The 72,089-nt window shown below is 35.2% G+C and overlaps 3 protein-coding genes and 1 long non-coding RNA gene across 5 annotated transcripts; 3 read left to right on the forward strand and 1 right to left on the reverse strand.

Moving 5' to 3' along the window:
- The first annotated feature begins 13,425 nt into the window (after positions 1-13,425).
- Positions 13,426-15,866, forward strand: LOC110878215 (actin-depolymerizing factor 7). Of its 2 annotated transcripts, XM_022126485.2 has the most exons (3): positions 13,426-13,482; positions 14,182-14,441; positions 15,534-15,866. In XM_022126485.2, exons 1-3 carry the CDS (start codon positions 13,480-13,482, stop codon positions 15,682-15,684), a joined length of 414 nt encoding a protein of 137 aa, XP_021982177.1. In that variant the 5' UTR covers positions 13,426-13,479; the 3' UTR covers positions 15,685-15,866. The 2 variants fall into 2 exon arrangements, with proteins under 2 accessions (XP_021982177.1, XP_021982176.1); XM_022126484.2 differs by lacking the exon at positions 13,426-13,482 and having other exon boundaries at positions 14,164-14,441.
- A 567-nt stretch (positions 15,867-16,433) lies between these two features.
- Positions 16,434-21,971, forward strand: LOC110878214. The gene is made up of 2 exons (XR_004866976.1): positions 16,434-19,363; positions 21,642-21,971. It is a non-coding gene; the product is annotated as an uncharacterized LOC110878214 (long non-coding RNA).
- A 4,308-nt stretch (positions 21,972-26,279) lies between these two features.
- On the forward strand, positions 26,280-27,471 carry LOC110878212 (Werner Syndrome-like exonuclease). The gene is made up of 2 exons (XM_022126482.2): positions 26,280-26,382; positions 26,464-27,471. The coding sequence occupies exon 2, from the start codon at positions 26,567-26,569 to the stop codon at positions 27,200-27,202; it is 636 nt and encodes a 211-aa protein (XP_021982174.1). The 5' UTR covers positions 26,280-26,382; positions 26,464-26,566; the 3' UTR covers positions 27,203-27,471.
- A 203-nt stretch (positions 27,472-27,674) lies between these two features.
- Positions 27,675-39,424, reverse strand: LOC110878213. The gene is made up of 11 exons (XM_035977005.1): positions 39,353-39,424; positions 37,879-37,991; positions 37,584-37,689; positions 33,916-34,063; positions 33,646-33,839; positions 33,173-33,313; positions 30,018-30,562; positions 29,371-29,563; positions 28,636-28,700; positions 28,358-28,568; positions 27,675-28,135 (listed from the first exon to the last, which is right to left on the reverse strand). Exons 1-11 carry the CDS (start codon positions 39,422-39,424, stop codon positions 27,776-27,778), a joined length of 2,148 nt encoding a protein of 715 aa, XP_035832898.1. The 3' UTR covers positions 27,675-27,775.
- Positions 39,425-72,089: the final 32,665 nt, after the last annotated feature.

Here is a 72,089-nt window from a genome sequence, read left to right on the forward strand (position 1 = left end):
ATCTTTCATGTTTAGGGTTTGGAGTTCTTGAGAGCTCCTGAAGCTTCACGAACACACACGTATGTGTGTTTGTGTGTGTGTGTTGATCTTTTAATTAGTAAACAACTTTCATTTGTTCCACTTTAGCCCCTCGGGTTTTCCTTTAAAACATAACTGACACTACCTTTCATTACTTAATACTTTTGACCATACCCTTAACTAGGTTAAATAGCCTAGTTATTTATTTCATGACGTGTCATAAAGGAACATCCGACAAATATTAACATTCAGATTTTGGGGCGTTACATAGTAACCCGTTTCAACCGCCCGATACAACCCGGTTCAACCGGTTGAACCATTTTAGAGCCCAACCCGGTATGACTTAAAAACCGGTTTTTAAAGCCACCTGGTGAAAGTTGAAGTTATTTAAATCCAATATCTCTAATTAAATCTGTACTTATAAATCTTTAACGTTAAAGAAAACAAAAACATAAATCCATCAAGTAACAAAAACCCAAATCCCTAAGGCCGGAGGGTGTGGGGGCGCCACCCTCGCCAACTCATCATCTATAGCGCCCCGGGACGCTATACCTCCACACCCTCGGATTTAAAGAGGGGCGCTATAGGAGGGGCTCCATCATGGTAACGAGGGAGTAGAGGTTTATCAGGTGGAGCCCACTTGATTTAAACCAATGAATTTTTTTTATTTTGTTTAATAGGGGGCTCCATCCACACCATGTAAATTAAAGGGGGCTCCATGGTTGAGGTGGATCCTAGGTGGCGCTGACATGGCCTGATAAATCCCATAGATGGCTCCAACCACACCCTCCAGGCTAATAATCAAAATACATGGAGAAAAGCTGCAATCATACTTATCTAATAAATGGGGATTAAGGCTGATGTCATGTCACGACCCCCGACCCACCCTGGACGGAATCGGGAGTCGCGAACAGCCCAGTGGTACCGGTGATTATTTTGAAAAATATTGCAGCGGAAATTTCATCAGGACCGTGAGTTAGGAAAAGTATCAGAGTTTAGAAACACCGGATTTTATTTATTAAATAGATGGGATAAACCCATGTTTTACAAAGGTAGCTTTCATAAAAACGATATTTCTTAATTTGATTTAATTAATAAAATAAGCCACTTCTTGATGCCTTTCAGTGCCGCATCCATCTTTTACTCCAATCTACTGTAATTACCTGAAACGCGTTTTAAAAAGGTTTTGTCAGCGGAAAATACTGAGTGAATCATTCAGTTTACTGAAAACGACACATTTGTTATAATTTACAGTATTAAGAGAGATTACAATGTTTCTGATATCAAACCAACTACCCACGGTACTTTGTCACTCGACCCATTGGCCCTCTAATTGTCCAATGGTGTCTGTGATTATGGTCATATCACCCATTGGCTGCCCCAATGGTGAAGATTATCAAGTAATGTATACAAAACCCTACATACCGGCTGTAACTTGGTGATTACAAAGACTTAATCCCTGTAATTATAACTTTGAAAATAATTTGGAGTTTTGTAAAACAGTTGGTAAAAAGAGAATGACTCACAGTATAAGCATGCAGATTCATATGGCCAAAGTTTAGTCTACAGATAATCCTTGATATATTGCAGATTTATACAGGCAGAGCTTAGCCTATTGATTTAACCTTGTAACCTAGTGCATACGAACTAGGTAGGTAACTTAATACAGCAATTACGATAACTCACGAGATTAAAACCCTCACAATGAATGACAAAGTGCAATCACTTAAACATCCATCGGATTCACAACGAATGACAGAGTATTCACCGAGTTCGGGTGATACTCAAACATCCTGTCGGAATCACGACGAATGACAAAGGATAGAACTAAAACATCCATCGGATAGTTTCCATCGATCGGACATTGAATCATAGCAGCGATCGAGTTAATACCCTGTATCGTAGCAGCACCCCGCTATACTAATTAGTGATTTTGATAGTAAACAGAACGTAACTCAGTGTGTATTACGAGTTTTTACGTCGTTCAATCGCCCAAATTCCAGTCCCAAAGTCTGCTATTTATATACGAATTTTGACATGCTTACGGACCGTAAGACTTTTATCCCTTACGGTCCGTAAGGGTTGCATTTTCACTATAGGGTGGCCACGTGTGGGTGTAGGCTTGCTGAGTCGACATTTTCGTAAATTTCAATTTTGACAACGTTTTATAAGGATAATCGTTAAGTAGGGAATACCCCCCCTGAGTTTTAGGGCCCTGATCCTGATTCTGATTGTTCTGAAATTTTTAGGGTTTGTGCAGAATCACTTGGGTGTCTCAATTAGGGTTTCCTATTGGATGAAATAATACAATAAATAATAGTTTTGATGAGGGTTGTTACATTCTTCCCACCTTAATAAAAATCTCGTCCTCGAGATTTGGTTTATGATATTTCTTTTAGACTTATGTTATATTTGCCTGGTATGATCGGGAGTATAGATTGCATGCATTGGCGTTGGGATAACTGCTCGACTGCATGGCGAGGCCAACACACACGGGGTGACCAAAAAGGACCCACTATTATTCTTCAGGCGGTTGCTTCACAGTTAATATAGGCTAAATGTAGGGGGTAAAGAGTAAGTAACGCCTTGGAAGTTGCACACTGTCATTTCAAGGGTCTCATCATACTGATTGCCTTAATTGATGAGATAAAACTTTTAAAATATATCCGTTGGATTGGTATACCAACAGATATATTTGGGGACAATTGTTATGAGTCGTTTTCTGAGAATACATATCTTGATCAATATCCTGCTTCTAATTGTTTATTTGTGACCAGGATACTGGACGGGGATATTGCTAACATCCTGGGCGATATCCTGAGGTTGATTGAATTAACCACGTGCAGGTTAAAAGCTGGGGTTTGCTAACGGTCAGATGGACTTCTTCTCCTTGAGACTCGAGCAAAACAGTTGGGCGAAAGACGTTGAAGCCGGAAGATGTGGATTACAACGTTCACATGTGGAATATTCGCCGGATCCCGGAATAATAGGATAGTTGGTTGCTTTCTTTTTACTATAAATAGATTGATCGGATCAGATTAAGTCACATACACTCTTTCACACACTTTGCTCTCTAGTCTCTAGCAATCATTACACACGAACACTTGTACTCAAATCTCATTGTAACACTTAGTTGATCCGTATCATATCCTGCACTGTATCCTGAAGTTTGAAGCAATAAGAAGAACAAGGCAACTGCGATTGTCAGCTCCCGAGGTTTTATGCCGGCGATCTAGATTGATCAAGGGCTTTCCTCGTACATCACGTGTTAACCTTTACTTTTCTGCTCATTGTTTGATCACAGATACAGCTCTATATCCTGAGCCGTATCCTGGATACTGTTTTTCTAAACAACTTAACCAACATATTTTCAACACACTTTTTAGCACGCTACCTCACTTAACTAATTTGATCACTTAATTGCTTCGGTAATTTTTGACCAAAACAGTATGTATGGAAGCTTTTCTTCATAACCTATAAGATTTAACTTACTCTTGGTCGATATCATCTAAATAATCTAAACAATACTAATTTATATAAAAAAATCAGTATAAACAGAAGATTAAGCACACATGAAATTTGGGTTTAGTAACTTAGAACCGCTTTTTAACTAAAAATCACTATTCTCGCTAGAAAAACCGAAATAATCTAAGATAGATAGGCGCATATTGTTAATTAAATTATTATATGAGAGGCATAGGTACCTTGTTGACGAATATCTGGTGGTGTAATAATTTGTTGATTTTGTGATTGAGGTGCTATCATCATCGATGGAGGAGGTAAAGATGAATATTGTTGGATGAAACCAGCGTAAGAAGAAGTACTATGCATCGGATTTGTTCCAACGATCTGATGATGATAGTTATAATCATAGTCACCAACATGTTGTTCTTCCTCATGCTTATTGATGATATTGTTATGTTCACTATCCATAATATATCCGATGTGTTTTGAATGATTGACTTGAAGTAGAAGTAAATCAAGAAAATGTTAGTAAATAGTAGCATATGAAGAGAAGTCGTAGAAACTTTTGAGGAAAACTGCAAATGAGATAAAGACCATTATCAATACAACAACCTGAGAGAGATTTCAACATGACCAAGTGTTCCTATTTCTGTCAATAACTCTTTCCTTTCATTACATGAAATCTGTGTTAATCTATCTTTTCACAACAATTGCTTGATCATCCTCAAAACACCCCTTCATTAAACCTCTAAACACCCTCCTTTACCAACCTTGTTTTCTGCAAAACACATGTACCAGTAAGTTAATAACATAAAAAAAGATTAAAATCCCACAAAAAGATTCAAGACATATTTGAAACCATAAGATATAACTTAATAACTTAATTATTAAAGATAGATTTATCAAAGGTTTTGAAAAACTAAAACGCAATGCAAGAATGTCATAATTCTGGGCCTAAAGGTTTATAATGAACTACCAACAAAATCACTTACCAGCAGAGCACATGTTTGGTTCTTATCGTTAGTTTCCACAGGAATATTCATATAGCGGACCCTTGTACACCCCTTCCGATGGTTTATCTTTCTCTTAAACCCGTGCGTCTTTTTTTGTTACCCTCGTGTCACCATTACATTAATAACAATAACAATAATTAAGCATTTACACCTCATCATGGTTTAGCTTTTGTATGAGGTTTTAAAGCAACCTCAAGAGCATCCCAATCGATCCCTGCCCTCCATCATTTGCAAGCTGAAACAAAGTACAAAATAAGATATTACAACTATATGTTAGAAGTAAAGGTGTCAAAATGAGCAGTGCGGGTTATGAAACAGGTTCATGTAAAAATGTGCAATTTCATAGTGGCATTAAATGGGTTGGGTTGGGATGGATTGGATTGAAATTGCCCATTAAAAATAAATCTTCTATGATTAGATGGTATGTCAAATATGATAAACAAAATTTAATCCATTTCTATCTCTAATTCCCATAACTTCCTTAGCTCCAGCAACCACCAAAAGTTGGTAACCCGATCACATATACCAACACCGAATGAAAATACGTTCAAAAATCACAATTAAATGAAAAAACGAACAATTACCTCATCACCTAGCATCCGAAATGAAAAAAGGGCACTGGTAATAGCATGGGTCCTTGAAAAGAAATGAATTAAAAGAGTGTTGAGTATATCATACTTGCATAAAGAAATGGTTATAAAAACATATTATTTATCAAAAATGATATAAGCTGTGCCAGAACAATTGCAGATTCAGCACCAAAAATATCTTTGAAGCTTGATCAAGGGCTTCTTGTCCCCAACTTGTTCATGTCCATAGCCACTGCAACCACCAAAGTGCAAAATTAATATAATCATTAAAAATGTTTTAGAAAGCAATATATAACTAATTATTTTACAAAAAGGCTCAAAGGAAGTTAGGAGCATAGTTTTATGATAATGCCGGTATGAACAATATGTATATTAAAGTGAAAAAAACTTTATGACATACATGGGATCCAACCCTAGCATTCTGAAAAGCTTTGAGAACTCTATATGCATCGCTGGCCACAAGATTGTCAATGGCCCTGAATTGTGGATGCATGTATGTATTTTTTTTCAACATCATTTCTCATTTCTCCTAATATAATTTTAGTATTATTAAGACAAATAAATAAATAGTATCTACACTTACAAATGCAACTGATTTTGCCATGTTAATCAAAATGTCATTCACAACAGACTTGGTGAACCTAAGAAAATAAAGATACAACTCCATTGTCAGTTTTAAACAATCAGAAGATATATTTTATCTCTTTCACGATTATAGAGTCATATTCTGGTTAACTTCAAGAATATAAAGAATATTAGTCCAATACAATTTTTATCCTTACACTGAAATTTCTCATATCCCATGATACCAACAAATCACTTTTCAAACATGCAAGTAAATAGTGCAATATCCTTGTAAACTTAACAGATAAAATTCTTTCATGATAACTTCAACGAAAATGGTAAATAGTAACAGAGCATACTGGAACAACAATTGGGGAAGAGACATGTTTTTGTGTCATATGCATATTGATTTTCCCCAAATATTGAGTGTAAACTATGTTTGATTTGATCATCACTGAAAGGCATTGACGAAAAATAGGGATGAATGAAAATTGAGCAGTAAATTAAATTGGAGCATTAATGAAGTTTCAAGTTACAATTTAGCCAAAAGGCTAGGACAAAAACACACACACATATTAAGGAGCAATCTCCAATGTTTGTACCAAAGGAGGGTGGAAGCTCTTGTAAAAAAATCATTTGTTTTCCTTGGTTTATGAAGAAAAATGACACCCTAGACCTTAAAATTAAACATAAACAAAGAAAATTTATACTACAATAACCCTAAAATCACATGAACGGCCAAAACAAAGGGAAATAGATGAAGATTTATTTAGATTGCAGAGGGTTTTTGAGATTTGGATGGCAATGGGAAAATAGAAAGCCTAAATTGCTTCTTTGAAACCTTGATTTGCTGAAATCAAAAACAGTTTTGGAAGAGAATTAGGAAATCATTCGAACCTTTTTTAAATAAGCAAGTATTGAACTCTTTTAAACCTTGATTTGCTGAAATCAAAAACAGTTTTGAAACCCTAGATGGCGGAGAATGAAAGTTGTGTTCATCCGGATTATAACATTTATATGATAAGATCGGAAGAGTGCAAGAAAAAATGAGATCTGATCAAGAATAAAGATGATTAATAGATAGAAAACTGAATCGTACCTTGGTATTGATGATCGTTCACGAATGAGATTTAGGGATGATGAGAGGGAGATGTATGATGGAAGAAGCAGAAACCCTAGATGCGAATGAAGGTCGTATGGGAGAAGATGAAGAATGGGGAAACAAAGGACCGGGTTGTGTGTTTATATATGAGATGTAAAATCGACCCGAATTAGTGTAAATGGATCCCGCGTCGGGTTTCACTCAAGGGAAATAAGGGATTGCAAAATGGCGGGAAAATGAGGTTTAGAGGCCCTAAATGGGGGACATGTGTCCCCTAGGTATGGCTTTTATTAGGTTAAGAAGATGAGATACAAAATTTATAAATATATAAAACCTATTAAACTTTTATAAAATAAGTTTATTATATATGCATGTGTCTCACCCGGTTTGACTTCTTTTTATTTTCTTGCTAATTACACTGGCAATCAATTGTTTTTCAGCGCGCTATATGTTCCGGGTGTGGGTTATATCAGAAAGATATCATTTTGAAGCTTGCCCAGATGGTAACGTTTTATTATATTTTGGTTAAATTTTCAGTTAATTAAGTTTGAATTATACATACCAAATACAAATAGGATTTTATAATTATATTATTTTCATAAATATAAGTTTTAATAAATCTCAACTTTACACATATATATGGAAATAACGAAAGAGACCTCCATATTAACCTTGTCCTACTTTCTTATTCATGATTTTAAAAGATTTTTAAAAGAAATAAATTTATTTCCCCTTTTAAATTTGGATTCAAGTCCGTAGTAATGTTGATTTCATTTTGTATTTGGATTTATAAAGTGAATCAGGATGAATTTAATTTATGGTTCAATAAGTGTTTTTTTATTATATATTTTTTCTTTTATGAATAGAAAAAGAAGATGGAATTGATAGTGGTGTTAAGATCATCCGTAGTGGGGCGTGGTTTTTAAAAAAAAAATTCAAAAAAAACGCCGGATAACGCCCCCCACCCCATTACATCCGGCGTTTCCGGGCGTTATTTTCGAAAAAAAATCAAATTGGCGTTTTATTTAAAACGCTTTGCTCGATTTGACCGGACCAATCAAAAGTCTCCAACGGCTAGATAACGGCTACTTGTTTTATTTTTTTATTTTTTTTAAACCTTTTACCTATATATATATATAAACTCATTCATTTTCAACCAAAACTATCTCAAAAACTCTCTAAAAAACCCAACTATTTTATAAAAAACTTGATGGATTCTCCTAGTTCTTCATCCATGGTAAATTTTTACTACAATGAGTATTTTGCGGATGGCGATGGTTCCACCGACGAGGAGCTTGAGCAAGAGGCGGTTACGAGTGCTTGTCAACTAGCGGTGAGATATGTCAAGCATTGTCGTCGCCCCCAAGCAGAAAAAAATAAAAGAGGTTATATTGAACGAGACCGACGCACGGCACACGATCGTTTGATGAAAGATTATTTTGATGAGGCGCCGACATTTTCGAACGAATTGTTTAGGCATCGTTTCCGAATGAGTAAGCGGTTGTTTCTACGTATAGTCGACGACTTGGAAGCCAACTACGATTATTTTAAACAAAAAGCCGATGCGAAAGGGGCACTTGGATTTACCGGTATCCAAAAGTGTACGTCGCCGTTATGAATCCTTGCTTATGGAAACACTACCGACATCAACGACGAGTATCTAAAAATGGCGGAGAAAACAACGCGAGACAGCTTGGAGCATTTTTGTCGCGGTACAATTCCTATGCTTTACTTTTTTTTTAAACGACCAGTATGTTTACAATTTTTTTTGAAGCTTATGTTTGTCTATGTAGGTATAATTGATGTGTACAGTGCGCATTATCTTAGAACGCCCACATGGGACGACCTTCAAAAGATCTACGAGGTACATAATGCTGAGCATGGTTTGCCTGGTATGATCGGGAGCATAGATTGCATGCATTGGCGTTGGGATAACTGCCCGACTGCATGGCGAGGCCAACACACACGGGGTGACCAAAAAGGACCCACTATTATTCTTCAGGCGGTTGCTTCACAGGACCTTTGGGTTTGGTCGGCTTACTTTGGCGTTGTCGGGTCATGCAATGATATCAATCTTTTTGAACAATCTCCGTTGTTAGAGGAGTGGATTTCTGGCAAAGTTCCAAAAGCGTTGTTTTACGCAAATGGAAACTACTACCCTCATGGATATTATTTGAGCGACGGAATTTATCCTAGGTATTCGATTTTCGTGAAGACGTATAGTGATACTATTGATGAAAAAAGAGCATACTTTAAAAAGGTTCAAGAGTCTTCACGAAAAGACATTGAGAGATGCTTTGGGGTTCTTAAACAACGCTGGCAATATTTGAGAAATCCTTGTCGTGCATGGAGCAAGCAAAAAATGAGAGATGCTATGTACGCTTGTATAATCATGCACAACATGATTTTGGAAGACGAAGGAAAGGCGATATGCCAGAATTATGTGCCAGAAGCCGTTCAAGAGGAGCATCCACAGGCGTCAATGGAAGAAAGAGTGAATAATGCGCGAGAGTTGCGTTACGAACCGTACCATTCCCAGTTAATGGTTGATTTGGTACACCACGCATGGTCGGTTCGGTATGTACCACCTGAGGGAGAGGAAGAAACGGAGGACGAGGAAGACGAAGTTGGCGAGGGTGAAGAAAGCAAAGACGAAAACTAGTGTTTTTTTTTTTTAATTTAATCGTATTTTAATTTTTTATTTCTAGTATTGTATTTTTTTTTATTTAATGAAGTATTTAAAGTTAAAAAAAATAATAATTGTGAAATGATTGCATGGGCGTTATTGGAATAACGCCCCACTACACCACTTTTGCAATAATGCCCCATGCTGACTGGGATGACACGTGTCGAATAATGCCCCATGATTGGGGCATTATTTTGATTTACCACTACACATGGTCTAATAAACCACAAAATGAAGTCATATAGAGAGGATAACCAATGTTGAAAATTAAAAAGAATACTTTAAATGTGTGGATCAGTTTATTAACATTGATTGGGATCCTGGACAACATTTGCCAAGAAAGTATTCTATTTATTTGTTAATGTGTCATAGCTTTTGGTTTGAAATCTATTATAAAAAATAATGACACGGTTTCACATTTTATATAGATAATAACTTTTTAATATAGTGAGCATATGAATAACTTGTGAGCAAACGCTCCATAATTATTTTGTATTTTTTTATCGATTAATGATTAGCGTTGTAATGTTGTTAGCAAATTTAAAATGTTCAGCATATAGCATTTCGTATTTATATTGATTAATGAATAAAACGTAAAGCATTATGGACTTATGGTTGCTTTGATTGAAAGATTGATCTCTTGGTTTAAAACAAACCCGTGTAATACACGGTCATAAGCTAGTTGAATAATTAAAGTAACAAACGTTTGTTCGTGTTACCTTCTTCTCAAACTCGAGAACCTTTCTTATTTTCGGAAACGTAACCTCTTCGATGCTCAGCTTTGAAAAAAAAACCCTGAATACAATAATCAGTAGCCCTTAAATATCATATTAAATTCAATAAGGTATCAAATCTAATTCAAAATTTGAGATTATTCAAATAAGATCATTGATTTAAGATATCAAATCCCTTGCTTTACTTGTTGGGCTTTGCTTCAAATGAGCCATCCCTTGTTTGTACTTCAATCTAAAGGGCTGTTTGACAACATCTGAATGGTTAAGTGATTAGCCAATAAAATGTCTGAATCATTAAGTGTTAAACCAGTAAGAAGTATGAACCATTAAAAGCTTGTATAATGCTTAACCGTTCAGAGGCAAATGTCTGGCTAATTCAGATTAGAGGTCTTAACCATTCAGACTTTGTATAATGTTTAATCATTCAGAGGCAAATGTCTTAACCATTCAAAAATCTGCTTGTGAAACAAACAATCTGAACCATTAAGTGCTGAAAAGTAAGAGGTCTGAACCATTAAGAGCCTCATTAAGAGGTAAACAAACAAGCTCTAAAACAAAAATTGAACTTCAAGGTTAGATTGAAAAATCTATATCTATACTATATAATAAAAGAAACCTGTTTTGGGACACTTGTCATTCTCTCATTTAATTGATTAAAATTATTAATAATACTAATAATAATAATATTTAATCTAATCTAATACAAATTCTTATTATTAATTCAATAACCTATTGTTAAACTAAAACTTCAATAGAATCTTAAATCCTAACTAAACAAGTTTCGAAATTCATAATAATATTAATATGTTAGACTAAATATATTATTATATACATATATATTTTAATATGTTAGACTAAATATATTATTATATACATATATATAAAATATATTATTGATATATATAACTAAAATAATTATCAATAATATTAATAACAGGTTTAGAATCAAATACAAAGATTCAAAAAATAAGAAGTCGTACAAAGGGTATCAAATACACTCTGATTGACCTCATTCAACCAACATTAGAGCCATCTTATTGAAATCTACGACATTAATTAATATGTACGAGTTGGTGGGTTACATTTATATTAACTCATTTATGTCAACAAAGATTCAAAAAATAAGAAGTCGTACAAAGGGTATAAAATAGACTCTGATTGACCTCATTCAACCGACATTAGAGCCGTCTTATCGAACTCTACGAAATTAATTAATATGTACGAGTTGATGGGTTACATTTATATTAACTCATTTATGTCAATATGGTATGTAAATGTCTCTGTCTTTATTTTGCATTTACAGGAAATATCTATACTATATAGTTTAAATTGTTCAACCCGTGTAACACACGGGGAACTAACCTAGTGATTACATAAAAAATAATAATTTTCCCCACCTTCCATTTTACACTTTTTTTAAAACAAAATATCAATTGATATAAAAATATATAACTTAAAAGAATACGTAAACTGAATTACTTAAATAGAATAAAAGACATATTTAACGTTTAACTTTCAATCTAAACTGAAGTCGACTATAAGCTTCCAAATTTTTAACTTACTAAACGGTTATTTATTAACTCGTGCATATTCGGCTAAAGGTTCTTCAACAACGATCTCATCCTACCCGCCATCTTTCAAGCACTGTTGATATACTCGTCATCTATGAAAATAGTAGATTCCTTTTTTGCTCGGTTGCAAAACCCAATTATTCGTCAACTCTATCATTAACTCAATCCGAAAAATTAGTACCAAAATCTATCCCTTGTACACCCCTCGTTTAAGTATAAGTTGTTAACATGTACAAAAGCAAGGTCCAAGACGGACTTCACGTATTCGGTCCAAATGGGAACTTTGAAGCATTTAGGAAGTATGGTGGAGTACAATGTTTGCGAGAAGGGAGCGTTTTTTTGCTTTTTTGTAAGCGTTTTTGTAAGTTATGATCAACCAGATACACCCACTAGCTAATTATACTAACATGTAATGGCAAAATGGTGAACTATTGGCCAAAAAATGGCTAGAAACCGCCTCCATATGGTCAAATTGCCATTTTAACGGTCAAATCGGCTCCAACAATCAAAACCGGTTGGGTAGTGAAAGCGGTTTGGGTCAGTGTGGCCTCCAGAAATACAAATCAGCGGGGAACCGACGGTTTCTAGTGGTTCTGGACCGGTTGGAATGAAACTAGTTTGGATACGAACTAGTTCAGTTTGGTTCGGTTCCGGTTCCAGTTCAAAACCGGGTTTTTATGTTTATGCAACATGGGAAAAGACTACTGGTTCTGTCCATGTCACTATTTATCGAGCCTTATAAGACATACAAAGATAATTGGAATATGATAAATTGATAGCACTCTTTTTTCAAAACGTTGGAAAACGAAATAAACCATAAGGCCCAACTTGCTGTTGACTGTTGTCAATATATGGCCCAACATTCAAACCAGGCTAACTTGCTGATCAGGCCCACATGCATTAACCCTCGTTTTGAATCAGCCCAACAACATAGGCCCATTTTCTAATCGTTTTCACTCCAACCCGACAAATCGACCAATTAAAGACCCTATTCAACAACCCGGTCCGGTTAACAAGCTAGTCTTTTTGCCTTTTCCGGTTCTGATCTCAGTTTAATCCATTCCAGTTCGGTCCCATTCGTCGTCCATCAGCAACCTTAGATAACATCTAACTAAGTGGCTGTTTGTTTAGCTCCTAATGGTTCAGAGCTCTTATTGGTTCAACACTTAATTGTTCAGATTGTTTGTTTCGTGAGCAGATGTCTGAATGATTCAGACATTTGCCTCTAAATGATTAAGCATTATAATGAGTCTGAATGATTAAGACCTCTTATCTGAATTAGTCAGACATTTGTCTCTGAACGGTTAAGCATTATACTGGCTCTTAATGGTTTAGACCTCTTACTGGTTCAGCACTTAATGGTTCAGACCTCTTAGTGGTTCAACACTTACAATTATAGTTTTGAAAGATTATGCAAAATATACTTATGGTGTTAAAATAAGACAATGATAGCATAAATCAACAGATTAATAATATTTCCAATGTTCAAATTTCTCATTTGCATAAAATATCAAGTAAAAATTAATAAAATGAAACAAGAATCAATATTCATAAGAAAAATAAATATAAATAAAAAGAAAATTGGAAGGTGGTGCACAAGAGGCTGAGAGACAATTTCTCTCCCATTATAATCTGTTGTTTCCCCTCAACAGAAATATTAGTTTCATTTGTTTTCCAGTTTTCAAGGATCTTTTTCATTCTGCAATCCTGTTAATCTTTCAATCACACAACCAATCATGGTATGTAACATGTTTCTTCATCTTTCATTTGTACATATATGATCAAATAACGAGCTTGTTTGTTCATCATTCATAATATATCTATATCTAAAACAATTATTATTATACATCCACATTATATGTTAATGTCTGAAACAACGATTGATCGATTTCGCGTTGGTTAATTGTTTTCTGACGATTTATGGTTCATTGTGAATAAATGTGGCTTCTTGCATGACTATTGCATACAATTTTGGATGATTTTTGTTAATCGTGACATGATAATGTGTGTTCATGCATCATCCGATAGTTTGATGGATTCCACATTCCTTCCCTGTTTTGGGCTCAAACCGAACCAAAAACCGAAAATTCGGTTTTTAAAAAGTGTTTGTCTTCGGGTTTTTTTTAGGTTTTCGAAGTTGGATCTAATATTTTAATATTTTTTGTTAATTGATGAATGATTGACTGATTGTTACACATTTTGGCCTAAAATTTTAGGCTACTTCATTTATTATTTTTTTAAATAAATTATTTAACGTTCGAAAATAAAAACTATAACTAATAAATTCAATAACAAACATATGCTTCTTGGATTTACAATGGGTTCGGTTTGGTTTTTTTCGGTTTTGGGTAAAAGCAAAATCAAAACCGAACTAAAAATCGGTTTTGATGAATTTTACTTTGGTTTATGTTTTTTGAGTTATGTGTTGGTTTAATCAGGCGAACGCGGCATCTGGAATGGCTGTGAACGATGAATGCAAGCTGAAATTTCTGGAGTTAAAATCGAAACGGAACTACCGATTCATCACCTACAAAATCGTAGATCAACAAGTGATTGTTGATAAGATCGGCGGTCATGATGAAACCTATGAGGATTTCACAAACTCTCTTCCTGCTGATGAATGTCGCTATGCTGTCTTCGATTTCGATTTCACCACTGATGAAAATTGCCAGAAAAGCAAGATCTTCTTTATCGCCTGGTAATGTTATACATGTCCCCCCATTAAGTTTTCGTCATATTCACTGGCGGAGTCAGAACCTTTTAGTTTGGGCTCATTATAAGGTTTTCTTCACAACCAGTTACAACTAGGCGGTTAAACTCGTTTTTTCTTTAAAGAGTTAGTTACTGTTTTCGTCCCTGTGGTTTGTCAAAAATCACTATTTCAGTCCATTAGTTTAAAAATTGCGATTTCAATCCCTGTGGTTTCACTTTCGTAACCATTTCAGTCCACCTCGTAACCATTTCAGTCCCTGTACTAACAAAATAAATGGATTGAAATGGTTACGGAAGTGAAACCATAAGGACTGAAATGGTTATGAAAATGAAACCACAAGGAATGAAATCGCAACTTTTAAACTAATGGACTAAAATAGTGATTTTTAACGAACCACAGAGACGAAAACAGTAATTAACTCTTCTTTAAAAAAATAAGAGTAAAATGCCAAAATGGTTCATGAGTTTTGGTCACTTTTGCCAATTCAGTCTAAAAACGAAACTTTTTGTATCTGAGTCCCTGAGGTTTCATTTTTGTTGTCTTTTCTATCCAATTGGCAAACTGGGTTAGAAATTTATGCACTTTTTGTCGTTTTCCTCATTTAAATGGAGGGTATACTCGTCATTTTATGCTTGAACTCCATCAGGAACTCCATCATTTGAATGAGGAAAACAACAAAAAAAGGAGAAATTTCTAACTCAATTAGATGAAAATGATAACAAAAATGAAATCTCAGGGACTCAGATATAAAAAGTTTCATTTTTGGACTGAAGTGACAAAAATACCTAAACTCATAAACTATTTTAGCATTTTACTCAAAAAAAAAAAAAATTAAAAAACTCAAATTTTATTTAAATAATTAATCCAACAAATTCGGGTGGCACTCATTAGCGGGCCCTCTTGACCTCTGATTATCATATCGTGTTCTAAATTTGCTTACATAAACTAGGTCAGCAACAACCATCAAAAGATAGCGTAGTTGTTGTTCTACACTTATAAGTTTTCAAATTTCATATAACCATGTGATCTACTGACTGAAGATGATAATCTAGATATGACTGTTTGAAATAAAAATAGGTCACCAGATACATCAAAAGTGAGAATGAAGATGGTGTATGCGAGCTCGAAGGACCGATTCAAGAGGGAACTAGACGGAATCCAAGTTGAGTTGCAAGCTACAGACCCGAGTGAGATGAGCTTCGACATCATAAAATCACGGGCCCTCTAAATAATGTTCCTCCATGAGGGGGCTTTGCTCGATGAGTTAATTTATTGCGTACGCATGATGGTTTTCGTTTATTTTATTTTATTATTATTTTTAAATTTGGGAATTTTCGTTCTTCGAAAAGAATTATCAACTGTGTAGCGTAGAGTAACGTTACCATCAGCTCGATCGATCATATTATTCGTGTTTGAAGACAATTTGATATATTTTTTTCTCAAAAGGAAATTTATTCTCATGCTCTTTGAAAGGAATGCGTTTTATACACAATACATCTAAGAAAATGTTGGAAAATTAAATATGAGAACTAAGACATAGTTATGAAAAAAGAAACGTACAAATAAATTCATATTCGAAATGGTTTCACGTATCTCATAGTTATTGATGTCAAATGTTGTCTCTAGTGATCATATGCTTATTGAGTTACTTCCATATAAGTATAACAATAGATTGTTATTTAGTGATTTTCGAATATATTTATATAAGTAACATATACCCGTTTAGAAATCCACACATAATTAAACTATGCGTGAATGTCAAGCTCGAACTTGTTGATCAAGTGTAGGGATCCAAGCGAGCCAAGCGACTTGAGATCGGTTCGAGAAAAAACTTGAAACGAGCCGAGCCTTATCGAGTCCGAGTCCGAGCCGAGCTTGAGCCTAAAATAAAGCTTGTTTGTTTATCGAGTCCGAGCTCGAGCCTCACATGTGAAGCTCATTAGGCTCGTCGAGCCTTACAAGTCGATCTCGATGTTGAAAATATCCTTATATGTTCATTCATATTCTAGACTGCTTATTTATTGGGCTTATGTTGTTGTTGGGCCCGGTCAAGTTATAACTAATACAAGCTGGGCTTGTGATTAATTCATTCGGTTATAACAACTTCTAAATGCATCAGTGTTATTGTTTTAAGTTCAAGGGTGTAATATGAAACTTCTCAGGGGTTCCGATCATATGTGATGATTTATGTGGGTGCAAAGTGTAAATGTATTTTTGCAGGTGTATAAAAGGCCTCTTGTGAGCTAGGGTTTCTGGAACGTTCATTCATCTTATCTCACACTCTCTAACTTTGGGGTTTTTGTTCATACCAGTTGAAGACGAATCAAGTTGAAGACGAATCAAGGTCTGTTCGTTTTAGTTGATGTTCGTTTGATCTGCTGGTGATATGTCGAAGATTTAGTGAAGATTAATCTCTTCGTCTGTTTAGTATTATTTTCCAGATCTTGCAAATCTTCTTTGTTCAGGTTGTAACATTTCATTCTAGTTGTTTTTTTGTTTTGATTAATCAACTGATCGTTATCAGTTGATTGTGAACTTTGTATTGTTCGTTTTTCTGATCTTACAGTTCTGTAAGATCTTGGGTGGTTTGGGTGTTTTTCGGGTTGGTAAAGATAATAAAAGTTACGTCATGTTTTGTCGCTTCCTCTGTGTTCTTTGTTATTTCTGTGTTTGTGCTGTATATTTTATACCATTTTGACATGGTATCAGAGCTAATAGCTCATGAGTCTGATTTATGGGATTTCCGCTGTGCGTTGAGTTCGTTTTTTGGTTTGTCCTTGTCTCGTTTTTTTTAATCCGTTTCTTGTAGTGTGTACAGGTACAGATCTGGTGGTTCATAGTTCGGAATCAAGATTGGATAGTTTTTTGTTTTTATTAGATTTGATGATCTGGAAAGGGTTTTGATCAGAAAATTGGGAATTTTGATTCTGTTCGATTATTCTCTTGGGTTGTGTTGAAATTGTGGATCTGTTTTTGGTGTTATTTGTGAGTGAAAAAAAAAAAAAACCTAAAAATTAGGGTTTCGTTCATTTTTTTTTCTTGTGCAAACTCCTCGGTTCCAATATCTGACCATTCAATTTTTTGTTTTGTTTTGTTTCAATCATCATTTTTTAACTCATCATCCATAAGAAAGGTTATCCTTTATTCGTTCGAGCTTTAACAAATGTAATCTGCACTCTGTATGTAGTGTTTCTGTTACTGTTGATAGTCTTGGTGCTGCTTATGGTCTCTTTTGTTTTTCGTTGTTTCCAGCCAGTGGTTCGATTTTCTTGTCTTTTTTGTCGCCGGAGTTGTTCTGGTCGCTCAGTGGACCTTGTCTGTTCATGTCACCTGGAGTTTCTTGACCCGTGGTTGTGTGCGGAGATGAGAAATGTGGGAACTAGATCTGATCGGGTTTTTTGGGTGAAAGAGTGCTTTGTAGACTGCTCGTTAAGATCTAAGTCCGTGCTTATGGTTCTTGATATTAAAAGTCAAGGTTAGACATGTTGTTTACCAGATCTGAAGGTGTTCTTCGGAGATCCACAATCCACCAAAAGAACTATTCACAGGGAATCATGAGAAACTTGTTACAGAAGGCCTGTGTGGTGTTACAAGATCAGGTTATTTCTCTTCATTTTTGGTGTTAAGGTTGCTTAAAAATCTCATAACCCTTAGTGAAGGTGTTTTTACCTCTGTTGGATTAAGCACTGTGAGATCTTCCTTATTCCTTTTTTATTTTTTGTCACACGCTTTTGTATTGTTAGGCATATCTTGGCTGGGTTAGGTGGACCAACAATTGGATTAGATAACAGGGTGTGTCATATCCTGTTCTTATGTGTTTGTATATACATGTTGCATTTCTTTGTGATTGTTATAGTTACAGTTGATCACATTAAACACTTATTATATGTTCATCATTTGTGTGATAAGTTTTTATCGATTGTGTGTTTGCATCAACTTTAATTAATCCTTGATATGCCACACTGAGTTGTGTAACTACCTGCATCTTGTTCTGGTTGATTTATTGAGTATGCTATTTGTACCTTCATACTATAGTTGGAGGATTTTGTTGATAACAATTGACAACTATATTATATGGGTCAATAATATGAATTTAACTTGCAAGTTAAAAGAAAATTAGCTTTATTGATAGGACATGCTTTAAATCTCCCAAGATGAGGTATTTTTACTAGACAATGGGAAATATATTTTATGTTCTCTCGTGTGATTCTCTCAAAACGTTTTCATTGTTATAGATTCATTTTTGTTGAATTGGCTGATATCATTAAATTGAAAGGTTGATATCTATGATGATTCTAAGTGATTATTCATGAGGATTGAGCATATTTGGTTTTGTTTTCCTGTTAGATCTAGTTGTGTGAGCTATAAGTTTTTTGTTGAGACTTTCAGTTTGTTTTGGTCATATTTAGTCATGTATATCGTTCAGTTTCAGTTGCGTTTCTAAGTGTTAGGGTTTGGTGTTAATTGGTGAAATATATCAGATCTTGAATTTCGATTTTACAAGATTGTTGATCCTTATTAATTCTACATGTATTTGGAACTGGTATAGTATATTGTGTTGAATTTCCGTTGTTGTCTTGTGTTCAGATCAGTTGTTTGGTTTCTTCTTCTTGTCTGTTCTTTTTTTTAGCGATTGCAGGTAAAGATCTTGTAAGATCTGTTTGGATTTGGATTTTGTGAGACGCAATCTATTTGATGTTTGGATACCTGCAAAGTCTTGTAACAGTAGTTTGGTGCTGAAGAAGGAGTTCTTCTATCGATTGCTTATTGAAGACCTGTGTTGGTCTCTAAAACCCTTGAAGGTTTTAGGGCAAACCAACCAGAGATATTTTGCTGTGACTTGGCTAGTTTTTTGTAGTTCTTGAAAACTACAGTTGTGATCTCTATTGATATTATACGCACCCTCTGTAAGATCTTTTCTGTCTCGTCACTGTTTTTTTTAATTTTTGTTGTTGTTGGTTAGTTGAAGTCGGGGTAGTGAGGACCGGCATTGTTGTTTGTTTGTTATTTTTGATTACGTGACTATTTTGTGTCTTAGATCGTGGCTCCTGTATTAAGACCTGTCCAGGCACTATGAGTGATGAACCTGGAATCTGGAAACTGATACAGCTTCGCCTTAGGATTTTACATCTAGGTTTTTTGTCTATTTGTATTTTTTGTTCCTTGGCTGGTTTATTGGTTGATTCTGTTTGTCTATGTGGTTTCTTGTATAGAAGTGGTTTAAAAATCTGTCATTATATGACTATTAAAATTGCTGAATGTAACTTTGTTTTTTTAAATACCATAAAAGGTTTATAACGGAGTTTTGGTTTTTTAAATTTCAAGGGTTATCCAGGATCTCGAAATTGTGTGTTATAAGAACCATGTCTACTGTATTTTGCATGTCTGTCTGGTCGCTTGATTATCATGATAGAGGATGTTGTCTAAGTAAAAAAATGTTTACCAACTCATACGTTGTTTAGTTTGAAAGGTTGTATTCTGATTGTTGAATCATGTGGTTCAGTGTATTGGTTCAAGATTGTTTCTTGAATTATGTTCTATCTTGTCTAAGAGTTATTGTCTCTTGTTGTATGGTTAGGTGAACCATGTGGTTCGAGTGTTTCTAACCAGTTGTGTTGTCTCAAGATTGTTCTTGGATATGTTTTACAGCCTTGTTTATCTCTTTGGTAGGTGAGTTGGTTCTTTATCTAGTTGAAAAAGTTCTCTGTTTTTATTCTCCTAGGGGTTTTTTAGCTGTAAAATTGTTATGTGACATAGAATTGTGTGATTCTAAGTTTTGTCATAACTGTTTTTTGAATCGTGTGATTCAAAAGTTTCAGACTTGGTTCTGTTTTTTTAAAGTCGTGTGACTTTTTATGGTCTTGAAACATGTGATTCAAGTTTTCAGACATCGTTCTGAGTTGTATAGAGGTTTATATCTCTTTGTTTTTCATCAGATATGTTTCTTGAATTATGATAGAACCATGTGGTTCTTCATTCTTTGTACTATTAGTATTGTATCTGATAGTTGTTTTGTATGGGGATTTGTAATTCCATGTTTGATACTCATGTTTGCGAGTTTTGTCTTAGTTGTGAAAGTCGTGTGACTTTATGATTGTCAGATGTGTATCTGATTGTGTTATGCATTTGGTATGGCTCTTGTGATTTTGTATTTGTTGTGGAGTTGTAAAAAGTTTTTTGCTTTATTCAAATTATCTTTGAGTTCTTCACACGTATTGTTTTTTGGACTTGGTTCTGAATTCTTAGAATCGTATGATTTGTTGTTTTCAGTCTTTGTTCCGAGTTATGTTGTCTCGTGTGAGATATGTTATTCTGGTTACAAATTGTGTAATTCTGTGTTTAACCAGGATTTGTTTGGCTGTGTCTTATAGTCTTGGTTTTTTGAATGTATGTAATGTTAGCCTTGTAAGTTTTCTCTTGTGTAAGAGATATGTTTCTGGTTGCCAGAACCATGTAGGCTTTCATCGTTGTCTGGTGTTCTTATCATAACAGTTTTGTCTGTTTTGTTAGTTGTCTGTTTTGTTAACTGTCTGGTGTGTTCTTGTCATATCGTTTGTAAGAATCCTGTTATACATCAGAGGTCTGTTCACTTTGAAATTGATCTGTATTTTTTGAGAAAGGGATTTTACGCTAGTATTATTGAACCTGAAAATTTTTTTTGCGAAGGAATTGTGTGTTAACCGATGTCAATCTCTTTGTAAGGAACTTGGTAATTTTTGCCATGTTTACCCCTGAATGAAGGGGGCGTGTTAAAAGTGGCTTTTTAGGCTGTCATTCAGGTTACAACACACTATGTGTCATAAACTGGGAAAATTGACATGTACAGAATATGAATGATGGGGGCATGTTGAAAATATCCTTATATGTTCATTCATATTCTAGACTGCTTATTTATTGGGCTTATGTTGTTGTTGGGCCCGGTCAAGTTATAACTAATACAAGCTGGGCTTGTGATTAATTCATTCGGTTATAACAACTTCTAAATGCATCAGTGTTATTGTTTTAAGTTCAAGGGTGTAATATGAAACTTCTCAGGGGTTCCGATCATATGTGATGATTTATGTGGGTGCAAAGTGTAAATGTATTTTTGCAGGTGTATAAAAGGCCTCTTGTGAGCTAGGGTTTCTGGAACGTTCATTCATCTTATCTCACACTCTCTAACTTTGGGGTTTTTGTTCATACCAGTTGAAGACGAATCAAGTTGAAGACGAATCAAGGTCTGTTCGTTTTAGTTGATGTTCGTTTGATCTGCTGGTGATATGTCGAAGATTTAGTGAAGATTAATCTCTTCGTCTGTTTAGTATTATTTTCCAGATCTTGCAAATCTTCTTTGTTCAGGTTGTAACATTTCATTCTAGTTGTTTTTTTGTTTTGATTAATCAACTGATCGTTATCAGTTGATTGTGAACTTTGTATTGTTCGTTTTTCTGATCTTACAGTTCTGTAAGATCTTGGGTGGTTTGGGTGTTTTTCGGGTTGGTAAAGATAATAAAAGTTACGTCATGTTTTGTCGCTTCCTCTGTGTTCTTTGTTATTTCTGTGTTTGTGCTGTATATTTTATACCATTTTGACACTCGAACCTAAAAATAAACTTATTTAGTAAACGAGCCCGAGCCCGAGCTTCACTTATCGAGCTCGCGAGCTTAAAAAGTCTATTATTTATATTATTTTTATTTAATATATTAATTAATAGATAATAAACGAGCTGAGCCTGAGCCGAGCTCAAGCTTGAGAAAACACCAACGAGCTGAACTCGAGCTTTGAAAAGCCGAGCTCGAGCCCGAACTCTCATAAGTTAATCGAGCTCGAGCTCGAGCCTGGTCGAGCTCGAGCCTGGTCGAGCTCGAGCTCAAACCTAGGTATTAAAATAGGCTTTTTGAAAACGTGAGTCTGGCATCTAGGAAAAATATGGATTTATGGTAACTTTAATTATGAATTCTTAAATATGTTAGGATATGTTTTACGTTTATCTTTTAGAGTCCATGAGTTGTATGTAGGGCTGTTCACGAGCCGAGCCGAACCGAACGGACCTTTGCTCGTGCTTGGCTCGTTTACAAACCGAACCGAGCGGAGCGGCTCATTTAGAACCGAGCCTCAAATCAAGCGAGCATTTTTCGAGCAGTAAAAATTTCGAGCGAGCGTTGAGCGAAGTTCGAGCGATTTGGACAACTGTGTCACCCAATTTAAATTTTCTGAGAGTGATAATGACAATGTTGGGAAGCAAATTTTTATGTCTTTAAAAACATGCACATTTCATGGCATAATATTTTTCTTATGAATAACAGTGTTGTGGCCAACGAGTCGATGATTATATTGCACGAACAATTACGTTGAGAGCTGGAGACGATCGATTTAGGGTAACGACATGAAACATTCAGGCGATGAGCAGACTATCGTTTAACGGTTTATGGTTCAAGTTTTAGATTTGATATTAATTTTTTATCGGCGTGGTTGGGCTAGTACGTATAGATATAGTTGTAAATTTGTATATAGTGGACCAAAATCTAATAGAGTGGTACATATAAAACTTTAAATTTAATTTATATTTTAGTATATATGTATGTGTAATGTGTGTATATATTTAGGTATGTGTATATATATGTATAATTTATATTTGTGTGTATATATGTGTGTATATACATGTTTATTATATGCGTAAGTGTATATGTATATATACTAACTAAAACTAATAATTCGAGCCGAACCGAGCCGAGCGGACCTTTGCTCATGCTTGGCTCGTTTACAAACCGAACCGAGCAGAGCGGCTCGTTTACAACCGAGCGTCAAATCGAACGAGCATTTTCCGAACGAGCGTCGAGCGAGCGATGAGCGGCGAGCAATTTGAACGGCCCTAGTTGTATGGTTTAGTTACTAGTTAAACCATCCATATAACTAAAGTTTCAGTGTTTAGTTTGACAATTTTACAAACGATATGTAATTTTATAATATCTACACAAATTTATATAATGGAAGTATTTTTATAAAAAACAAAAAAAATTTAATTAACGCTTTGTATATAATTGAATTATTTTTTATAACAAACAAAGAAAATCTACTTAACAGTTGATTAATTTGAAAAAAGTAAATCATTTGTAGTTTATATTAAAAAAATTAAAGGACAAAGTAAAAAGCTAGTAATACTCTCAGAAGCATTACATGCGAGGGTAGTTAACCAAGATAACAATTGTTGTTTGTATTAAAAGTTATACTTTGTAGCAAAACATAAACAAAAAAATTGAGTTTAACCGATTTCATAGCATGTATAAATACAGTTTATGTATAACATAAAAGTTGATTTTTGTAATTTTCATATAATAAAGTGTTTCCTTTCCAGTCACTACCGTGATATTTAGGAGTAAAATTAGTTGTTTTGAGTTTAGGGTTTAAAAAAATAATTATTTATAAAAGAGTAAACTGCCATTTTGATCTCTGTGGTTTGGGCAGTTTTGTCATTTTAGTCCAAATCTCAAACTTTTTAAATATGGGTCCCTGTGGTTTGCATTTTGTTGCCATTTTAGTCCAAATCTCAAAACTCTCATTTTTTACTGTTCCAACATGCCTTTTTTGTCTTTTTGTGCAGGGGTGTATTTGACCAAGTACATTTCATTAAAACATTTAATTAATTAAAAGAGTAAACTGCCATTTTGGTCCTTGTGGTTTGGGCACTTTTGTTATTTTAGTCCAAATCTCAAACTTTTTAAATCTGAGTCCCTGTGGTTTCACTTTTATTGCCATTTTAGTCCAAAATTCAAAAACTCTCATTTTTTACTGTTACAACCTGTCTATTTTGTCTTTTTGTGCAGGGGTATATTTGTCCAACTGATTTTCATTTAACTCTATTCTTAATTTAAAAACTAAACTAAATACATTTACTTCATTTAAATACCCTTATATATATTCATTTCCCCATTTAGATAGATCATCTTCAACCCTCAAATAAAATATCATCTTCAACCCCCAAATAAAACCCTAACCCACAAGATTGAAGCACATCATCTTCCCCAAATAAAACCCTAACCCACAGGATGGGCCATCACCTTGATCCGGCGCCGGTCGTCGGATTTCTTCTCATTCTCCGGCAATATGATGAAGCTTTCTTCTTCTGCCGCCGTCGCCGCCTCTGTCCTCGCCGCCTCTACGACGGCGCTCTCCTCCTATACGGCGGCACTCTCCTCCTCTCATCCTTCTTCATCCGTTCAGGTACATCAGTTTTTCCCTAAATTCTACAATTTTAGGAAGATAACTGTAATTAACTAATTATTGTTGTGGTTTCAGGAACTGAGAGGGGTGAAGGGTGGGGAAATGATGGTCGAGAAGGAGAAATTTGCACCGAGATTTGATGGGTTGAAGTTTATCGAGACATTGGTGACGGCTCACAGGTGACCGGAAGTTATTATTTATTTGCTTGATTTTCAAGCCAAAGTTGCAATCTTTTTGTTACTTTGTTTCAATGTTATTATTTGGTGATCTCCAAGCCAAAGCACATTATCTTTTTGTTAGTATTTATTTGGTGACGGCTCACAGGTGACCGAAAGTTATTTGGTGACGGCTCACAGGGGTTGAAGATGATCTCTGGTTAGTGTTTTATTTGGAGGTTGAAGATGATCTCTTTAAACAGGGAAATGAATATCAACAAGGGTATTTAAATGAAGTAAATGTATTTAATTTAGTTTTTAAATTAAGAATAGAGTTAAATAAAAATTAGTTGGACAAAAGTACCCTTGCATAAAAAGACAAAATAGGCAGGTTGCAACAGTAAAAAAAAAAGGAGTTTTTGAATTTTGGACTAAAATGGCAATAAAAGTGAAACCACAGGGACCCAGATTTAAAAAGTTTGAGATTTGGACTAAAATAGCAAAAGTGCCCAAACCACATGGACCAAAATGGCAGTTTACTCTTAATTAAAAAAACTCCAAAATAAATACCCTCCTTTACACACCCACTCTCACTCTCTGGTACCTCACCACACATCTAAACCCCCTAAACCACCCCTCCCTTTGATATGTGTACCGACCGACCACCACCACCACCGTCTGGTGGTGGCACGGCGAAGAAACGGAGAGAGAGAGAGAGAGAGAGAGAGAGAGAGAGAGAGAGAGAGAGAGAGAGAGAGAGAGAGTGACTGCGATAAGAGAGAGACCGGAGCAGGGGAGACATCAGAGCCACGCCGACGACGGCGGTGACGGCGAAGAAAGAGAGTGACTGCGATAAGAGAGAGACCGGAGCAGGGGAGACATCAGAGCCACGCCGACGACGGCGGTGACGGCGGCACGGTTTTTGGTCCGACGAGTTGTTTTACCGGTAACATTTCTCTCTGTTTCCCGTGTCCTTTTTCATTTTTTCTAAAGAATGATTTCGGTGTTCTGCTGGATAACAGGTCAATGATGATGTTAGGCTACTGGAGGTTGAAGATGGTGGAGGTGGTTCTACACGAAGACAGGGACGACGGCCCGGGGGGGGGGGGTGGGGTTGCTCCGCGACCGGAGGGTTCTGATCAGATGAGGGAGAAAGGGTGTGCGGCTGATGAAGGATTTTAGGGTTTTATCTTTTGAGGCCAGCGATTTTATTAAAGGATTTTAGGATTTTATTTACTTTAGTTTTTTAATTAAGAAAATATTTAATGAAATGTACTTGGACAAATATACCCCCGCACAAAAAGACAAAAAAGACATGTTGGAACCGTAAAAAAATGAGAGTTTTTGAGATTTGAACTACAATGACAACAAAATACAAACCACAAAGACTCAGATTTAAAAAGTTTGAGATTTGGACTAAAATAGCAAAACTGCCCAAACCAACTACAGGGACCAAAATGACAGTTTACTCTTTATAAAATATAACAAACATAATGATGGTTTGATCTCGACGCCTAATCATCGTTCCGGAGGACGGACGATCCGTGCCCTAAACCTAAAAACAGTTACAGGTATCTTCAATTTCTCGTTTCAGAATTAGTTTTCTGTTGATGATTTTGCCCAAAATAATCTGTATCCTCATAAACTATTAGGGCTTTATTCATTACCGCAATCAATAACTTATGATCATTACCATAAACATCAAATTCCATATGCTTTATATGCCGTGATTCCAATTAATTCAACAATCCACCAATGACGACCATCAAAATCCTCCAATACAAACTTGATGACAACACCTACAAACTCTATGACGTCACATTCTTCCAAACCACCATCTCCACCATAGTCACCACCGAATCATCCACAGTAGACAACTGGATAATCGATACCGAACAGCACCTCGACTCCCTCGGTCCGCTGCTTTTTGGGCTAGACGTCGAGTGGCGTCCTAACCGTATCCGGAACCGCGAAAACCCGATAGCTACCATCCAACTGTGTGCTGGAAACCGGTGCCTCATTTTTCAAATACTTCACTCACCCATAATCCCTTATTCACTATTAAACTTCCTTGCGAATCCTAACTACACGTTTGTTGGCGTCGGAATTGATGAAGATATTGCGAAGCTGATGAAGCATTATTACCTGAGGGTTGGTAGGACTCTGGATTTAAGGACGTTGGCGGCAACTGTGTATGGTGTCAAGGAGCTTAAGAGTTCCGGGTTGAAGCGACTCGCGAGTATTGTTCTTGGGTTGGAGATAAACAAGCCTAAGAAAGTTACGATGAGTGGTTGGGATAATCGGTGGCTTATGCCTGCGCAGGTGCAGTATGCGTGCATCGATGCTTTCTTGAGTTTTGAGATCGGGAGGATATTGATTCTTTGTTTATGATCTAAGGTTTCGTATTTGATTCCAGTGTTGTACGCTAAGCAGTCAATAGCGGTTATCGGGCCTTCCAAGGTAGCGGTCCAGAATAGTGGAATCACTATTATCGGCGCTATTAGACCGTTATTTTAGATGCCTGACGTGGACTCGGAGGAAGATTTCATGGCTTATGATTAGAGCATGTCTTTTGAGTTTTGATTTTTGATATTAAAATAATATTATATATGTTTTGCGTTTTATATATAAAATTACGAATATCCCACCGTATTAACCTATATCTCAAATATCGGCCCCTGACTGCTATTTGATGTTAGACTGCATTAACTGCATAGGTTGTATGTGTTATACTTGTATGTAGCTTGAGTTTTCTGGTAACGGATACTCGTAAAATTAAAAAAAAAAACATTGACTAAGTAAGATGCTTTTACTATGTTACTAACCGCGTGAACGAGTTTTATAAGAACAATACAAGATAAGAAACTATAAGAAAGCCATAGCATTAGATATTTCCTGTAACGGGCCACTTTGTTTATATACAATATAAATCGCGTACTCTACTCTCCAAAACCAACTAAATCGTTACTCTTGGTTCATTTGTTCAAAGTATTGTTTTTCCCAACTTTCAACTTGTTTAATTGAGTTGAGTTTCGTATCAAGTATAGAGTTGAGAGTTTGCGGGTCATAAGGGGGTTGCATGATGCAGGGGCTAGCATCCGCAGGGCCTTTTACAGTAGATTCCTCCATGAATTGCTTTGAAAAACCTTCTGAAGTGCAAGCCATTGTCTCTGAACAAAGTTCAACTGCGTTCGGAGGTACTGTTGGCTTGTATTTCATGAGCTTTGAATATGCGGTTAAAAGATGAAACATGTAGTCGTATACATGATCCATTTTCATATCTTCTTGAATGAAACTACTTGCTGCCTTTCCCATTGCTTTTGCCTGTCATGAAGTTACATAGATAATGTGACCCGTTTGGTTACAATAAGTCGGTTCAGGTTATATTTTATCAATAATACGTCAGCAAGTGAAACGGGTTGAGAGTAGCCCAAAATGCCTTTTTTTACTGCATAAAACCTCTTAAATGTAATAATTTCTAGACAAACTGTTTCAGGTCAACCAACCCATTTCGACCCATGCAAAAGTTACCCATATATATAATACCTGTTGCTCGTGATTGTTGCCCCATTCAGCAGCAAACTTTATAGATCTACACTTGTCATCCATCCTAACGGGCCAGTAATGGAGGCCGGGCATCAACCCTCTCGTGAAGAAATCATAGTAATGGGGTGTGACCAATAAGGTTACCGAGTCGCACGCAAGAATGTATTTCTCACTCACGGACCATGCCGATCCCTCGATATAAATTTTAAATCTGCAAGAATATATTTGAGAAGTAATTCTTGAATACAATATGATGCCAAAAGATTAATTGTTCTTGCCTGTGGGTGCATTGGTCAGCCAAGTTTGATCCCTTGAAACCCTGTTTTGATTCTTGAACCCAGTCCTGGATGGTAGATGGTTAACAAATCATGTAAAACCTATATCTATATAGAAAAAAATAGGATATTGTAACAAGCTAATAAATTTCCAATGGTCTTCTGGTGCATTGCCAGCTTCATGACCTTTCAATGTGGAGGCCATGGGTTCGGGTCTCGTCTGGAGCAAAATGCTTTGGGTTGAACTAGGGGTTTTACTTTTACCATAGTGGGCCTTTGGGGGGTTAGTTTCCTCTGGAATGGTGGTGGGCCAGATCACTTGTCTGTGTTCGCGGGCATGCATGACCTTTTGCCATTGGATTTACCCATTTACCCTGGTGATCAGGCTTTGTCGGTCGTTCAAAAATCATACTAATAATTTATTATATTTTTTTATAATAAATTAAAATACGCATTTTTCGATTTGTTGTCTAAATTTTGGAATCAAGTTTGTTTGGTCTCTGATATTTGAAACGGGTGGTATTGCAATATGAATTTCAGATCGGGATGGGTTGACACATTAACACTTTTTTCCCAGTTATGTATAATATTTAACATGTTGATTATAATTACCATAATAAAATATTTAACTTCTAACTCAGCTTCTTTTAGGTCACATTATTGATTTGACTAATTAAAACTAACTGGGTCGAAACTGACACCTCTAGTTAAAAGTAACGTTTATAAATAAAAGTAAACCTGAATATAGAGACGAGCATTCCAGTCGTTTGTGTCGGAAACATTGCATGTAAGGAGATCCTTCCTGTGTTGGGCAACATTTGGATTTCCCTTCCAGTAAGCATATGGCTCTCTGTCTATCCACTCCATCCTTTTGTTGCCTTCTTCAAGATCCTTCAACAATAAATCCCATGGTTTTATATTTATTTCGGCCCTGCGACAAAGATTCAAGATCAATGTTAGAGAAACCTACCCAATCACACAAACTAAAACAAGCCAGGATGGTACGGGTGTGCATGAGTCGGTTTTGTGCTCAAACCAAACAAAAAAATGAAGTTTCAGTTGTTCAATTTTCATTTTTAAGTATGTGTTTGGTTTGTTTTTGGGTCAGTTTTTGGTTTTGCATATGGGTTTGAAATGTTTGGGCCTAAAAAGGGGCCAAAATATTAAATCTGGGCCTTGAATATTTTGTCAAAAAAGTTTCATTAACTACATATTTAACGAATCAAGGCTTGACCCATTTGGCCTGAAGTCATGAATTTGAGCCATTAATCCAACAAAAAACATGCAAACCAGTTCGGCTTGGTTCGGTTCCGTTTGGTTTAGGAACGAGGTATAACCGAAACCGAACCGTAATTTTCGGTTTTCAAAAAATGAAGAACACTTACCATCCCCAAAAGGACCAATCCGGAAAAACAATATCGAACGAATCATCATCGCCACAATAACCAAACAACGGTGATGGAACCACCGCGGAATTCAGCTGCCCGTAGTCCTTCTTTAGAACCCGTGGAAAATCGAAGCATTCGAACATAATATCCAAATCGGGCACCTTACCGGGGTACCTTCTTAGCAACTGTAACAATCCCCATATTGTGAAAACATCTCTTGTATCAACAGATTTCTTATAATGCTCAATATAAGCCGTTCCGTTTAATACTACAAATCGAAAATCAGCCACTCCTTTAGCCCTTTCGACCGATTCTTCGGTTATCCCAGTCGCACTCCATGGCCGTAGATCTTCGTGAATCCAACGGAAGAAATCCGGACACATGTGTGGGATTCCTGATTGTTGTTCATCATGTAATGTGAAGTTTTTTGGGTAATAATTGTTGGGGCATGTTTGAGTGTGATTCCCCATCGAGCAGTTGAGTGGGATTTCGATTTTGTCGTGGATTGTAACGATTGAGCTCTCGAAATTTTGAGCTGTTGGCTGGTACATACAACAATCAAATCAAAACAAAAGTTGAAATTAGGAATGTTGATAAACCGTCTAACCACCCAAACCGAAAAAGGTCAGCAAGTTCAGGATCGGTTTGGTATGTTAAGACACAGACACGGTACCAGTACCGATACTAGGTATTGTTTACAATACCAAAAATCGAAGGATACAACACATGTTTTAAATTGATCAAAAACCGTAGAAGTAAATACCGAGAGACCAGTTCCGATGATACCGGTACCGATGTCGGTATCGGTTAAAAAATTACTATAATAAAAAAACTATTAAACACACTAGTGTATTAAGTTTTTGTTTGTTAAGTTAACGAATACAAGTTACTAAAAAATAATGAAATTGAATTAAAACTAAATGGGTTAAAGACGAATATTATATTATTTAAGGTATAAAAAGATGAAATTGAAATTGAAAAAATAATAATAACATCTTATAATAAAGTTAGTGTCGATAGTTCATGCAAATTAATGATATAACTTTTTTTTTTCTAAACCCGCAAAAGTGACTAAAGGTGAAGGGAGTGGTTACCTATTTGGAATAGGTAAACTCTTCATTCACTCAATCAAACACTGCCACTCAATTTATCTATTTTGTTTAGCTAATGCTCAAAAACGTTGGCGGTGGTTTACCTGTCTTAAATTAGGTAAATTATTATTTTTATTTAAAAAAAACATAATAAATGAAAATAGGAGGCAAAAGCTGACAAAGTGCCTTCCCCTCATCGGTAAACCTTCACCGCTCACCCTACCTCACCGATCGGTAAACACCATCGGCGGTGTTACCGATCGGTAAACACGTTTGCCGATGGAGTTTACCTCCCACTCCGCTCACTCTAAACCAACAGAACCGTCAAACTGTGAAAACTGACCTGTTGGCCAACACGAAAGTGACTAAACCAACAGAACCGTCAAACTGTGAAACTGACTTGTTGGCCAACACGGCCAGTTCGGTTTTAGTTTTCCTAAAACCGACAGAACCGGGCCATGTACACCCTTACATAAGGTTTCTGAAAAAGAAGAAATGCTGAGAGGATTACCGATACGGTGAATTCAAGCAACCGAACAGAAACACACAAGCCGATGAACAAGGAAACTGCGAGAAACAAAAATCGAAAAGATGATCTAGAAGCTGCATTTGTGTAGCAGATGAACAATGGCAGCCAGATGCTCTGTGGGATATGCCTGTGAATTCCTGCAAATCTCGTACCCGAAATCAAATTGTTAATCCTCTGAAAGTTCCTCCTCCCCTGTTGCATCATTTTCGATCGATTTAATTAAAAACAACAACAATAATTCTGTTAAGTGGTCATCAAATTGGATACTGCAAAAGGAACATGCGTTTCATTAAAATTGTTGTATACAGAGAGAATGAATTGTAACAGGAAGTGCATTTAAATCCATGTGTTAATGAGTTATGGAGAAACCCATAGAAGACATTCCATTGTCAAATATGGGAAAGAAAAGACTCCCTCCATCTTTCCCCTACAAATTGCTAAATTCAAACTTTACATTTATTTTTATATTAACTAATGGGATGGGATTAGACATTTAGACCCCTCATTGTTGTGGGGACGCGATGACGCAATGGGAATTCGTGCGGTTTGTTACGGTACTGACACATGCTATAGCATGCGAAAAAGAAAACCCAAAAAGTAAAAGTAGAAATGAATAATTAAGTCGGCTTAGGACTTGCGAGTTTCGACGGAGCCGTTAAACCGTAAAAAAATAGACGTAAAAATGTTGAACCACACGCACGTTGAAAATATTTTGAACAAATCATAAAACAGAAAATTTATAAAAGATGTAAAGTACAGGGAACAAAGTTGAAAGTGGAAGGATTAAAAAAAATGTTTGTGACAAGTATGTAAAAGATGAAAACTACGGGGTTTAAAGTGTAAAAGATAAAAACTTGAGGGTTAAAAGTGTAAAAGATGAAAATAAATGGTCAAAAGTAAAAGATACAGTGTAAAAGATAATAATAATAAAGGTTAAAAGTAAAAGAAAATTGAAGAGTAAAAAAAGTCAAAGAATCAAAGAAAAATAAATAGTGAATATGTGAGGGAGAGAATTTTTGCAAATTAATATAAGGTAAACCCAAAGTAGTCTTGTTTCAACCCTAAACCTATAGCCATATCTTGAAACCCACAATGTCCATCTGGGTTGACATCTTTTATTCTTGAAATGTGGGGGTGGAACACTTTTGGAATTTGATTTTTGATTCTGAGAACTTATTCAAGCGTTCCATCATCAGTGATTAATGGAAACCTATGGTCCTCGCAAGGTTCTTTTTTCTGTGAAGCCGTTAAACGATTGCGTCACATTAACGACCTTTGAGACTTTTGAGACATTGCAGATGTAGATGGTATTAGAGAATCTTGGGACTGTACATAAGAGCTGCGTCTAGGAGGGTCACACCTACTTTGTTCGGAAGGCCCAACTGAGCTATGTCTAGCAGGTTGTTCTCTTCTTTGTTGTTGGACCTTGGACGTTGGCCTCCCGCGAGTGTTTTCTTGTACGACATGCGGTTTTTTGTCGCTCATAAATGGGTTTACCACCACCTTGATCTTCGATATGATTTTTTCTTTACTTGCGGGGGCTGGGTACACATTTTCTGTTTCACATCTTCGAATTCTTTTTCTACATCAACCTCTTCATCATCAAAAGTTGATGGATTCAGGTCATGTTTTCTCCAGAAAATGTCTATACCATCGAGCTGAATAATACGTTCCTCAAAACAAAAACAAAAAAAGCATTACACAAGCATATTAAATTAATACAATAAAACATTTTTATAAGTCTATAAGTACCTGTATTTTGCAATCTCTCCAGACGACAGACACATAACAACCCACAAGTCGTGTACAGCTGCCAGCCACATGTTGATCCAAATGACCGCAACGTTGATAGTCTCCGTGTTAGCTCGTTTTGTAGTAGGTTAAGAGCATGGATGGAAACTTTACAAAATAGGTTGCGAAACAAAGGAATCTCAAGGTGGCTGTTCATTCGCTTGGTGTGACTTTCTTCCAAACATTTCTTTATTTGCGTAAATTGTTTTAGTACCAAGGTGTCCACCTTTTTCACCAGGGTTTCCAGACTGCACTTCGGTGTAGTGAGTTGTTTCTTTAATGCAGCATGTGCGCCTTCAGCTCTATTTGTCGTAGTTTTGTAAAATGTTAGCGTTTGATTGGTCCATGCAGATACAAATTTATAGCGGGATGTGTTTAACCAGTTATCCCACAGGTAATCAAAAACATCTGAAAAATATAAAAATATTCAAATTATATATCTATTTAATTGAATTTATTAACTTAAGAGAAAACGTATGTTTACGTTGTTGATTGAGAAGGTGTCTATGAAGGTTGGTGAGGTTATAATCGTATAACTCCTCGTTAGCAGAATCACACACTGTTTTCCATCGACAAACAAAGTCCTCCCAATCTGGTTGACTAAATGAATTCTTGCAGTGCTTTACAATATTCTGTAAGATGTGGAACCTATAGATATATCTGTGTGCAGCAGGGAATATTTTTTACACGCGTTTATCAGTGCTTGGTCTCTGTCCATAAGAATTACACACGGCTCCATGCAATCGTGCAGCATGGACCTTATCCTCTCCAGGACCCAGACGTATGTTAGCTCCTGCTCGTTTGAAAGAAATGCACGCGCAACACAAAAGGTTTGGTTTGTCGACGTCATACCCACAACTTGCAAAAAGGGAAGATTGTACATGTTAGCTTTGTAGGTCGCATCGACCATAAGCACATGCGGGAATGCCCGCCACATTTCAAAGGACTTGTCGTGTCAGAAAAATATATTCTGAACGACATTGGTGGAAGGTTCCGACTGTATGTAATAGGTCATCTTTTTTTCCTGAAGGATTTGTTCCAGTGTCTGCATGGGAGTCGTTTTTTATCGAACTTTGAGGCCCTAATCTTTTGGCGAGCGTTGTGTATGTCCTTCAGAACACATTTATTTTCAGGGTTCTGTTCGGTTACAGCTTTCCAGATTGTATGGGGTTGTATGTCTTGATCTGTCAGCTCTTCCACCAGTCTAAACTCATTAGGAGTAAGTCTCTTGGCATACGCGTAACCCTCCAGATGTTCAGCAGGGCTGTGGTTATGCTTCTCGTTAAAATTTTTGTGCAGATAATCTATCCACCAAGCTCGACGACTTTGTTCGAGACAACCTATTGTCACACCCAACCGATAGCGGAAACATCGGAGTGAGACGAAAATGAGATTGTTCGAGACTTCATAACACTATTGTGACAATATTTAATTCAAAATCGATTTCATTCATTTCATAACTTGTTAAATTACAACACTTGAAATCAAAGTACAACATTTGAAAGGAAAAATACAACATTGTTCAAGAAACGATACGACAAAATTTAACAACCATACAACAACATAATCTAGAATCAAAGTGTGTATCTAAGCAATCCTACTAGATTCCATGAGCATCAATGTCATCAACCTGCAGTATGTTTTAAAGTATAGTTCAATACCAATTTATTGGCGAGTACACAAGTTTAATAAATAGCATAAGTATATAAAATGGTTTAAACATATCCACATGGCAAAAATAGTTAATCTAGATTAATGTAAACTTGGCATGCAACTATACAAGTAAATCCTCTGATTACCGCATGTTAAGAGGATGCTATACATGTTAAGAGGAGGCTCGTACGAAGTTAATGACAAGTGAATCACATAAGAATGTTCCAAAAGTACAAATCAAGTATCACGTATTTAAGCATGTATGATTGGATTGTTTGTGTTTGCCTAAAGTATAAGTGTGAATGTGTAATTTGATAATGTAAACATATTGCACCCAAAAGTGTAAAACGTAAAGAGGGCGTTCGAGTATACTCACGGTTTTGCGAAGATTTCCTTTGTTAATCCCGTGGGTTGATTAGGTGGATTGGAGCACCGACGTCACCCTACATGGGGTAAACGAAGGTGTGTGAGTATTTGGAATTTTGACAAAGGATTCGGATTGGAATTTAAATTACAAAAAGTATGTATTCATAAAATATATCTTGTCTAAGTACTTGTTTTGACACTAAGTTGGTATGTGATTTCATGGGTCCTAGTTGGCCCATTAGAATCGAAAACGAGAAACTTAGAACACTAGATAAAGTAACCTAAGCTCATGGCACATAATCATAAACCGATTAGTATCATGAATTCAGCTATGTGTGTGTGTATATATATATATATATTATAGTAATCCTAAAGCTAAGTCCATCAAGAGTATCATAGATGTAATATAATTCAAGCATGGAGGTAAGATTAACCTCATTGTATGAATTCACTAATGCACAAATCATCACAAGGATGAGTCGGATGGTCATGAATGAAAAAGAAAAGTACATCTATCTAACATTTCATCAAGTAGCCAAGTAAGATCAACCCGGGTGCGCTGTCTCAACATGGAAGGAATGAACCGAGTGTTGGAGGCTGGACGGGGTTGTGTTACTTTAGGACTAGTAAGCAACTTGGAATAGCAAGATAAAACATCAAGTGAGGTGTGGAACAAGTTAGGATAGCCGAGGCTTCCAAGGTTCACACTTTCATCACAACACAAGCCTTGCCATATGAACTTTGGTAGACTTGGATGATTTCAACACTTGTAGGTTGTCTTAAACCCTATCAAAACAAAAGGTTTAGAGGGTGTTTGCATCTCTAAACTCATAAGAATCAACCTTACACAAGCTCACTAACCATAGACTTGATTAGAAGCATGGTAGCCTAGGTATAAGATTGCATAAGAAATCATAAGTTTTATAAAAGTTAACAAGAAAATCTTCCAAAACAAAAAGTTTGGACCCCAAAATAGTGATGTTCCACCTTAGTTTACCATGGTAAACTTGTGGATACACTCCTAGAGATGTTCCAAATTTTGTAATGGAAGAAAAGATGAAGAAAAGTCAAGAAAGTGCTTACTTTTGCACTTAGAACAATCTGCCTTTTTCTGATGTTTGCAACTGATTTGAGAGTGTAGCTGAGTTGGGAAAGTGAAAATGAGTGATAGGAAGCTTGTTTATATAGTGGTTGGTTAGGGTTAAGAGTTTTAATGGAGTTTAAAGGTGACTGGGTGAGTTTGGAGGTGGAAAAGTTGGCCAACCCGCATACAAGAAACAACTATCTACGGATTGAAGGCCTTGGCGGCACGCGAAGGGAAGGGGGGTTGGGCTTCACGTAGCGCGACGCTACGAAATTCCGAAAACTTTGAATTGTTTACATTTTTAGCCTTTGAACTTTGATATTATTATTATTTCAAGCCATAACTTCCATTTTTAGCATATTTTCAAGTATGGAACATGTACATAACTACAATTTGAGTATTGTGAATGCATGTATAAGTATTTGCACGTATAAAGAGTATCAAAACACGTATTTATAACTGATTGTATGTATAACAAATAAGTATAAAGAACGAATTTCATTATGATCATTTCTCGGATTACAAGGCAGGAAATGAAGTACGATTACAAAAAGAAGAAAAGTTTCCAAAAATAGAAATACATACAAGCTTTCTAAATAAGAAAAGTTCCAAAATGCGAGGCATTACACCTATCACCATAAATGGGAATGCACATTTTTTGCTGCCGGTTTTCCTAACCGTGGCCTTAATCTCATGCTCGCCACTACGACAACATTGGAGCCATGTCTAGTGATTTTTGGATCGTCTAGTAATAATAACGTATCCGTTGGCTAAACCCCTTCTTTTTACCCAACTTTCCAAATTATTGCGGGATATAAAATTCTAAGTGAAAAATATATATACACATTTATAATATTTTTTTTAAAATATAACATTTATAACACATTTTAAAAAAATATATAACGTTTATAGTAATATTTTTAACAAAATATATATCATTCGTACCTGATCAGTTTTGTACGAAATTTCAGGGTAAGCGGGTTGCTCGTCATCCAATGACTCTTGCGCGTAAGAAGGCTCACAAACGTCTTACTGTATGCCCGAGGTACCACTAACGAAAACGTTATTGTCATATTCTTCTTGTCCATACGAGACACTGTAACCGGCTTCATAATCCGGACACCCATAACCATGATCATCGCTAGGCACAATAACCTGAAAAAAAACCAACGGTTAAATGATAACGACACATCTAAAACCCTTCTTAATAATAAGTAAATATATTTTTACCTCATTCACATATGGAAACAACGGTTGGCGGGGCACAAAAAACTAAAAAAACTAACGGGTAAAAAGGAATGGTAAATTTAACGTCGAATAGAAAAAAAGTAAGTAAATACTTACCTCATTAAGGTCTTGCAACTATTCATTATATGGGGACGAAAGCCGGACACAACCTCCTCCGTGTGATCATCATTTCCTCTCCCATCGTAAGAATCAGGGACAACAGGCCCCTCCTAATACAAATGGTGTACTAAGTATTTCATAAAAAAACAAATAAAACAAGTTAAAAAATGCTATACCACACTTCTTTCCAGAATAAACGTGCTCATGTTTGTGTCGGACGACTCGCCGAAAATGTAATTAAGGTTGAACCAAGACATGGTGGAATCGAATATAAAGAAAAAAACGAAGAAAAAGGAATGAATTTTGTGAATCGTTTTCGTCTTCCTCATTTAGAAAGGCCAAGCAGAATGCAAATTCACAGACTAGTACGGGTCGTATAGGCATATACGACCCGTATAGGGCTGATGTAATGTTCCTTTCAATCACTTTATGTCACTGTTGAGTGACAGAAAGTAACCTCGTACTTAATACGGATCGAATAGGCCTGTACGATCCGTATAGGGTTTACATGTGAACCCTATCTGTCAGAGTTGATAGACAACATTTTACTAATACGAATCATATAGACCTATACGATGCGTATTAGGTGGCCATGTGAAGACATGTCAGCCTTTGACTTACCTTGGAAATTGAATTTTGTTAAAATAACAAGTTATATTTGTTATTTTTTTCAATTTAAATGTTTTGTTTTTATCTTTTATCTTCTCATAATCTGCTTTTTATTTTATGCGAGATTTGGGTTGTTTGCTTTGGCTGCACTAGGCCTTTTTGGATTGCTGATAGCTGGGCTCTTTGGTGGCTGCTTTGGGCTTGTTGCTGCATTTAGGGATCGCTGCTGTTGTCAGTTATAAAGGGGCGCTTCCAGATTCTTCATTATAACCCCTTTTTCCTTAAAACATTATTGTCCTCTCTCATATGTCCGATTCGTGAGTAAGGTTTCATCTTTCTGTAAAAGATCTTCATGTGATGATCTTGTTCGTCTAAGTATATCAGTCAATCTTTTGATGATTGATTAGTTTCTGTAACTGTTCTCGTTGTTAACCTTTCGGAATAAAGTCGTTTTTTTGCTTTTGATCTTAGAGTTCTGACATGGTATCAGAGCTCCAAGGTTGATTTGGTGCTCTGGTTATTTTCTTCCGCTGTGCATTACAAGAGTCCTAATTAACAGGCTTCGTTAATCTGCGAGATCTGGTTCAGATCTATGGTTTGGCAGCCGGATCTAGGGTTTGGTATCTTCGAACCAGTGTCTTCGATCGAGGCTCTTGTGGTTCTTGATTCAGCTCTTGCTTAAAAACTGATTGTGTTCATCAGGGGTGCTGTTGCTGGTTTTTTCTTTGCTCACAGTCATATAACTCTAAGTGAAGGTTATATACTGTGATTTTTTTTTCGGTGAACCCTAACTTGGGAACCCCTCTCTGTGAGATTGTTCTTTTTTTATGTCAATAGATTTAGGTGGCTTCTACACTAAGACCTGCGTTGGCACCTTGAGTGATGAACCAACGATCTGGAACACTGGTGTAGTTTCGCCATGAGTTTCATTCATTATTTGTTGTTTTTAATCTGTGATTCCTGTTTGGTTTTTTTGTTTGTTAATCATCTGTTAAGTGACCTTAGAGTTGTTCTCTGATTACTGTTTAGTGGTTTTGTGTGTTTGATTGTTGTCTGTTAATTCCTTTGTTTCGTTGTTGTTCCGTATTTGTTTGTTTCTTTTTGATCATGATTGACAAAACTGAGTCCTCTGTTACTTTAATAAGTAAATTAGATGCTGGTGATCCTTTGTATTTGCATGCTAGTGATTCTAGTAATCTGTCTATTGTTAATATCAAGTTAAAGGGCACTGAAAATTATGTGGTTTGGTCAAATGCTATGAAACTTGCTTTGATGGCTAAGAACAAATTAGGATTTGTTGATGGAACATGTGTTAAGTCTGAGTCTAATGATGTCTTGGCAAGTCAATGGGAAAGATGCATTTCTATTGTTTTAACCTGGATTCTGAATTCTGTTTCTGATGAGTTGTATGTTGGTCAAGTTTATTCCAAACTTGCTTCTGAAGTTTGGAATGATTTAAAGGAGACATATGATAAGGTTGATGGCTCTGTGGTATTTGGGTTATATCAGAAAATTAATTCTGTTAGTCAAAATGGTTCTAGTGTGTCTGAATATTATCAGAGGATTAATACTATGTGGAAACAAGTTGATGCTATGTTATAGTTACCATCCTGCACTTGTAATGCTTCTACCAAGTTTAATGAGTTTAGTCAGTTAATAAAACTTATGCAATTCTTGATGGGATTAGATGATGTATACTAACCTGTTAGAACTAATCTATTAACCAGGGATCATCTTCCTTCTGTCAAAACTGCTTTTTTGATTATCTCTAGGGAAGAGTCACATAGGGGTTCAAACAGTGGTTTGAAAGTACCTAATGTTGGTTTTATTGCTAAAGCAAATCAGTTTAGTGATAACAAGAAAAAATTTAACAAAGGTCCTAATCCCAACTTGAAGTGCACTCATTGTTACAAGGTTGGTCATGTTATTGATAAGTGTTTTGAGCTTCATGGATATCCACCAAATTATAGGTCTAAACCTAGTCAAACCAATAATCAGTGGTCTAATCTAATAATTCTGTGAATAATTCTGTGAGTGACAAACTTGCTAGTACTTCATTGAATTCTTTGACTTCTGATCAGTTTGCCAAGTTGTTAGGTTTGCCGGGTGAGAATAAGGTGAATGATCCCTCTAGTTCCAATGTTGGAGGTAAATGTTTTAGTGCGTTTTCTTCATTAGGGTGGTATAAAAATATGTATTGTTTTAATACTAGTGTGCTATCTAAGTATGGTATAAGCTGGATTATTGACCCTGGTGCAAACCAGCACATGGTAATGACAAGTGAAAACATGTTTAATCTTGTTGATGTTTCTGAATACAACATAACCGTAAAACACCCTAACGGTACAAATGCTAAAGTAACTAAAATAGGGTGTTATAAGTTGTCTGATTCTGTAGTTCTTTAAGATGTTTTTGTTGTTCCTGAATATTGTGTTAATCTTATATCTGTTCATAAGTTAGCAAAGGATAGTAAACTTAGAGTTATTTTTGATGAGGAAAATTGTTATATTCAGGATTTATGCTTAAGGAAAACCCTGGTGACTGATAGTCAAACTGATGGTCTATATTTTTGTGGTAATTCTTTTAGGTCAGTTGTTGCATGTTTTAACAAAACTAAAAGTATAAAGCTCTGGCATTCCAGACTTGGACATCCTACAGACCAAGTGTTAGGTGCTTTAAATATAAATGCTGAAACGAACAAGACTGAACCTTGTGACATTTGTCATAAGGCCAAACAACATAGGGTTCCTTTCCCACTTAGTGAACATAAGTCCACTAAGCTTGGTGACCTTGTACATCTTGATGTATGGGGACCCTATAGGGTTTCTAGTCTCGAAGGTTACAAGTTTTTTTTAACTATAGTTGATGACTACACTAGGTCTGTTTGGGTATATTTGATGAAGTCCAAGTCTGAAGTCTTCGACAATATTCTTAGTTTTTATAATCTTCTTAAAACTCAGTTTGAGGTGAATGTTAAGATTTTCAGAAGTGATAATGGGTCGGAGTTTATTAATTCTCAAATGTCTAGTTTTGTTAAAACAAATGGTATAATTCATCAAACCTCATACACTTATACACCCCAACAAAATGGTATTGTTGAAAGAAAACACAGGCATTTACTAAATGTTGCAAGAGCTTTATTGTTTCAGTGAAAGGCTCTTTTAAGTTTTTGGTCCGAATGTGTGCTTACTTCTTCATTCTTGATTAACAGGACCCCTTCATCTGTTCTTCGTGGTTGTTCTCCATATGAAATGCTTTTTAGTTTTAAACCTTCTCTTAATCATTTGAGAGTTTTTGGGTGTTTGTGTTATTTTACGATTTTAAATATTTTTGATAAACTGGAAGAAAGGGCTGAAAGGTGTGTTTTTATGGGTTATTCCAATTTTAAAAAGGGCTATAAAGTCTGGAGTTTAGATCAGAAGAAGTTTGTGTTTTCAAGAGATGTTAGTTTTCAAGAAAATGTTTTTCCTTTTAAGTCTAATGCACACATTTCTTCTGATTTAGCACCTTCTCAGTTTTTGGATCATTTAAATTTTTTCAACACCTTTGACTTCTAAAATGATGTAAATCCCGATGATGAAGAGAAGGTAGAAAATGATTACACCACTGTGTCTCAGCAGCACAGTGACACTGCTGAATCAGCAACTGTTAATGATACTCAGCAATCACTTGATTCAAGTGATATGGCTAGTAATCAACAGTTGGATGATTTAGATACTGGTCCTGTGGAGGCTGAAACTGGTAGTGGAAACGATGAATCACACCTGTCTGAGGGTATTTCCAATGTTAGAAAATCTACTAGGCCTGTTTCGGTTCCTAAAAAGTTCAATGATTTCGTTGTTGGTAATGTTAAATATAGTTATGATAAAGTCGTTAGTTATACTAATTTGTCTAGTGAAAATATGTGCTTTGCTGTTAATCTTAATAAAATAGTTGAACCTGTTTATTATAAAGAGGCCTGTAAAGATAAACGATGGTTAGATGCTATGAATGATGAATTATGTGCCTTATATAGAAATGGCACATGGGACATAGTTGATCTTCCTCCAGGGAAGAAACTGATAGGATGTAAATGGGTATACAAAATAAAGTATAAATCAAGTGGTGAAGTAGATAGGTTTAAAGCTAGACTTGTTGCCAAAGGTTTTAATCAAGTTGAGGGTATAGAATTTGAGGAAACGTTTTCTCCGGTTGTTAAGATGGTCACTGTAATGTGTGTTATTAGTTTGTCTGTGTAGAATAACTGGCCTATTTATCAGCTTGATGTAAATAATGCCTTCCTTTATGGTAATCTTAGAGAGGAAGTTTATATGAATTTGCCTGATGGTTTGAATGTTGATGATAAAACTAAAGTGTGCAAACTAAAAAGGTCTTTATATGGTTTAAAACAAGCTCCTCGTATGTGGAATGAGAAACTCGTACATGTTCTTGTTAAGATTGGTTTTGTTCAATCAAAATGTGATCCTTCTATGTTTGTTAAGTCTGTTGAATCCGTGTTTGTGGTATTGTTAGTTTATGTGGATGATATAGTGTTGACTGGAAATAGTTCTGTTGAAATTGATAAAGTAAAGTCTCTATTAAAAAAAGAATTTTCAATCAAAGATATTGGTCTTTTGAAATATTTTCTTGGTATTGAAGTCATTAAAACTGATGATGGGGTTTGTCTTTCACAAAGGAAATATTGTATGGATTTGTTAAATGAATATGGTATGAGTGGTTCTAAACCTGTCAGCTGCCCCATAGAGCAGAATTATGTATTAACATGTTTAAGTAAAAATGAAGATTTAAAGAGTGTTAGTGTTACTGAGTATCAAAAACTGGTCAGTAAACTTATTTACCTATCTCATACCCGACCAGATATTGCGTACTCAGTTCATTATTTGTCTCAGTATATGCATAAGCCAACTGAGGCTCATACTCAGGTAGCTTTTAGGTTACTAAGGTATTTAAAAGGTGCTCCTGGATCTGGTATTATGTTTAAACGAAGTGATTCTTTCCAGTTAACAGCATATGTTGATTCTGACTGGGCAAAGTGCGTTGATAACAGGAGGTCTGTCACAGGTTTTTGTGTTTTCCTTGGAAACTCATTAGTTTCTTGGAAAAGCAAGAAACAAAGTGTAGTTTCGCGATCATCTGCTGAGGCAGAGTACCGGTCCATGTGCAGTGCTTCTTGTGAAGTGTTGTGGTTGGTAAAATGTCTTAAGAGAGTTGGAAGTAAAGATATAACTTCCTATTACTCTAAAATGTGATAATAGTGCAGCTATTTCTATAGCTGCGAATCCTGTGTTCCATGATAAAACAAAGCATTTCGAGGTTGATTTGTTTTTCTTGCGAGAAAAAATAGCATCCGGTGTTATTAAAACGGTTGGAATTAAATCTGAATCCCAGCTTGCAGACTTGTTTACCAAAGGCTTATTACCAAGAAGTCATGATGAAATGTGTAAGTCTATAGGAATTACAAACTTGTTTAAACATTTAAACTGAGGGGGTGTTAAAATAACAAGTTATATTTGTAGTTTTTTCAGTTTAAATGTTTTGTTTTTATCTTTTATCTTCTCATATGCTTTTTATTTTATGCGAGATTTGGGTTGTTTGCTTTGGCTGCACTGGGCCTTTTTGGATTGCTGATAGCTGAGCTCTTTGGTGGCTGCTTTGGGCATGTTGCTGTAAGATTAAATATATTTATTTTATATTTAATCTAGTAGCCATTATAATCATTTACATTATATGGATCAAAATATATAACAATCCTATTAAATAATTAGTTGGTAATTGTTGATGGGCCTAATTACCCTTATTAACTAATTAGGGTTTCCTCCTGGGTGCATATATAAGGAGAATAATGTGGAGGTTAAAGGGTTAGACAATTACACAAACCCTAATAGCACATAACATCAATCTCGCCTCCCTCTCCATAACCGATTCCCTTGTCGGTTTCTTATCATCACCATCATTAGATTGCACCCTAAGGAGGAACCAGACTAAGATGACAATCACGTCAAAACTTATTGCTGTGTCTCCATCTGGATTCTCTGTTGGCCTTTACTGCTGCAATCAGGTATGTTTTCATGTTTTCCATTATGCCTAAAACAGAACTGACCAACAGTTGCTGCATTTAGGGATCGCTGCTGTTGTCGGTTATAAAGGGGCGCTTCCAGATTCTTCATTATAACCCCTTTTTCCTTAAAACATTATTGTCCTTTCTCATATGTCCGATTCGTGAGTAAGGTTTCATCTTTCTGTAAAAGATCTTCGTGTGATGATCTTGTTCGTCGAAGTATATCAGTCAATCTTTTGATGATTGATTAGTTTCTATAACTGTTCTCGTTGTTAACCTTTCGGAATAAAGTTGTTTTTTTGCTTTTGATCTTAGAGTTCTGACAAATTTACCCTAATATGGGTCGTATAAGCCTATATGACCAGTATTGGTGGTGACGATTTAATTTTGTAAAGTGTGCCAATAATACGACCCTTTCGAATAATATGAAATATCCCATCAATCAACATATCTATACTATATAATAAAAGAAACCGTTTTGGGGACACTTGTCATCATATTAGGCCATATTTTACAGATAAGTATTATTTTAATTTAATCTTTTCTAATTAATTATAGATAATCCTCCTACTAAATATTATTTAGTATAATTTCTTCTGGATAATTATTATTTAGTTTAATCTCCTTCTCATTTATAATATTATTTATTTAACTAATAGAGTAAACTACGATTTTGGCCCCTGTGGTTATATCACTTTTACTCTTTTAGCCCAAAAAGAATTTTTAACACCTGAGCCACCGTCTTTTTTTCTAATTTTTTTGGCCCCTAACGTCTTTTTTTTAACCCTTTTGGCCCCTAACATTTAATGGATAGGGTTAGTGTTATGGGGTTAGAAAAAAAGATGTTGGGGGCTCAGATGTTAAAAAATTCTTTTTTAGGCTAAAAGGGTAAAAGTGATATAACCACAGGGGCCAAAATCGTAATTTACACTAACTAATATTATTTATCATTTATAGATTTACAGAGTTTTAAATAATGGGTTAAATTTATTGAGACTTCGTTAACAAATTTTGCTACAACAAAATAATCTATTTATATCAATCTAAATTTTTATCTATACTATACTATATAATAAAACATTAATGTGTGACACAGGTCGTTCATTGTAGGTATTTATTTTATGATTTTCTCGCCTCACTTCCAAACTTATCTTATATTAGTTAAATAAATAAATGAATAATGAGCTAATATTAAATTTTATCCTACTTTAAATTTCGAATACCATTCTTCGATTTTTCTAATAAAATATTATCCAAAATTGTAAATTGTTAATTTAAAACATTTTAAATAAAACACATTATTTATCACGAAAACCAAACATTGTATTAATATATTAAATATTTTTATTTTCACTATACAAAATTACATTTACTAACTTTTTTATTATTTGCTATATAAAATTACATTTATTTAACTCGTGTAATAAATGAGGTTTTTTTAAAGATATATTATTTTATTATTTGGTAAACAATATTACATTTATTCAACCCGTGTAATACATTTGTGGTTTTAAAGATATAATTTTTTTTTTTATTTGGTATATAAAATTACATTAATTCAACCCATACAATATGGTTCTTATATATATAACTTTTTATTATTTAATATATAAAATTATATTTATTCAACCCGTACAATAAAGAAAGTTTTTAAAGATATAATGTTTTATTATTTAGTATAAAGAACGAATTTCATTATGATCATTTCTCGGATTACAAGGCAGGAAATGAAGTACGATTACAAAAAGAAGAAAAGTTTCCAAAAATAGAAATACATACAAGCTTTCTAAATAAGAAAAGTTCCAAAATGCGAGGCATTACACCTATCACCATAAATGGGAATGCACATTTTTTGCTGCCGGTTTTCCTAACCGTGGCCTTAATCTCATGCTCGCCACTACGACAACATTGGAGCCATGTCTAGTGATTTTTGGATCGTCTAGTAATAATAACGTATCCGTTGGCTAAACCCCTTCTTTTTACCCAACTTTCCAAATTATTGCGGGATATAAAATTCTAAGTGAAAAATATATATACACATTTATAATATTTTTTTTAAAATATAACATTTATAACACATTTTAAAAAAATATATAACGTTTATAGTAATATTTTTAACAAAATATATATCATTCGTACCTGATCAGTTTTGTACGAAATTTCAGGGTAAGCGGGTTGCTCGTCATCCAATGACTCTTGCGCGTAAGAAGGCTCACAAACGTCTTACTGTATGCCCGAGGTACCACTAACGAAAACGTTATTGTCATATTCTTCTTGTCCATACGAGACACCGTAACCGGCTTCATAATCCGGACACCCATAACCATGATCATCGCTAGGCACAATAACCTGAAAAAAAACCAACGGTTAAATGATAACGACACATCTAAAACCCTTCTTAATAATAAGTAAATATATTTTTACCTCATTCACATATGGAAACAACGGTTGGCGGGGCACAAAAAACTAAAAAAACTAACGGGTAAAAAGGAATGGTAAATTTAACGTCGAATAGAAAAAAAGTAAGTAAATACTTACCTCATTAAGGTCTTGCAACTATTCATTATATGGGGACGAAAGCCGGACACAACCTCCTCCGTGTGATCATCATTTCCTCTCCCATCGTAAGAATCAGGGACAACAGGCCCCTCCTAATACAAATGGTGTACTAAGTATTTCATAAAAAAACAAATAAAACAAGTTAAAAAAATGCTATACCACACTTCTTTCCAGAATAAACGTGCTCATGTTTGTGTCGGACGACTCGCCGAAAATGTAATTAAGGTTGAACCAAGACATGGTGGAATCGAATATAAAGAAAAAAACGAAGAAAAAGGAATGAATTTTGTGAATCGTTTTCGTCTTCCTCATTTAGAAAGGCCAAGCAGAATGCAAATTCACAGACTAGTACGGGTCGTATAGGCATATACGACCCGTATAGGGCTGATGTAATGTTCCTTTCAATCACTTTATGTCACTGTTGAGTGACAGAAAGTAACCTCGTACTTAATACGGATCGAATAGGCCTGTACGATCCGTATAGGGTTTACATGTGAACCCTATCTGTCAGAGTTGATAGACAACATTTTACTAATACGAATCATATAGACCTATACGATGCGTATTAGGTGGCCATGTGAAGACATGTCAGCCTTTGACTTACCTTGGAAATTGAATTTTGTTAAAATAACAAGTTATATTTGTTATTTTTTTCAATTTAAATGTTTTGTTTTTATCTTTTATCTTCTCATAATCTGCTTTTTATTTTATGCGAGATTTGGGTTGTTTGCTTTGGCTGCACTAGGCTTTTTTGGATTGCTGATAGCTGGGCTCTTTGGTGGCTGCTTTGGGCTTGTTGCTGCATTTAGGGATCGCTGCTGTTGTCAGTTATAAAGGGGCGCTTCCAGATTCTTCATTATAACCCCTTTTTCCTTAAAACATTATTGTCCTCTCTCATATGTCCGATTCGTGAGTAAGGTTTCATCTTTCTGTAAAAGATCTTCATGTGATGATCTTGTTCGTCTAAGTATATCAGTCAATCTTTTGATGATTGATTAGTTTCTGTAACTGTTCTCGTTGTTAACCTTTCGGAATAAAGTCGTTTTTTTGCTTTTGATCTTAGAGTTCTGACATGGTATCAGAGCTCCAAGGTTGATTTGGTGCTCTGGTTATTTTCTTCCGCTGTGCATTACAAGAGTCCTAATTAACAGGCTTCGTTAATCTGCGAGATCTGGTTCAGATCTATGGTTTGGCAGCCGGATCTAGGGTTTGGTATCTTCGAACCAGTGTCTTCGATCGAGGCTCTTGTGGTTCTTGATTCAGCTCTTGCTTAAAAACTGATTGTGTTCATCAGGGGTGCTGTTGCTAGTTTTTTCTTTGCTCACAGTCATATAACTCTAAGTGAAGGTTATATACTGTGATTTTTTTTTCGGTGAACCCTAACTTGGGAACCCCTCTCTGTGAGATTGTTCTTTTTTTATGTCAATAGATTTAGGTGGCTTCTACACTAAGACCTGCGTTGGCACCTTGAGTGATGAACCAACGATCTGGAACACTGGTGTAGTTTCGCCATGAGTTTCATTCATTATTTGTTGTTTTTAATCTGTGATTCCTGTTTGGTTTTTTTGTTTGTTAATCATCTGTTAAGTGACCTTAGAGTTGTTCTCTGATTACTGTTTAGTGGTTTTGTGTGTTTGATTGTTGTCTGTTAATTCCTTTGTTTCGTTGTTGTTCCGTATTTGTTTGTTTCTTTTTGATCATGATTGACAAAACTGAGTCCTCTGTTACTTTAATAAGTAAATTAGATGCTGGTGATCCTTTGTATTTGCATGCTAGTGATTCTAGTAATCTGTCTATTGTTAATATCAAGTTAAAGGGCACTGAAAATTATGTGGTTTGGTCAAATGCTATGAAACTTGCTTTGATGGCTAAGAACAAATTAGGATTTGTTGATGGAACATGTGTTAAGTCTGAGTCTAATGATGTCTTGGCAAGTCAATGGGAAAGATGCATTTCTATTGTTTTAACCTGGATTCTGAATTCTGTTTCTGATGAGTTGTATGTTGGTCAAGTTTATTCCAAACTTGCTTCTGAAGTTTGGAATGATTTAAAGGAGACATATGATAAGGTTGATGGCTCTGTGGTATTTGGGTTATATCAGAAAATTAATCCTGTTAGTCAAAATGGTTCTAGTGTGTCTGAATATTATCAGAGGATTAATACTATGTGGAAACAAGTTGATGCTATGTTATAGTTACCATCCTGCACTTGTAATGCTTCTACCAAGTTTAATGAGTTTAGTCAGTTAATAAAACTTATGCAATTCTTGATGGGATTAGATGATGTATACTAACCTGTTAGAACTAATCTATTAACCAGGGATCATCTTCCTTCTGTCAAAACTGCTTTTTTGATTATCTCTAGGGAAGAGTCACATAGGGGTTCAAACAGTGGTTTGAAAGTACCTAATGTTGGTTTTATTGCTAAAGCAAATCAGTTTAGTGATAACAAGAAAAAATTTAACAAAGGTCCTAATCCCAACTTGAAGTGCACTCATTGTTACAAGGTTGGTCATGTTATTGATAAGTGTTTTGAGCTTCATGGATATCCACCAAATTATAGGTCTAAACCTAGTCAAACCAATAATCAGTGGTCTAATCTAATAATTCTGTGAATAATTCTGTGAGTGACAAACTTGCTAGTACTTCATTGAATTCTTTGACTTCTGATCAGTTTGCCAAGTTGTTAGGTTTGCCGGGTGAGAATAAGGTGAATGATCCCTCTAGTTCCAATGTTGGAGGTAAATGTTTTAGTGCGTTTTCTTCATTAGGGTGGTATAAAAATATGTATTGTTTTAATACTAGTGTGCTATCTAAGTATGGTATAAGCTGGATTATTGACCCTGGTGCAAACCAGCACATGGTAATGACAAGTGAAAACATGTTTAATCTTGTTGATGTTTCTGAATACAACATAACCGTAAAACACCCTAACGGTACAAATGCTAAAGTAACTAAAATAGGGTGTTATAAGTTGTCTGATTCTGTAGTTCTTTAAGATGTTTTTGTTGTTCCTGAATATTGTGTTAATCTTATATCTGTTCATAAGTTAGCAAAGGATAGTAAACTTAGAGTTATTTTTGATGAGGAAAATTGTTATATTCAGGATTTATGCTTAAGGAAAACCCTGGTGACTGATAGTCAAACTGATGGTCTATATTTTTGTGGTAATTCTTTTAGGTCAGTTGTTGCATGTTTTAACAAAACTAAAAGTATAAAGCTCTGGCATTCCAGACTTGGACATCCTACAGACCAAGTGTTAGGTGCTTTAAATATAAATGCTGAAACGAACAAGACTGAACCTTGTGACATTTGTCATAAGGCCAAACAACATAGGGTTCCTTTCCCACTTAGTGAACATAAGTCCACTAAGCTTGGTGACCTTGTACATCTTGATGTATGGGGACCCTATAGGGTTTCTAGTCTCGAAGGTTACAAGTTTTTTTAACTATAGTTGATGACTACACTAGGTCTGTTTGGGTATATTTGATGAAGTCCAAGTCTGAAGTCTTCGACAATATTCTTAGTTTTTATAATCTTCTTAAAACTCAGTTTGAGGTGAATGTTAAGATTTTCAGAAGTGATAATGGGTCGGAGTTTATTAATTCTCAAATGTCTAGTTTTGTTAAAACAAATGGTATAATTCATCAAACCTCATACACTTATACACCCCAACAAAATGGTATTGTTGAAAGAAAACACAGGCATTTACTAAATGTTGCAAGAGCTTTATTGTTTCAGTGAAAGGCTCTTTTAAGTTTTTGGTCCGAATGTGTGCTTACTTCTTCATTCTTGATTAACAGGACCCCTTCATCTGTTCTTCGTGGTTGTTCTCCATATGAAATGCTTTTTAGTTTTAAACCTTCTCTTAATCATTTGAGAGTTTTTGGGTGTTTGTGTTATTTTACGATTTTAAATATTTTTGATAAACTGGAAGAAAGGGCTGAAAGGTGTGTTTTTATGGGTTATTCCAATTTTAAAAAGGGCTATAAAGTCTGGAGTTTAGATCAGAAGAAGTTTGTGTTTTCAAGAGATGTTAGTTTTCAAGAAAATGTTTTTCCTTTTAAGTCTAATGCACACATTTCTTCTGATTTAGCACCTTCTCAGTTTTTGGATCATTTAAATTTTTTCAACACCTTTGACTTCTAAAATGATGTAAATCCCGATGATGAAGAGAAGGTAGAAAATGATTACACCACTGTGTCTCAGCAGCACAGTGACACTGCTGAATCAGCAACTGTTAATGATACTCAGCAATCACTTGATTCAAGTGATATGGCTAGTAATCAACAGTTGGATGATTTAGATACTGGTCCTGTGGAGGCTGAAACTGGTAGTGGAAACGATGAATCACACCTGTCTGAGGGTATTTCCAATGTTAGAAAATCTACTAGGCCTGTTTCGGTTCCTAAAAAGTTCAATGATTTCGTTGTTGGTAATGTTAAATATAGTTATGATAAAGTCGTTAGTTATACTAATTTGTCTAGTGAAAATATGTGCTTTGCTGTTAATCTTAATAAAATAGTTGAACCTGTTTATTATAAAGAGGCCTGTAAAGATAAACGATGGTTAGATGCTATGAATGATGAATTATGTGCCTTATATAGAAATGGCACATGGGACATAGTTGATCTTCCTCCAGGGAAGAAACTGATAGGATGTAAATGGGTATACAAAATAAAGTATAAATCAAGTGGTGAAGTAGATAGGTTTAAAGCTAGACTTGTTGCCAAAGGTTTTAATCAAGTTGAGGGTATAGAATTTGAGGAAACGTTTTCTCCGGTTGTTAAGATGGTCACTGTAATGTGTGTTATTAGTTTGTCTGTGTAGAATAACTGGCCTATTTATCAGCTTGATGTAAATAATGCCTTCCTTTATGGTAATCTTAGAGAGGAAGTTTATATGAATTTGCCTGATGGTTTGAATGTTGATGATAAAACTAAAGTGTGCAAACTAAAAAGGTCTTTATATGGTTTAAAACAAGCTCCTCGTATGTGGAATGAGAAACTCGTACATGTTCTTGTTAAGATTGGTTTTGTTCAATCAAAATGTGATCCTTCTATGTTTGTTAAGTCTGTTGAATCCGTGTTTGTGGTATTGTTAGTTTATGTGGATGATATAGTGTTGACTGGAAATAGTTCTGTTGAAATTGATAAAGTAAAGTCTCTATTAAAAAAAGAATTTTCAATCAAAGATATTGGTCTTTTGAAATATTTTCTTGGTATTGAAGTCATTAAAACTGATGATGGGGTTTGTCTTTCACAAAGGAAATATTGTATGGATTTGTTAAATGAATATGGTATGAGTGGTTCTAAACCTGTCAGCTGCCCCATAGAGCAGAATTATGTATTAACATGTTTAAGTAAAAATGAAGATTTAAAGAGTGTTAGTGTTACTGAGTATCAAAAACTGGTCAGTAAACTTATTTACCTATCTCATACCCGACCAGATATTGCGTACTCAGTTCATTATTTGTCTCAGTATATGCATAAGCCAACTGAGGCTCATACTCAGGTAGCTTTTAGGTTACTAAGGTATTTAAAAGGTGCTCCTGGATCTGGTATTATGTTTAAACGAAGTGATTCTTTCCAGTTAACAGCATATGTTGATTCTGACTGGGCAAAGTGCGTTGATAACAGGAGGTCTGTCACAGGTTTTTGTGTTTTCCTTGGAAACTCATTAGTTTCTTGGAAAAGCAAGAAACAAAGTGTAGTTTCGCGATCATCTGCTGAGGCAGAGTACCGGTCCATGTGCAGTGCTTCTTGTGAAGTGTTGTGGTTGGTAAAATGTCTTAAGAGAGTTGGAAGTAAAGATATAACTTCCTATTACTCTAAAATGTGATAATAGTGCAGCTATTTCTATAGCTGCGAATCCTGTGTTCCATGATAAAACAAAGCATTTCGAGGTTGATTTGTTTTTCTTGCGAGAAAAAATAGCATCCGGTGTTATTAAAACGGTTGGAATTAAATCTGAATCCCAGCTTGCAGACTTGTTTACCAAAGGCTTATTACCAAGAAGTCATGATGAAATGTGTAAGTCTATAGGAATTACAAACTTGTTTAAACATTTAAACTGAGGGGGTGTTAAAATAACAAGTTATATTTGTAGTTTTTTCAGTTTAAATGTTTTGTTTTTATCTTTTATCTTCTCATATGCTTTTTATTTTATGCGAGATTTGGGTTGTTTGCTTTGGCTGCACTGGGCCTTTTTGGATTGCTGATAGCTGAGCTCTTTGGTGGCTGCTTTGGGCATGTTGCTGTAAGATTAAATATATTTATTTTATATTTAATCTAGTAGCCATTATAATCATTTACATTATATGGATCAAAATATATAACAATCCTATTAAATAATTAGTTGGTAATTGTTGATGGGCCTAATTACCCTTATTAACTAATTAGGGTTTCCTCCTGGGTGCATATATAAGGAGAATAATGTGGAGGTTAAAGGGTTAGACAATTACACAAACCCTAATAGCACATAACATCAATCTCGCCTCCCTCTCCATAACCGATTCCCTTGTCGGTTTCTTATCATCACCATCATTAGATTGCACCCTAAGGAGGAACCAGACTAAGATGACAATCACGTCAAAACTTATTGCTGTGTCTCCATCTGGATTCTCTGTTGGCCTTTACTGCTGCAATCAGGTATGTTTTCATGTTTTCCATTATGCCTAAAACAGAACTGACCAACAGTTGCTGCATTTAGGGATCGCTGCTGTTGTCGGTTATAAAGGGGCGCTTCCAGATTCTTCATTATAACCCCTTTTTCCTTAAAACATTATTGTCCTTTCTCATATGTCCGATTCGTGAGTAAGGTTTCATCTTTCTGTAAAAGATCTTCGTGTGATGATCTTGTTCGTCGAAGTATATCAGTCAATCTTTTGATGATTGATTAGTTTCTATAACTGTTCTCGTTGTTAACCTTTCGGAATAAAGTTGTTTTTTTGCTTTTGATCTTAGAGTTCTGACAAATTTACCCTAATATGGGTCGTATAAGCCTATATGACCAGTATTGGTGGTGACGATTTAATTTTGTAAAGTGTGCCAATAATACGACCCTTTCGAATAATATGAAATATCCCATCAATCAACATATCTATACTATATAATAAAAGAAACCGTTTTGGGGACACTTGTCATCATATTAGGCCATATTTTACAGATAAGTATTATTTTAATTTAATCTTTTCTAATTAATTATAGATAATCCTCCTACTAAATATTATTTAGTATAATTTCTTCTGGATAATTATTATTTAGTTTAATCTCCTTCTCATTTATAATATTATTTATTTAACTAATAGAGTAAACTACGATTTTGGCCCCTGTGGTTATATCACTTTTACTCTTTTAGCCCAAAAAGAATTTTTAACACCTGAGCCACCGTCTTTTTTTCTAATTTTTTTGGCCCCTAACGTCTTTTTTTTTTAACCCTTTTGGCCCCTAACATTTAATGGATAGGGTTAGTGTTATGGGGTTAGAAAAAAAGATGTTGGGGGCTCAGATGTTAAAAAATTCTTTTTTAGGCTAAAAGGGTAAAAGTGATATAACCACAGGGGCCAAAATCGTAATTTACACTAACTAATATTATTTATCATTTATAGATTTACAGAGTTTTAAATAATGGGTTAAATTTATTGAGACTTCGTTAACAAATTTTGCTACAACAAAATAATCTATTTATATCAATCTAAATTTTTATCTATACTATACTATATAATAAAACATTAATGTGTGACACAGGTCGTTCATTGTAGGTATTTATTTTATGATTTTCTCGCCTCACTTCCAAACTTATCTTATATTAGTTAAATAAATAAATGAATAATGAGCTAATATTAAATTTTATCCTACTTTAAATTTCGAATACCATTCTTCGATTTTTCTAATAAAATATTATCCAAAATTGTAAATTGTTAATTTAAAACATTTTAAATAAAACACATTATTTATCACGAAAACCAAACATTGTATTAATATATTAAATATTTTTATTTTCACTATACAAAATTACATTTACTAACTTTTTTATTATTTGCTATATAAAATTACATTTATTTAACTCGTGTAATAAATGAGGTTTTTTTAAAGATATATTATTTTATTATTTGGTAAACAATATTACATTTATTCAACCCGTGTAATACATTTGTGGTTTTAAAGATATAATTTTTTTTTTATTTGGTATATAAAATTACATTAATTCAACCCATACAATATGGTTCTTATATATATAACTTTTTATTATTTAATATATAAAATTATATTTATTCAACCCGTACAATAAAGAAAGTTTTTAAAGATATAATGTTTTATTATTTAGTATATAAATTTATTTACTCAACCCGTGTAATACACGGGGTTATAACCTAGTATAGTAAATAAAAAAATAAGTCACAGAAAAAGAATTGTTGAAGACCCTAATTGTCCTAGTGGAATATTGATCCATCAAATTAGTTTTTCAGAATTATTGACTCGCAATCAAATTGTTACCTGTGCGTATCGTATAAGTTATTGACTTGATCTCCTAACGTAACTACTACAAAAAAAAAAAAAAATTACACAAATTAATGATGGTTTATGAACCGTTCCAAAATTATCTTTACTAAAACGGGGAATGATTTTTTGTTTATGTTTATATTCTTTACTAAAACAGGGAATGATTTATTGTTTATGTTTATATATTCGTTACTAGATATCCAGACGGAAACAATTCTTGACAAATGGATGGATATTCAAACGGAAACACAAGTGATGTTAAAGTGGCAAATTTTTATTTTTAATCTGTCGGTGATATATTTGAACCTTTTTAAAATGAAAAAAAAAACTAAAACTATGATTGTTATTGTTTATATTAGAAATAGAAATAGAAATAAAAGGTATATTTATTATTGGTATATCAATTTTTTTATATGTACACACAAATTATTCATCTTATTGTTAGTAATATTATCAAGGAAAATGCCCTTATACTTATGTAAATGCCCTTAGCTTGGAGGGTGTGGAGGGCACCACCCCTACCACCTCACCACCGATAGCGTCAGAGAGGCGTCACCACCCATACCTAGCGATTTAACAGGGGGCGTCATGGTTTCATCGCCACCGTGATAACGAGGAAGAAGGTTATGTGCAGGTGGGGCCCATATCATTTCATCCAATATTTTTTTTATTTTTGTTTAATAGGGGGTTTTATCTCACACCCTGCAAGTTAAGCGGAGGGACCTTAAAGCCCCCTGTCTGACGTGGATGTGACGCTGACGTGGCGTGATAAAGCCCCTAGAGGCTTTATCCCACACCCTCTAACCTTATACTTATATAGAGTCGTAGACATTTTGTTGGTACATTCATGGTATTGCATTATCAAATGCCCTCCTTTTTTAATATCATTAAAAAAATATCATGTGATATAAATGTTAAATGCTAGTTTATGCCCGCTTGTATTGCGGGGTCGCTACGTCAAATATTTCTCTATCAGTTATAACAAAACATTATCATAGTTTTGCTAAAAAACTAAAATGATGAGAAAACTGTAACTTTAACGCGCGGGGGGGGGGGGGGGGGGAACTGTAATTTTTCATGACTAGTGAGTGAGCGCCAGTGAATACAAATTATATCGAGTCAACCAATTAAAACGAAACACTACCATAGGTTTGCAAAAAAAAAAAAAAAACGAAAACGATGGCAAGACTTTAATTTTGAACTTGGATAAATCGTAATTTTGACTGGGGGTAAAATCGTAATTTGTCAAAATCGACAGCGATGGCAAAACTATAATTTTGAACTGGGGGTTAAACGTAATTTTTGAAATGGTGGCAAAATCGTAATTCTAAACTGGGATAAAATCGTAATTTGTTCGAGCCAATGTGGAAGTGTCAGGCAGTTGCTTGACACTATTCCCCTCCATAGCTTTTGTATAAGCTACAACGATTGCAACATTGTAATTTTGAACTGGAGGCAAAATCGTAATTTTGACCGGTGATAAAATCGTAATTGTCAAAATCGACAACGATGGCAAAATTATAATTTTAAACCGGAGGCAAAAACGTAATTTTGAATTGGGGGCAAAATCGTAATTATAAGCTGGGGTAAAATCGTAAGTTATTTAGGCTAATGAGAAAGTAACAAACAGCTGCCTCGCATTATTCCCCTTCATGACTTTTCTCTCTCTCTCTTTCTCTTTCTTTATATATATATATATATATATATATATATATATTAAAGATCCTGTACAAAGGGCCAAAAGTGTAAGAAGTGTGAGAAATATTGTGGAGATGACATGTGTCCTCAATCTAAATTAATTCAAAAGGGTAAACAAATAATTTTCTCATTAATTCAATTAATTGATAATCTTCTATAACCGCCACCCTTTATTATAGGAATACGAATTTGTATTTTTTTTAAGATCCATTAAGATTACGTGAGTTATCGTTCATCAATTATAATTTCTGAAGATCGCAGAATGAAGGTTTTATAGAGTGTTATATAGTGATGGTTGCAGAATGAAAGTTTTTATATAGTGTTATAGTGTTATATAGTGTTATAGTGTTATATTTTATGGTAGCAGTTCTATAATGGATGTATAGTGTTATATAGTGTTATAGTGTTTTATTTTATGGTAGCAGGTCTATGATGGATGTATAGTGTTATATAGTGTTATAGTGTTATATTTTCTGGTAGAAGCCTATGATGGATGTATAGTGTTACATAGTATAGTGTTATATGGTGTTATATAGTGTTATAGTGTTATATTTTCTGGTAGCAGTTACATCTTTCCGGATACGTAGAATAAGGATGAACAAGGATCGCTGGAATTTAGGAGAAGGATCACTGGAATTTAGGAGAGGTTACCTTATTTGAAACATATAGAAAGACACTATTACCCCTACAATTTTCAAATCAGCCCAAATAATTAAAACACCATTTACAATTTGGTCCCTATTGATCTCAATCATTAGATTAAAGATCTAATGGTTTAAAACACTTCTTACAATTCTCACACTTTAGGCCCTTTTTACACTATCCTTACCCTATATATACATATATATATACATATATATATATATATATATAGGGCAAGGATGTATAGAAAACTTATTTGTACTAAGAAAACCTAGGAAACCCAATCTATAACCATTGATCAAGATCATCCAATGGCTCATAAAATTTGAAGCCTTTTTGAATTAAATTAAATAGAGTGATAAAGTCAATAAAGGTACTTCAAGGGAATATAGGTAAAATTAACTATGATATTATTACATTTTATATATTATATTCAGGTTGATTAGACATGCATGATATGAAAGGAAGGAGGCGCGCGATAACCTATAAGCAAAACTCCCCAACTCATTTCAAAAGTCTCATCCAATCCTTTCTCTCTTTCTCTCTCAGACCTTCCATCTACCTCATAACCCACCGCCGGATAAGAAAGAAACAGGAGAGAGAAAATCGCCGGAGAAGAAAGAAGCCGGAGAAGAAAGAACTATAAGTTTGATTCGCCGGAGACGAACTATAAGCCGGAGAAGAAAGAAGCCGGAGAAAGAACTATAAGTTTGATTCCCCGTAGAAGAAAGAAGCCGGACAAGAACTATAAGAAGCCGGAGAAGAACTATAAGCCGGACAAGCAAGAAGGTGCGGCTGAGAAGATACGGTGGTGAATCGATATCGCCGGAAAAGAAGGTGCGGAAACCCACCGGAGAAGAATAGATATGAGATCTTCCTTTCAGTTGTTATCATCCGGTAAATGTCGCCGAAAATCGAAGAAAGAAAGAACAATGAGAAGCAAGTAAGTTTGATTTGGTGTTTTATCTTGTTATGTTTTTTTGAACGACCGAAATGTAGGTTTAACACATGATTTTTTTTTTTGAACGCCCGAAATGTTGGGTTTTCTGTTTTCTCCGATCGATCGGTGTTTTGGTCCGATCGGGGTGGGGTTTTTGTTTTGAAAGTGTTGATGTTGGTCCGACCGGGGTGGGTTTTTTGTTTTGAAAGTGTTAATGTTGGTCCGATCGGGGTGGGGTTTTTGTTTTGAAAGTGTTAATGTTGGTCCGATCGTTATGATTTTGAGTAGAGATTGTCTCGGGTTATTGTTTTGAATGCCACTAGGAATTGTCTCGGGTTAATTTCAGTAGAAATTGTCTCGGGGTTTTTTTTTTGAGCTGCCAACTTCCGGCCGTGTATGGGTAGGTTTAAGTTACGTGGCGGGAAAAGCGGGTAGTTCAAGAGGTAGGTGTTTGGGTCCGATTTTTGTTTTGAATGCGACTAGGAAGTGTTAGTGTAGGTTAAAGTTACGTGGCGGTGTATGGGATTGGGGTGTCCAATTTTTGTTTTGGTAGTTAGGCCATGTATGGGATTGATTTGGGATTGATTTGTAACAACAATTTGGTGGATCGGTCGTGTATGTATAGGTTAAAGTTACGTGACGGGAAGAGCGGCGAGATCAAGAGTACGCCGGAAGTGCGTCAGGCAAACCAACAAACAATAGGTAAAAGCCACTGCTTAAAAGAATGAATATTTATTAGGTTCTGATTCTTTTTTTTCGAAGCTACAGATATTGACGATTGGGACTCGGACACACCAATCGCAGAAATACAAAAAAGGAGATTTGGTTTGTTCTTTTTATATTGACTTTTGTTTTCGTAGGTAGTAAGTTCGGTTGATTAAAACACTTCATAAATTCTTTTATAGGAGCGGTATTCTTTTATAGGAGCGGTTCCTATTGATGTCAGCAGCGCTACTCCGCCGACTACGGGGCGAAATGGTACGTATGTTATATTTTGTATATATGATAAGCTAGGGGACTGTAACGTGTGTAATGGTTGTTGTTATTCATTTGCATAGGCAAACATCCAATTGTAGTGGGGAGCATAAGTGAGCAAAGTCAAAAGCATAGAGGTATGAAAAATTTTATCAAAATTAGGTAACATGTGTTAAACCTATCTTTTTTTTTGTAGAAAAAAAAATTAGGTAAACCTGTCTTATTAGGGTTTGATGTGTTAAACACCTGTAAAGATATTATCGTAACATGTGTTATTTTTATCAAACTAGGTAACAGGTGTTAAACCTATCTTATATTTTTATGAAAAACATATTAGGGTAACATGTGTTACACCTGCCTTGTGTTTTGTCAAAAACAAATGAGGTAAACCTATAAGATTAGGCTACAAGTGTAAGGGCTCAAAAGCATATAAATATATTAGCGTAACATGGGTTAAACCTGTCTGATATTAGGGTACAAGTCAACGGACTGAAAAGCATATTAGCGTAACACGTTAGTGTAACATGTGTTAAACCTGTCTTAATTTTATAAAATGATGTACCATGTGTTAAACCTCTCTTATTACCATGTGTTAAACGTCTCATATTAGGTAAACATGTTAGTGTAACATGTGTTACACTTGTCTTACTTTTATCAAATAATGTAACATGTGTTAAGCTCTCTTATTTTTTCCAAGTTATCTAACAAGTGTTAAACTTGTTTTGTTTTTATAAAAATAGGTAACATATGTTAAACCTAACTTTATTTTATCAAAAACATATTAGGTAACCTGTTTTATTTTTATGAAATTAATTAACATGTGTTAAACCTGTTTTATTTGCAGCTACAAAGAGAGTAACAAGATCGCAAACTGTTAAGATACCGAAAAAGCGAAAGAAAGTAGACGAAGAAACTGACGATGAATGGGATGAAGAAAGAGAAGAAGCTGAAGCGGAGGTCGAGGGTAGGTTGAGGAAAAAGTCGAAGCGTGATAATTGGCTAGGGCTTAGAACGAGACATCACCAATCCAACTAGCCCGATGCATTAACGTTCTGTCTTTCGAACAAAGAATGGCAGTAAAACAAATGGGATTTGGTCGACTTTTAAAGTTTAAAGTGGATGGCATGCCAGGAAAGTTGGCAAATTATGTGGTTGAAAGATTTAATCCTTCAACAATGGAGATTAATTTGCCGTGTGGGATATCAAGGTAAATGTTAAAGCAATACATAAGTTGTTGGGCATACCTCGTACCGGTGTCAACTTAAGCTCTCTGCCTAAGCTTGCTGAGATGGACGAGGCTGTTCGAGGATGGAAAAATCGGTTCACGGGAAGATATGTTTCGCCAACAAGAATGGTTGATATGATTGAGTCATCAGATGATGGGGATAGTTTTAATTTCATAATGGACTTCCTAATGTGTTTTGTGACAGTCATGATTGACTGCCACAAACAGGGCTGCCTTCGTCCATGGATATTAGATCATATCACGGGTGATCTTGATTTTGCAAGTGTTAATTGGTGCCAGTTGGTGTTGGATAAGATTAAACAATGCAAGAAAGGTTGGAAAAGCAACGACGCAAATAGGCCATTTACAGGAGCATTGACAGTCCTAATTGTAAGTTTTTGAATGATTTTGCATTTTAAGTACTGATTAATATGTGTAACATGTGTAACACGTGTAACGGGTTTGGTGTGAAATTTTCAGCTGCTTTACGTAGACAGCGTCAGGTGCCGAGGGATGGAAGTGGATTACACTATTTATCCCATGACATTCTGGACCAAAGAAAAGTTTAAACAAAGGGAGAAGCTGGAGATTAGTAGGGGCGGTTTTGGGTTGGGAAAATTGAAATCTTTAACAGTCTGTAAACACAAGATGGATGATGAACCAACAATACAGGTTTGTAAGGATAAATAACTAAAACCATTGTATAATACTTATGAATGTAAATGTATCGGCTGAGTTTTTAACATCATTGACGTTGTGTGGGGAAACAGGAGAGGGCAACGGTGCTTAATACCCTAATAGATGTTGCGGAGAGAACAAAGAGAAAAATAGAAGCCATGTTGGGACGTTTGTGTACTGAGAGCCCAGAGGATGTAGATGTGCAGGCGTTAAAAGCTAAGTATCAAACGTTGCTGAATGAAAAGCCTTCATGGTTGAATGATGCGGAAGAGAGGCGTGAAAAGGAAACTGAAGTGATTAATCAAGTTTTAACAGAGTTGAACTTGGAGACGGGTAATATACAAGCTGATGATTCAACAGGTGAAGGTAACAAAAAATCGTGTTGCTTTGTTAGTTAATTAAATAAGTTGTGGGTGCTATAAATCATGGGTACTATTATTATTATTATTATTATTATTATTATTATTATTATTATTATTATTATTATTATTATTATTATTATTATTATTATTGATACACAGATGAAACTATTGTAGAGATTGCAAGTCCAAGTATTACCAGTCCAATTGTTCCAAGCCAATATAGGAAAACAATTGAGAAAGAACGGAAGTTAAAAACTAAGACTAAATGTAGGTGTTACATGTGTACATGTATTACAGATCTTTGTAACATGTGTTACAAATCAATGTAACATGTGTTACAAATCCTTGTAACATATGTTACATATCTTTGTAACATGTGTTACACGTGTTACACAGTGTATTTAGGTGTAAATCTGAGACTACTGATGTTTTCAGGATGTAGTGAGGTCCAACGCAATGAGACTACTGATGTTGAATATGAGAAGACGATAGAGAATGATGACGGAACGAGGAAAGATTTAATGGAGGAATTTGAGAACGCAGATGTGCTTGATGGCAGTGAAGTTAATGCTGCTGTTGATGCCGATGTTCGTGATGATATTGAATCAAGGGATGTAGGTATGTTTGTATTGATACAAAGTGAAAAAAGTGTAAAAGTATAGGTAACATGTGTTGATATTAACTAATATTTTTATTTTCTTTTGTGAGAAGGTACGAACGATGATGAGATGGAACGGGAAGAGAGTGATAAGACGGTGAACAAAGAAGTTCCGGATATTCGTGCAGTTGAAAGTTGTGGTGAAAAGGACACCCAGATATCGGACACCAAAGATTTCGGTATGCGTGTTAGAGTAATAAAAATCTTTTCTGATGGGACTGTCGGTCTAAGTTAGTCCGGTAAAACAGGTTCATATTAACCATTAGTTTTTTTCTTTTTTTTTTAAACAGGCATGAAGGTTGATGAGGATAAACGGGAAGATGCTACGACAGATGCTGAAGGTGAAACGGAGTCATTGATAATGGACAACAAAGATTTGGGTATGTGTAACAACCACATCAGTTGTTTTAAATTTATTGTGGATAAGTAGTTTGATGTTAATAATTTTGTTTCATGTCTTGTAAGAAGGCACAAAGGTAGTTAAGGAGACGCTGGTAGAAAGTGCTAAGGTGGTTGGCACAGATGTTCCGGTGATTGGTGCGGCTTTTCACAAGCTTTTTGAGGTGGAAATAGAATCTAAAGGGAAGCAAACTGATGTACAAGAAAAAGAACAGGTGGAGGAGACATTACATGCTGAGAGAAAACAACCCTTGGATTCGTTTGATTACGATGGGCCTAACTGGAGTGTTGGGTTGACCCAACTAGAAGAGATTGGGAGCGAGAACAAGACAGGTACGCATTGATATAATTGACAGTGTATTTAGGGGTCTAACAACAAGAATGTAACACATGTTGCCATTGATAGTTATTGATGAGGAAGCTCGAACACCGGATGTCCGCACGAGGAGTGAAAGCACGTCTGGTATTTCTTGTTTACCCTTCTTGATTTACATGGTCGTTGCATGTGAGTCACAATTGTATATATATTACACATGTTAGAAGGGTGTATTGTTTTTAAGTAACAATAGAATTGTCAAAAGGATTATTCCTTCACTGTTACTTCAAAAAAATTATGTACTTGTTGTCACACCCCAACCAATGGCGGAAACATCGGGATGAGACGAAGTGTGAAGATTGCTAGAGACATCATAACGCTATTTGTAACAATATTTAATAAACCGATTTCATTTCATAATTCATTTGTCAACGTTACAAAGAAATCAAATAACGTCAAGTTCAAAGGAATTAGAATACAACATAATCAAAATTGATACAACGATTAAACCTAAACGTCTATATGTGTATCTAGGCATCAACGCTACTTCATTTCATAGCATCATCATCCTCAACCTGTAACATGTTTAAAATAAAGTTCAATGCAAAAGCAAAGGCAAGTATACAAGTTTAAGCATAAGTATAAGTATAAGTATAAAAGTTTAAAACGAATCCACATGGCAACTTAGTTTATACGAGATCAACCTATCGTGGCATGCAATATTTCTAGCCAACCTCTGTTTACGCAAGTAAGTTTAATTAATTCAACATGACCCAAGTTTAAGGGGGCCGGTGCGTTACTCCTATAGCACTATACATGTCGAAGGGAGGCTCGTGAGAGCTAATGACTAAAACATATCACATAAGTATGGTCCACGTAAGCATCAAGTATCATAACATAGTATTCATGTATAAGGATTGTTTTGTGCGTTGCATAAAGAATAAGTTTAAGTGTAGTTTAATAGTAACACATGTTACACCCCAAAAAGTGGTAAACATAAAAAAGGGGGTTGCGAGTATACTCACAAATTTGCATATGCTTTCCGATTATCCAATGTGACGAAGTTGATGGGGTTAGAAAGTTGAATGTGTAGGGTTAAAGTTCTAGTATGCTTAGAGTCGAGATTCGGTATTTAAAACAACATAAAAGTAAGATATGAGAATAGCATGTGAAAATAATCATCTTCAACACTTAACCCTTGTATGACACTTGGTAACCACAAGGGTTATGATAATGTTTTCATGAGTTGAACACCCATAAGAATCACAACAAGGTTTAGGTCTTAGGTGATGTTCTACTACTTTAACATATAAACACAAGTTCAACATCAAAGGTTCGAATGAGTGTATATATATACTTAGGTTAGGTACTACATATTATTTAGTCCAATAATTCAAGTAGGAGGTAGAAGATTAGGATCTTCATTTAGGCACCTCGTATTATCATAGATGTCATGTATGGGGTAGGAAGGACATGCTTCCATTTAGGAACCCCTTGAATGTTCACCACTTCACTTGGTGTAACAACAACCAAGGAGGGTCACGAACTAGGATTTGCACAATAACATAAACAACCTAACTATAGAGAAATCATCAAATCATGTGAGGATTGTATGTAGGACAACCCAAGTCGTTCCATAATCACTCATGTATCAAAGGCTATGTTTGACATGATTTGTGGGTTGAAACCCTAAACAAAACACCAAGTTTATGAGGTTTAATCCTCTGATTTTAAATGTCTCAACCTTGTTTTTAAGCTTAACCAACCATGGGATAAGTTGTAAGCATTAGGACATAGGTATGAGATGTGTTGAACACAAGTTACATAGGTTTAAACAAGTTTTTGATGAACATAAAAACAAACAGAAAGTTTATGGACGATTTCGGGGCATTTCCAGGTCTGATTTCTCCAAGGAGAAGTCTAGGAATCGAACCCCATGATTATCCAAGTAAGTAGGAAAAAGAATCAAGTGATTTCGTTAAGAAATGAATGAGTTATGCTCATTTTCGTGAAGGGGTGTCAATCTGCTCGAACCCTTGCTTTCAGCTACGGTTTGGAGGATGTTTTGAGAGTTTTTAGTGTTGCAAAAGTGGTAGGGAGGCTGGTTATAAGTGGTATTTATAGGGGGAAGGATTAGGGTTTCAATGGGTTGGGCTTTGGAAGTGTTTAGAAGGGGTTACACCTTGAAACTAGCCCACAAAGCCCAACTATATGGGGCTGAATTTTGCTGAATTGGGGCTGCCATATTTCTTTATTTTATTTTTATTTTTTTTAAAACATTATAATGAGTAATTTTGTTAGTTAAGTTGTGTAATAATATGCAACAATGTTTCCCCTAACTTGTAACAAGGTGAAATATGAAATAAAACATGATTTAACTAGGTAAAAAGTGTAATGTACAAGTATGTAACATGTTTGTAAGTGACAAGTATATGTCACATATTAGATGATTAACCGTTGTATAAATAAGCATATTATTAGGGGTTTTTAGGTATCAACAATTTAAGGACAAGCATGGACATGCATCGTGAATAAGTATCGTATAAGTATGAATTGCAAATAAGGATTCGATGTACAATGAATTCGAACGTATGAACATGTATGAATATGTAGATGGTGAATTTAAAGAAATACGAATTTTATTTATGATCCAAGTCTCGGATTTTACAACGAGAAGACGACTACAATAATACAAGATTTCCAAAAATAGCATTACAAGGCGAGCTTTCTACTTATGGAAAGTACGTAGAAGCAGGGCGTTACAGTCTCCCCTCCTTTAGGAAATTTCGTCCCGAAATTTATTCAAGAGGAAGACTTGAAAGAGTTTTGGCAAAAGGTGACTATTAAGAATTGAGACTTGAAAAATTTGAAACGTAAAAAGTATGAAATTTTGAAGGATGACAAGATAGGTTTGCAAAGGAGTTCGTTTGTCTAAAATGATTTGAGGTACCAAACATAATTGGAAAAGTATAGTTGCGTATATGGAATTGAACGATTGACTCTTAATAAACGAATGCAAGTATAAGAATGGCATATGTATTGGATAGACAAAAGTAGCGTGCTAAGAATGAAGTCTCGTCATGGATAATCGGATATAGCGCGTTTGTGAGTTGTTTAAAGTTTGAATTAGGTCTAAAAGGTCTGCAAAACACTGATTTTCTCATGGCACGTCTTACGAAAGTTTGGTAACATGATGAAAACACTTATGTATAGGAAGTACCAGCGGCGTATCCACCATGTTTTGACCACATTACGTCCGTTTCGTGTTCGGTGTCATGTTACGTTCCGTGTCTTACCATACACAGTAGTACACTCAATGGTTTTTCATAAGCCAATCACTATAATCCCGTGTGCGCCCGCGGTTATCTTGATCGTCGCATGATCCGCATAGCTTGTACTAGTTGTGTATGAATCGGGGTATACATAAAAAGTTTAGAATGTGTACGTACAAGAATATGGTATATAAGCAAGTCCATGTTTAAGTATGTGTGGGACCCACGCAAGCGAATCCCTCAGGTTACGCTCGCGTATAGGTACGAATGTATGAATCATGAGTTTAAGCAAAATTATGAACATAAGTATAAGTTTAAGTATGAATATACACGTAAGTATGGGTATCAAACGTACGCGTAGTATGAGTATACGTGTAAGCATGAAACGTATAAATATAATTAAAATCATAAAACGCATGAGTACAAGTATGAATACGATTACAAGTATAAGCATAAAATGTGTTGTTATGAATATAAGTGAGAGGGTGAGTACAAATACTATTGATTACGTATTTAGTATTAATTGAAACATAACAAAGTTACGTATGTAAGAGTGCTCAAAAGGTTGCGTATGTAGATACGAACGATATAAGTGAAATTGTTGCGATGAAGCGACAAAACGTGTATGATGACATGCATGTATAGTTATTTAAACGAAACGTTGAGTTTATTGAATCAAATTTAGATTGGGCTTGGTTTAAAAAGGTAGAATATAGTTTGCATATGTAAGAGGATATAAAGTACTTATTGGTCATGCATATCGTATTTTGTAATGAATGGAAATGCTACCTTTGTTTTAAAAGAGTTTACGAAATCCGAAGATGGTCGGTCCCCATGGAGTCTTCTTGCCTACGTGTTTTGAAAAATAGGTGTAGGAAAAGGTAAGTTCGTTTCATCAAAACAAGAAATTTTGGAGTTTTTGTGAATACGTTGATCCTTGGAAAAGGGATTTATCAAAGGTCTTAGTGTTCATTTTAAAGGGTTTTGACAAATGGTTCGTTGATGTTGGAAATATTCTTTGGTAAAACGATCTCATAATATCTATAAGATCCTATAGGTAATTGAGAAAGGTTAGTTTGGTTTCAATTAAGAATGGAAGTCTCTAGTATGACGATATAATGTGAGCAAGTTTTAGTGATTAAGTCGAATACGAAGTTCATGGGCAAGAGTTTCATTGGGCCGATTAAATTGATAGGTAGCATTTCGTAAGGTTTTGAAGTTTGCGTAATAAAATGTTTTAAGACATGATTAAGAATCTCGTGTATATGAGTTGAGTACGTTTTGACAAATCAATGTATTTTGAAATCGGTATGAGTGGGTATTTTGAATAATGATAAACAATTTGGGTATAAAATATGATCGAGTTTGCATAATAAGATATTTTGAAGAGACGTTTTGGTAACGATCACCTAGGTAAGGGAATCACCCCTAACTCGTTGGTGAGGTCGTTTTTAAGAAAAGGGGAGTGGAGTTAATCGTCAAGGTAAGGAAATCACTCCAATCTCGATGATACCTCTCCACTAGTTGTTACAAGGAATATGAATTTAAATTATATGAAAATCATGCATATATAAATGTATCGAAAAGGTTCGATATGTTGTGCGTGTGAAAAGAGAAATCAAGGTAAACTCGAGGTTGAAAGATTGCATCGTATAAAATGAACAATAGAAACACATGTTTGACCAAAGTTTGGAGTGTTCCAAACGGAACTTTGACTAACCAAAGTGGTCGAAAAGTCTTTTGAATTTGAGGAGCATGCTTTGGCCTAATAGGTAAAATACTCTCGCCGACAAGTCGGTTAACGGTATTTACCCTTTCGGTTACTACATGTCCCAAATCAATCGAAATTTCGAGACTTGGCGGGATTTAACAAAAATATCAAGGAGTGGAACTAGTCGCCAAGGTGCGGGTTTCACCCCTAACTTGACGATTTCGTATCCTAAGTGTGGTTGGTACTCGTCGGATCAAAATTTAATTTCAACACTTTGACGAGGGTCCACTAGAGTTTGAAATTCGAATTTCTCCATCAAGGTGAGGATTTCACTCCTAACTTGGTGGTGAATTCTGTGTAAAAAGAAAAGTAGAAGGATTGAGAGTCATTCACCAAATTGTGGGTTTCACACCTATTTTGGGTGAACTCGTCTCGTTTGTGTAATATGTGTGTTGTCGGATTTAGAATAGTCGAGTAAAACGCGTGAGGAAAAGTGTATATTAAAGATTAAACAAACAAGTATAACATGTCAAGAATATCACAATAAAAGTGAAATGATGAAACGAATATTAATGCATAAAAAGTATGTCAATAACACACATAAAGGATAAGACGATGAAACAGGTATTAACACATAATAAAAATAAGTATAGCATGTTAAGTGTTAACGCATAAGTGACACATATGCTTACAAGATCAAGAGAATAAATAAAAGCAAATAAGATAGCATGCAAGTAGTTTTAAGTAAAAGGTACGAATAAGGCTCTAGAACTATAGACTAGGTTAAAGCATTCCTACTTTTCCTAATTCCCTATAGTTATGGCTCTGATACCAATCTGTCACACCCCAACCAATGGCGGAAACATCGGGATGAGACGAAGTGTGAAGATTGCTAGAGACATCATAACGCTATTTGTGACAATATTTAATAAACCGATTTCATTTCATAATTCATTTGTCAACGTTACAAAGAAATCAAATAACGTCAAGTTCAAAGGAATTAGAATACAACATAATCAAAATTGATACAACGATTAAACCTAAACGTCTATATGTGTATCTAGGCATCAACGCTACTTCATTTCATAGCATCATCATCCTCAACCTGTAACATGTTTAAAATAAAGTTCAATGCAAAAGCAAAGGCGAGTATACAAGTTTAAGCATAAGTATAAGTATAAGTATAAAAGTTTAAAACGAATCCACATGGCAACTTAGTTTATACGAGATCAACCTATCGTGGCATGCAATATTTCTAGCCAACCTCTGTTTACGCAAGTAAGTTTAATTAATTCAACATGACCCAAGTTTAAGGGGGCCGATGCGTTACTCCTATAGCGCTATACATGTCGAAGGGAGGCTCGTGAGAGCTAATGACTAAAACATATCACATAAGTATGGTCCACGTAAGCATCAAGTATCATAACATAGTATTCATGTATAAGGATTGTTTTGTGCATTGCATAAAGAATAAGTTTAAGTGTAGTTTAATAGTAAAACATGTTACACCCCAAAAAGTGGTAAACATAAAAAAGGGGGTTGCGAGTATACTCACAAATTTGCATATGCTTTCCGATTATCCAATGTGACGAAGTTGATGGGGTTAGAAAGTTGAATGTGTAGGGTTAAAGTTCTAGTATGCTTAGAGTCGAGATTCGGTATTTAAAACAACATAAAAGTAAGATATGAGAATAGCATGTGAAAATAATCATCTTCAACACTTAACCCTTGTATGACACTTGGTAACCACAAGGGTTATGATAATGTTTTCATGAGTTGAACACCCATAAGAATCACAACAAGGTTTAGGTCTTAGGTGATGTTCTACTACTTTAACATATAAACACAAGTTCAACATCAAAGGTTCGAATGAGTGTATATATATACTTAGGTTAGGTACTACATATTATTTAGTCCAATAATTCAAGTAGGAGGTAGAAGATTAGGATCTTCATTTAGGCACCTCGTATTATCATAGATGTCATGTATGGGGTAGGAAGGACATGCTTCCATTTAGGAACCCCTTGAATGTTCACCACTTCACTTGGTGTAACAACAACCAAGGAGGGTCACGAACTAGGATTTGCACAATAACATAAACAACCTAACTATAGAGAAATCATCAAATCATGTGAGGATTGTATGTAGGACAACCCAAGTCGTTCCATAATCACTCATGTATCAAAGGCTATGTTTGACATGATTTGTGGGTTGAAACCCTAAACAAAACACCAAGTTTATGAGGTTTAATCCTCTGATTTTAAATGTCTCAACCTTGTTTTTAAGCTTAACCAACCATGGGATAAGTTGTAAGCATTAGGACATAGGTATGAGATGTGTTGAACACAAGTTACATAGGTTTAAACAAGTTTTTGATGAACATAAAAACAAACAGAAAGTTTATGGACGATTTCGGGGCATTTCCAGGTCTGATTTCTCCAAGGAGAAGTCTAGGAATCGAACCCCATGATTATCCAAGTAAGTAGGAAAAAGAATCAAGTGATTTCGTTAAGAAATGAATGAGTTATGCTCATTTTCGTGAAGGGGTGTCAATCTGCTCGAACCCTTGCTTTCAGCTACGGTTTGGAGGATGTTTTGAGAGTTTTTAGTGTTGCAAAAGTGGTAGGGAGGCTGGTTATAAGTGGTATTTATAGGGGGAAGGATTAGGGTTTCAATGGGTTGGGCTTTGGAAGTGTTTAGAAGGGGTTACACCTTGAAACTAGCCCACAAAGCCCAACTATATGGGGCTGAATTTTGCTGAATTGGGGCTGCCATATTTCTTTATTTTTTTATTTTTTTAAAACATTATAATGAGTAATTTTGTTAGTTAAGTTGTGTAATAATATGCAACAATGTTTCCCCTAACTTGTAACAAGGTGAAATATGAAATAAAACATGATTTAACTAGGTAAAAAGTGTAATGTACAAGTATGTAACATGTTTATAAGTGACAAGTATATGTCACATATTAGATGATTAACCGTTGTATAAATAAGCATATTATTAGGGGTTTTTAGGTATCAACAATTTAAGGACAAGCATGGACATGCATCGTGAATAAGTATCGTATAAGTATGAATTGCAAATAAGGATTCGATGTACAATGAATTCGAACGTATGAACATGTATGAATATGTAGATGGTGAATTTAAAGAAATACGAATTTTATTTATGATCCAAGTCTCGGATTTTACAACGAGAAGACGACTATAATAATACAAGATTTCCAAAAATAGCATTACAAGGCGAGCTTTCTAATTATGGAAAGTACGTAGAAGCAGGGCGTTACACTTGTAACATATGTTACACATGTAACTCTTATGTTACACATTTAGCCGTTAAGTAAATGCTTGTGAACAAAGATATGTCTGTGACATGTGTTACATGTGTTACAGATCTTTGTGACATGTGTTACATGTGTAACATGTGTTACATATCATTGTTATTTCAAAAAACAAATAGGCAATTCTAAGATGGGTTACACATGTTAGAATTGTCTATTGGTTTACAATAGGAATGCTAATAAACAAGGGGCCATTGTAATGTCGGCTGAGCCATTGATGGTAGAGCCCGTCACCGTCTTTGACGGGTTGAACATTGTAG

Source organism: Helianthus annuus, chromosome 9 (genome assembly GCF_002127325.2).
Source record: "Helianthus annuus cultivar XRQ/B chromosome 9, HanXRQr2.0-SUNRISE, whole genome shotgun sequence".
NCBI lineage: Eukaryota > Viridiplantae > Streptophyta > Magnoliopsida > Asterales > Asteraceae > Helianthus > Helianthus annuus.

What these genes read in the sequence shown, in the direction of transcription:
- LOC110878215 (XM_022126484.2), top strand. Translation starts at nt 14,164, where the DNA reads ATGTGTTGGTTTAATCAGGCGAACGCGGCATCTGGAATGGCTGTGAAC. An exon ending in AAGATCTTCTTTATCGCCTG is followed by an intron (nt 14,442 to 15,533) that starts GTAATGTTATAC and finishes AAATAAAAATAG; the next exon opens with GTCACCAGATACATCAAAAG.
- LOC110878212 (XM_022126482.2), top strand. Translation starts at nt 26,567, where the DNA reads ATGACGACCATCAAAATCCTCCAATACAAACTTGATGACAACACCTAC.
- LOC110878213 (XM_035977005.1), bottom strand. Translation starts at nt 39,424, where the DNA reads ATGAATGAAACTCATGGCGAAACTACACCAGTGTTCCAGATCGTTGGT. An exon ending in AGTTGCAAGACCTTAATGAG is followed by an intron (nt 37,690 to 37,878) that starts GTAAGTATTTAC and finishes GTTTTTTTTCAG; the next exon opens with GTTATTGTGCCTAGCGATGA. An exon ending in GATTGGTCCTTTTGGGGATG is followed by an intron (nt 29,564 to 30,017) that starts GTAAGTGTTCTT and finishes TCTTTGTCGCAG; the next exon opens with GGCCGAAATAAATATAAAAC.